This window comes from Ursus arctos, unplaced genomic scaffold, assembly GCF_023065955.2.
Source record: "Ursus arctos isolate Adak ecotype North America unplaced genomic scaffold, UrsArc2.0 scaffold_32, whole genome shotgun sequence".
Lineage (NCBI taxonomy): Eukaryota > Metazoa > Chordata > Mammalia > Carnivora > Ursidae > Ursus > Ursus arctos.
In genome coordinates this window covers 30,574,421-30,646,509 of record NW_026623008.1, presented here as the reverse complement: position 1 = coordinate 30,646,509, position 72,089 = coordinate 30,574,421, and positions in this window count along the sequence as shown.

The window sequence follows — 72,089 nt, the reverse complement described above, 5'->3', positions numbered from 1 at the left end:
CCTCCATTGTTGCCTCAGTGGTCGCTGTAGGCCTCCAGCCCAGTGGGCACTGCCGCTGGTGCCTGCAGCAGGGGCGCTGCATCCGTGGACGACCCTGCTGTCTCCAGTGCGGGGGGGGGGGGGGTGGGACTCGGGCCCACCTCCAGCAGGGGGGCACTCCCTGCATGTCCCTGCTCCCTTCACTACTGCGGAGGCCGACTCCAGCCTGCAGGTGCTGCCTCTTGCATGTGGGCTCCGCCTCCAGCAAGTCGCCGCCACCACTTTTAACTCTCATTTTAAGTTGCAAACAGTCTCAACTCAGCAGACAATGAACAGTATGAAAATGCTTTTTTTCTTTCCTAACCAAGCTGTGTTTAAATATGTGAAGAGATTGTTGATTTTCTTTTTCCATGCTTATTTCCCCTTCACTACAAAATGCCATTTTCACATTCCTGGTAAAAGCCTGGAGAGGGACCAGAGGTAGGGATACAAGAAAGTTCTTTATTGACTGCTATTTTTCATTCTGATTTGTGATCTCAGGGCCTGACCAAAATGTAAATCTGTCTCCCCTAAGGTCTTCAGAGAACTTAACAATACTGTTGCTCTTTTCACTGTTACTCCCCTAGAACAGGATGTATGCGGTTTTTATATCTATTTGTTGGTGATTGTCCCTCAGGATCAGATGATCACCAGTCAAGCTCGACCTAAGTGATTCCCACGTAGTGCCTTCCTCTCTCCCGGAGATTGTCTTTGGACCGTAGGAACCTCTAAGGCAAACTTTACCTTACATTCCGCGGAAGTTCAGTTACTTCACAACAAAGTCTTGTGCCCCTCCCCCCTTCTATCTGTGTATCTTTCCTGCTGCCTGAGGAAACAGGCTCTTGCCTTCAGGCTCCTCAGCCATATGTCAGATGCGAGTACGCCCCCCAAAATCCAAAGGATATATATTCAGCTCTTCTATTGATCCCGCGGAAACCCAACCTCTTATCTTGGAGACAAGAGCATCCTACCCATTCCCCTTGCTTTTGTTGGAAGGTTGGATAGGCAAGTATTAATGAACATAAAGAGGATTCAGACAATCCTCTTTACAAATTCTATTTCCCCTTAGTTTCAGGGTGAAGGATCCCCCTCCTCTGGGCTCTCTGACGATCTTACGTCCTAAGTGTGTTAGTTTAACAAGTATTGCATGGACTTTCATTCCCCCCATCCCTGGAGATAAACCAGACCATCAGTGATTTCACTTAATTTCAAATCCCCGTATCGACTTTCAATAAAGTTCTACAATTCTGACACCAGTTGCAATGTGTTTCTTCCACGTGACAAGCAAGTCTTTGACACCACCCGCATGTCCTTTTCTGACACGACCTATCTGGAGATAGTGTCAGCTTGCACAGCTCAGTCCCACCACACTGGACCCCCAGCACCCTTCAGATGCCCATCACAAGTCCAGTTTGCCACCTGTGCTTGACTAGCCACAGATGGAAGGTTCCAACCACTGCCTCCTTAGGCTCAATTAATTTGTTACAGTGGCTCACAAAATTCAGAGAAACATTTCACTTACAAACCTACCGGTTTATTATAAAAGGATACAACTCAGGAAGAGTAAGAGAGAAGATCTGCGCAGGGCCAAGTACGGGGAAAGGGGTATGGATCGAGTTTCCATGCCCCGTTCCAGAGCGCCACTCTCCCAGCACCGCCAATGTTCACCAACCCAGAAGCTCTCAGAACCCGTCCTTCAGGGTATTTGTGGAGGCTTCATCACATGGGCATGATTTTATGATTTCATGACAATCATTGTTCTCCAGCCCCTCTCCCCTCCCAGGAGGTGGAGGGCGGGCCTGAAAGTTCCCACCCAATAATCAAGTGGTTGGTTCCACTGGCAGGCAACCAGCCCCCTCCTCAGTCCCAAAGTCTCTCATTAACACAGCAAACAAAAGATACCCCATCACCCTCCACACTTAGGAATTCCAAGGGCTTTAAGGAGCTTTGCTGCAGAAACGGGGTAAGATCACATCTATATTCTAAATCACAACACCGCAAGTTCGTAACTCAGTGCTGGACAGTAATACAGCATGGATATTTAAATGATAGGTTCATTTTTATGTTGATAACCGAAAAGGAGCTTCTCAAAGAGCAAATGTTTAAAATTCATCAAATGAAATGACTTTCTGAAAACCAGAATCTTTTACTAAAGTTTTTTCCATTTACAGAACAGTTTCTGCAGCTCTGAACCTAATTCTTACCAAAAAGGGGATTAATAAATGTTGGGATCTGGGGGGAAAAGTGACCTCCTAATGTTAGAGCTCAGGGATAGCACTGGAAGGAAGATGAGTCAATGCTCAGATGTATTCCTTGGCCTAGACTTCAGGAAGGCAGAATATACAAGGAGAAAAGAAAACAGACAGGTAGAAGAGTCTCTCAGAGCCTGCATTTCCAAACGGGAAGGCCCTTTCCTACATGGATTCCTTGGTTTCATCAACAAGTATTTATCAAGTGTCCAACTAATCACCAGCGAGGATATTTATAAACAATTACGCGATGGAGTCCCTCTTTTCGGACGTTCCTAGTCTAGTGGGGAAGACAGACATTCCAAGAGCCCTTTGGAGAAAATGGGGAGGCTCTATTAACCAGCAGAGCTTCTTTTTCCCTCGGGAATTCTGGGCCCTTGGCTGAAATCCTCACCTGGATCCTCTGTGTGGTTGGCCCATCCTCACTTAATACTGCTCCTCCATCCCTAGCCTCAATCCCACTTCCCTCTTGTACATTCCTCACAGCACCTGCTATTACATGAAAGCGTGTGCTTCTGTCTAAAGCTTACAGTAGAAGCCATGAGAAAGGGATCTTGTTTATTTTGTTCAAGGCCGCTTGCCCTGAGACTAGAAGAACGCCTGGCAAATTCATATATTCATTCACCGTATGTTTAAAGCATCTGCTAGTGCCAGGCACTGACCCGGGCAGAGATCGGGAAGCGGAAATTCCCTCTCCTCGTGGAGCTTCCATTCAAGTACCATAAAGACAATGACTATGATGGAGCGCTTTCTTTGGAGAAACTCCACAACACTGAATCCTAACAGCAACTCTGAGACAGGTAGGATTATAATCCTTGCATTACAGGCAAGGAAACCTGGACCCAAGAGGTCAAGTGACTTGCCTAAGGAGAAGGGGCAGGGTTAAGATGCGCACCCAGGGAGTCTGGCCCTAGAGCTCAGTGTCTTACTAATCTGCTAGAACGCCTCTTGCTTACATACCCACAGTATGTGTGCAGTAAGTATTGTTGGAAAATGGCTGGAAGCCTACGGAGAAACAAAGGAAGGCAAGGACTTCATTATGGAGGTACAGGGTAGATGATGTGGGCTGAGGGGGAGGTTAAGGAGCTTCACAGAGAAAGGGACATGGCCGATTCTTGAAGGCCTGGAGTGCAAAGGGTGGGAATACAGGGAGGGTGTGAATGCAAACAACAGACACAGCAACACTTAGTGTGACTGGACCATAAGGGGGTTGGAGAGAGGGCACCAAATTCATATAGTGATGGTAAAGGGCCTCGTACGCCCTGTTACATAGTTTGAACTTGGTCCCAAAAGTACTCAACACAGAGACCTGAGGTGGCTGAAATGGAATCGCCGAGAAGCTCAGATTTAAAAGACCACGGACAAACCAGGAGCAAAAGGTGTTAAGCCAGAACCAGAATAAAGGAGCGCCATATTCTCTTCCAACTGTGTGATTTCTTTATAGATCTCAGCACCTCTATAACTGTGGATTAAACGAAGTTCTCAAATCCCCTCTTCCACTTACGCATGACCTCAGGGACCTCAATAAGACCTAACGGCACTGAATTCATGATGACGTTCCAAGGTTTGAGATGATTACCTCATTAACCTTTTGGACACGTTTTCGAGAAGATGGCTTTTCTTCTTATCACAGAGACAGAAAACAAGCAGATCAAGATCCTTCCCCAGAGGGTAGGTAAGTGGTGATCTCACAAAAGAAGGGGAGGATTGGGAGTGTCTCCAGGGCTCCAAGGAAAGCACTTAGGGAGGTGAGACTGCAACTTGTATGGAAACTTTCTTCATCAGCAAGACCGGATCTGTCTGTGCTAGGACCAGGGCCTTGGCTATAGAACACCCAGCACCGTGCTGACAGCTGCTACATGCTCACTAAATGGGGGGTACCTCGATTTATGCGGTAAACCTGCACTAACGCACGATGCTGCCAACAGAAGCAACCTCTGGTTCAGAGTTTTTGTGTGGGGCGAGGACTTGCAGAACTTTCTACATCTGTCCTACTAAGGTCTTTTCCCCAAAGAACCAACTGTGTATTTTCTTTTTAAGGACCTGTCTCCAATGTCACAGCCAAGAAGAAGGTATCTTTTCCCCTCAGATGTAAAGACAGAAACCACCAAAACAGGACATCCAAATAAAGGCCTGAACCTCAACCCTGGCGGGAGGTTCAGAACCAAGACAACTTACCACTGTGATGCAAAACCACCGGGGAGATGACAGGGTGGACCATTCTTGTGCCTATCTCACTGGAACCGGCGGCGAAGACGCAGAGGTCAGACGCGTTGCATCCTACCCGCCAGGCCAAGGAATGTGAGCCAAGAAGAACCGTCTGTAAAACAAGTACAGCTTTGAGTTCAGGTCTTAGGGATTGCACTCTGGGAGACACAGAGTCACCCCCAAACGGAAAGTGTGCTCCACACTGCCAGCAGGGAGCGCAGGCTCAAAGAGGTCAAAATCACAGGCTCGCACAAGCTGGGAAAGAATTAGGATTGCTGCGAGCAGACCTTAAACTAATGCATGGTTGGCGGTTTGGCTACCAGGTGTTCCATGATGTCTATTTCAGACCAAAGCAGGAGGATGGGGTCCTGGAGGTGGCCCAGAGGTCAGTGATCATTTGCAACTACTGACAAAAGTCCAACGTTCATGCTGCTCCCAGAACCTAAACAGAAGATGTGCATCAACCCTATTTCAACTACATTTTGCAGGACTATCTTAGCAATGCTTACTCCTCCTGGAATCTTCTTTCACATTGGAAATGTGTTCTCATTCATCAACCCCTGGATCTTCCATTACATGGAACTGAAACAGGAGATGTGCATAAACCCTACCTCCTCCAGGTCTTTTCAACTCTATGTGAGTGACTCTCTCAGTCTTTCTTCCTTCTTTCACAACTCTTATTTTTAATAGCATCTTAGCAGTATTTCATTCTTAAAGAGAAATCGGTGAGGTTCAACAGGCAAATTGCATTAACACTTGTTGAAAGTAAGCCCTGATCTTTGCCATCTCTAAAGTCTCTATTTGGCTGAAATCGGCCTGGGGTCTTTTCTTGTGAAGATTTGCCTCTCACAGACACCTGAAGTCAAAACACTCGTCACCACAAAATGCAAATTTAAATTTCGGAGGAGATTTAAAGGGGTTTAAATCCTAACCAGCATTTATGATACTGACCCAAGGTGCAAGCACTCGAACCACCAGCTTCTAGGGGATTCCAAGATTACTTTGGGTGGCATTCCGATAGGATTTGCCCAATCAGAAAACACTGTCAGTGTCAAAAGTGATGTCTCCAACCTAACTTGCAAGATAAATGGTTTCATAGCTGAAGGGGACCCATTTTGAGGCACAGAAATATCAGGCGTGTTTGCAGTGTGTGCTAATCCAGATGGGTGATGCCTTTCAGTTACACGGATCTGTGATTGTTTCTTAGATGAAAGAAGGCCGCAGCGATCATCGCACACTTGCTGGCTTAGCATCTACTCTTTCTTTTTTTTTTCATTTATTTTTATTACGATGATATATGAGTCACCATACAGTACATCATTAGCTTCTGATGTAGTGTCCCATGATTCACTGATTGTGTAGAACACCCAGTGCTCCACACAACACGTGCCCTCCTGAATACCCTTCACCCGGCTAGCCCATCCCCCCACCCCCTTCCTCTCTAAAACCCTCAGTTTGTTTCCCTGGGTCCAGAGTCTCTCATGGTTCCTCTCTCCCTCTGTTATCGGTCCCCCTTCCTCTTTCCCTTCCTTCTCCTAATGATCTCCCTGCTACTCCTTGTGTTCCACAAATAAGGGAAACCATGTAATTGTCTTTCTCTGCTTGACTGACTTCACATAGCATCTATTCTAACTAAGCTCAGCAAGAACAGTAATGGACCGTATACATTTGTAAACCTTGTTTTGCTAGAACTTTTCGTAAGGAATCTTCTGGGTACACCCATTGTACCATGTAATACATGCCCTCCTTAATACCCATCGCCAGCCTATCCCATTCCCCCCCTCCCCGAAACCCTCAGTTTGTTTCCCAGAGTCCACAGTCTCTCATGGCTCATTCCCCCTTCTGTTTACCCCCCCTTCTCCTTCCCTTTCTTCTGCTACCGATCTTCCTACTTCTTATGTTCCATAAATGAGTGATAATGCCAAGCAAAATAAGTCAAGCAGAGAAAGACAATTACCATCAACATGCTTTCTGCAAGAGACTCCTTTGACCCAGAGACACCTGCAAATTTGAAGGGAGGGGATGGAAAATCACTTCTCATGCTAATTGACGTCAAAAGAAAGCTGGGGTGGCAATCCACATACCAGACAAATTAAATTTTCAACCAAAGACTCTAATAAGAGGTGAGGAAGGACACTATATCCTACTTAAAGGGTCTATCCAACACAATCTAACAATTGTAAATATTTACGCCCCTAACACAGGAGCACCGATTAATCTGAGCTAATTAATAACAAAATTAAAGAAACACATCGAAAATAATACAATAATACTAGGGGACTTTAACACTCCACTCACTGCAGTGGAGAGATCATTTGGCAGAGAATCAACAAGGAAACAAGGACTCTGAAGGACACACTGGACCAGATGGACACCGATCCCAAAGCAAGGTGGAAAATCCCTCCCTTGACATTCACATCACGGAACTCTAACCGGGAAAATACTTCACAAGGAATTGTTCTCTTGGTTGTGCAATGGACACAGGAGCTGGGACACTGGCAATTGTTCATTACGAACATACCCAATGGTGAAGTGTTCTGAGAAATGCTGACTGCAACACTGGGGAACAGGTAACAAAGAAAGGAGGCAAGCTCACTTCAACAGGTCAGTACTTCCAAACGTGTCAGCACTACTGAGGGGGATTTCTGTCTGTCCAAATCACGAACACTGCGCTGACTAAAAATTCCCAATGCTGTCATCGACGAAAGCCCAAATGAACAAGAATAAGGAGAGCATGCACTAACGCCAGGTGATTGTGTATATTTCGCAAGAGACTCCAAATTAAAGACTCTCTAGACTAACCACGACAGAAGGGACCTCATCACCTACTGTTCACCACTTCCTGTGACACCAAATTAGAGGGAATAAACCAATGGGTCCATGTTTCTCACTTTTTAAAAAAAAAGCCACTTTCACCGGAATGGACTTCAACTCCTATGACTGACACCCGGCTCCTCCTGTGGACTGGGCTGTGGTTTGCCAAGCCCTGATCTCCACCAGAGACCTCACCGGCCCCACCTTGCAGGTGTTCCCAGGCCTGCTCGCTCACTGCAAGACCCAGTGACCTGCCTGGGATGTTCCTGGAAACCTCTGCCCCTTAAATTCTCAGATTGTGATCGTAGCGTAAACCAAATCGGACAATGTGCTGTGCTCCGGATTTCAAAATGTTTTCTCAGAAGAGCCATTTTTATCATTCTCTGTCCCCATCAACCCCATATTTTGTAAGATCTGATCCACTTAGATTCAGAGTCACTCAAAGGCAACAGCAAATTCAGAAACCACATTTAGTGGTGCTTGTTCTGGGCATCATGAGAGACAGTCATCAGCAGAGACTACTCAGGAGGCCAGGACAAGTACACATGATGGGGGGTTGGGAGGGAGAAGACGAACAGGGCAGGGGGAGAACGGGCTTCGGTCCCTGTGTTTTCATGTCACAGGTTAGATACGCAAATATTTCCAAAACCTCATTACTAATTGAAAACAAAAACAAAGACAAAAAATGTAGGACGCTTTCCAGCACTACGGAACTCTAAACAGATGATGGGACTGACCCAAGGTACAATTTCTTAGCTAAAAGGGCCTAGGTTGTTCCAGAACAAAATGTTGACCACAGTTCTCTTTCAGGGTGAGGGCTCTGAACCAGCGTAGTGGATTTTGATTTGGACGGTGGTACATTTACCTAAAAGCCTACGAGCAGGAAGCGGTTGGCAGTGAAGTCTTGGCGTGGTTGGTGTGCGGCAGTCTGGACTTCTTTGTCTAAGCAGGTGCCGGGGCCCTCCACCTCTGGTTTTTCTGTGGACGTCTGGGTGGACAGGCCCCCACTGGAGGGACCAGTTCTGGCTTGAGGTGTCCTGAGCTGATTGTGCTGGGGACAACAGGGGTCTGCAGACGGCTTCCCCACCCACTTCTCACTTACACCTCAAAACAGCTCAGTGTGGTATTATAAAAAATTAACAAATTGGAGAGCAGCAGCAATCCTCCCAAGACGACACGGCTAGGGCACAGCCCACCCGCTTCAATTCACGTCTGTGACCAGCGCCCAGGATGCCCGGAGAGGATAGGCACTGGGGAGGGGGGCAGTCAGCCTTGATGCCCTGGCATCATTTTCCTCTTCTGTTTGAGAAGATATACTGTGTGCGTGGTGACAAATTCAGACCGTGCCAAGGCTGGAGGTAACCAATGTTACCGAGTTCTTGTCCATCGTTCCAGAGGTGGTCTTTACACATCCTGAGTGTGTGTGTGTATGTGTGCATTTACACACACGTGTGCACACACTGGACAGAGCACCCTTCTTTTTCCTCCTAAGGGCATAACTTGAGGCTTGCTCTGTGCCTACTGATGTTACTTCAGCTCACACGTTCAAACAGCTGTGTAGGTTCCAGCGTGTGGACACGGCAGATTTCATTTCCTGTCTCGGGGGGACTGGGGACATCCGTGCTACAGGTGGCACCGGGCCAGAAGGGCCTTGTGTCCAGGCCCACGCGGGAGCCGCGTGGCCCTACTGAGGTGGATGATGAACCTCTCTAGCAGACATGTCCATGGAGGCCTTCTGAGGGGCTTGTTTGGGTCTCTGTCTGGCTTCTGTCACACCTCATCTCTGGAGCAGCCAGTCCCTAATCTTTTGGCCCTGAACGTTCTTGGAAAAAATGTTCCCTAAGGCAGAGGGAGCACAGGACTCCCAGCTGTAGGCTCTGGGCTTCGCCCAGCGGAATGTGATTTTGTTCTTGGGCTCTCCTTAGGGACCCCAATGGGCCCCCCAAGTCATCAGGGTGATTATGACGTCCGCTGGATGTCTCAAAAATATGCATTTTTTACCTGGCTCCCATTCAACTCCATAACGTAGTGCTTTGCTCAATGACTGTAGAGTATGGTCTCATCTGAGGAGAAGCAGGACATTTTAAGACCGCAGAGCCCAAAATTAACAGCCTGGAATTTTGGCCCATGCTCTCTGTTGACTGACTTAAGCCATTACACGGAAAGACACTTTGGCAAATCCTGAACTACTCGTACAAGAGAAGCCACAGACATGATCAGACCATTTAACAAGAGGCATCTGGCCGACCGAACATTTTAGGAAATGGTCTCTACCATTAGTAGGATTGCAAACCCTTCCACACAACCCAAACACAGTGACTGAGAACAGTTCCACCTCGACACAGAACCAAACCCTTAAAACCCACTACGAACATCACAGAAGCTGGCAACCACTGCATCAAATTACGGTTTTCTGGGTTAACACGCTGAGGCCTTGTCACCAACCTCCAAACCTCTTCTCGCTTTGCCTTTTCATGGTGCTGTGGGGCTTGGTGCCTGAGGTAAGAACCAGGGTGAACAGAGCCTGGGCAGAATCACCTCAGATGCTCAGGAGGTGGAGGCCAAGGGGTCAAGGGTCAGCTCAGGCCCTCTGGCTTCTCTCTCCTACAGGCAGACGTCCCGTAAGGTGCACTGGCGGGGCTGACAGGGGACGCCCCGGCCTGCTGGTCGGGGTCAGAGCTGCGGCTGTGAGCAGGAGGGCCAACAAGCTGGAAGGTGAGTGGGCAGGAAGGCTCTGGCTCGGAGTGCTCATGGGCATGAGTCAACACCAAATACTCTGGCAGGGTGCACGTAGCAATGCTGACCTCCAGAGCTGGGCCCCCAACAGGCTGTGGCCATTTAGAATCAGTTTATGATTTTCAATGAGTTTTTTCTTTTTTTTTTTTTTTTTCCCCAAAATACCTCAATTTACAAAAAGCACACATTGGGCTTCCATCCATAGCTGACAGCAAATAAGCGACTGCCTTGGTTGGAGAATCTTTTCTGCAACGACCCACCGTTTGTCTTATCCATAAGCCCTGTGCCACCATCTTTCTGCTGAGCCCAGGCAGCAGTGTGGGTGCTACTCCCCGGCCTGAGGGCTCTAACCCGGACTGGGCTCCTGAAGCCTCTGCAGCCCCACAAGCTGGACCCTTTTGGGATGCCACACTGCCATCCCTCAGAGCTCAGTCCCTAGAGCGAGGAGGGTCACCCCCCTGCCCTCAGGTGCAAGAAGCAGGGTTCTCCGCCGCATGGAGGTTTAGGGTCTCAGGCTAACCTATGCAAATGGAACTCATGCACAGAACCACCGGAGCTTGCCCCGTTCACAGGAACAGTTTGGGAAACTGACAAAAAAAACAGGCGATCTCTCAGAAGGCAAGCAGAGATGCTTCCAGCTTGCCCGTCTGCAGCTGGAGACTCACGCTGCCAGCAGGCAGCAGCCACACCACCCCCGGGGCCTAGGCTGGGCAGTTGTGGCCTGGCAAGCTGCCATGTAGTGTGTGGCCTTGAGGAGAGATGATGCCGCAGAGGCGGTGAGGGCGCAGGTGTGCAGGGAAAGGCAGCCAATGCGTGAACGACCCCTCTGCATAATCTTGGCCAGGGGACGCAGCTCTGCTCAGAGGCGCTTTTGCAAGGGTTGCGCCAGAGGCTCAAGCCCCCAAGAGGGGCTCAGGTCCCCATTATCCTGTGGATGGGGTACCAGTGAAGGAGAAGAGGACCCAGAGCCCCAGGTTCCTTCAGTGGAATCCTAACTGGTAGAGACGTAGGGCCCCACCGTTTCTGTGCCCACTGATGTTCACTCTGGGCCTTCTGAGGCTGGGCGCTGTAGGACTCAGGATGCAGGAATCCCCCAGTGTGTTGTGTTCCTCTCCTGCCCCTTCCCTGACCCCAGCGCTGTCCTCGAGGAGTAAGGAACTGCATTCCGGACTCCGAGGCTGGGACTCTCACCCATGCTGCTTTTCCAGCCTGGGGCAGTTCACCTGGCTGGTGAGCCGAGTCTCACTGCCAGGCAGCGGGCATGAACATGGCGCTCTGCGCGGTGACCACATTGTGCAGGTGTGGCCTTGCCTCCCTATGTGCCACTACCTTGTACCTGTACCGGGCTTGCCCGCCCACGGCCTGCCGCTTCCACAAGTTGTAGTAAGTAGGGTGAGGAGTAGTGGCGCCTGGAGCTTAGCAGCCTCGACGACAAGCACCTCCATGGGCACACTAGCCGGGCTCTCACCAGTGATGTCGTACGCCATCCGGATGAGCTCATAGTGCCGCTATTTCTTCACACCTACAGGTGGAAGGAAACAGGGGTCAGCTGGCCCAGGACCACCTCCCTCTCTTGGAACCACACCGAGGGGCTGCGGGGCAGGCCGTGGGTGTCACCAGAGGGTCGCTGGAACGTTCTCCTCCTCCTTCCCTGACCCCAACGTAACAGCCACCCTGCGCTGCAGTGCACCCCTCCCACTCTCCGCTCACGGGAAAGGTGGCAGCAGGCCACCTATAAGGCCACCTTAACTACCACTTCAATAAAAACCTGAAAAGAAATAACACAGAAAAACCTTACGGACAATACATTTACAGCAACGTCCCTTTACTGAACAAACCCACGTAATAAGCAGACTGCCCAGTTCAGACCCACGTTGGCCAAGCGTCCACTGCAATACTGGAAATCCTAGCCAGAGCAATTACACAAGAAAACTAAATCAATAAAAGGCATCCAAACTGGAAACCAAGAAGTGAAGGTCACTCTTTTCAGATGACATGATATTATATGTAGAAAACCCTAAACACAACCACAAAAAAAACTACTGAACAAATTCAGTAAAGTGGCAGGGTACAAAATGCATAAAAATCTGTGCTCCCTCGTTTCAAACTCTATTACAAAGCTCTACTGATTGCTGGCATATTGGCATCAAAGCAGACACACAGATCAACAGAACAGAAGACAGAGCCCAGAAGGAAACCCACGCTTCTACGGTCCGGTACTTTATGACCAAGGAGCCAAGAATATGCAAGGGGGAAAAGACAGTCCCCTTACTAAGCGGTGCTGGAAAAACCGAACAGACCCATGCAAAAGAATGAATCCGTACCACTATCTTACACTCGACACAAACATTAACTCAAAATGAATTCAAGACCTGAAACCTTACAACTCTTAGCAGGAAACATAGGGACAAAGCTGCCCTACGTACTACTCAGGCGTGATTTTTTTTTTTTGGGGGGTCATGTTCCAAAGGCCAAGGCAGTAAAAGCAAAAGTAAATAAGCGAAGCTACAAGAAACTAAAAAGCTCCTGCCCAACTATGAAAATCACCAACTAAATAAAGAGGCAACCTACCCCCTGGGAGAAAAGACTTGCTACTCATAAATCTCATAAAAGGTGACTTTCCAATATATAGAATGAATTCCTACAACTCAATCACAACAACAACAAAAAACAAAGTGGAAGGATTTTCCAAACGGACATTACGCAGAGAAGACACAGAGACGTCAACAGTTCCGTGAAAAGATGCTCCACATCAATAATCATCAGGGAAATGCAAATCGAAACAACACTGAGGTATCGCCTCACACTGCTTAGAAGGTTCAGTATCAAAAAGACAGAAATAACAAACGTTAGCTAAGATGTGAAGGAAAGGGATCCCTGGTGCACTGTTGGTGGGTACAGAAGTAGGTGCACACGCTGTGGAAAACCGTATGCAGCCTCCGCAAACAAAAGAAAAATTAAAAAGAGAACTATCCTACAATCCAGTAACTTCTCTTCTTAGCTTTTAACGGAACAAAATGAAAACACCTATTTGAAAACATATTTATACCTGCATCTTCATTGCAGCATTAACCATATGTAACTAATTTAACATATAAAGCATCATATTGAGGTATACAATATATAAAACATCTCTAAAATAAATTATAATACAAAACTGTATATACATAACTTAGAGGACCCAAGAGAGAAGAATAACCTACAAGACCATGTCCGTGGAGAAACAGATCCAGAAAGAGCCCCTTCCAACCCAACCCATCTCCCCACCACCCAAGCAACAGCCTTTCCTGCTGTGGCCACCGCTGAACATACCGCCCATGCCCTCTCCCATCTCTGCCTAGGACCATACGGCTGCTGCCCTCGCCACCCATGACAACTCACAATCCTCGCCCTCACCGCCGCCTGGGACTCAGAGCCCTAACCAACCATGCCATCCTCTTCCCCGCCAGGGAACCCACGACTCCACGGCCCTTGACGTCACTGCACACCTACAATGCAGGTGCCGCTGCCACCAGGGCCCCTGACCTCACTGACGCGCAACCACCGTCGCCACGGAAATCAACACCCGCGCCACAGCACGACCACGGAACTCCCCGCCGCTGCCCTCACCACCCTCACCGCCCCTTGCGTCGCAGCCCATGCCACTTGGGAACTCACCGTCGCCCTCGTTGCCGCTGCCTCCACAGCCACCGCAGCCACCTCCAGCGCCGAGGCCGAATCTGTGGATGCCGCCTCCAGCGATGCCTCTAGCGACGCCACCTTCAATGCCGGAGGCGGCGCACCACTGACGTCAAAGGGAGGCGCCGCCGCCAGCGCCGCCGAGGCTGGGGCTGCCTCCAACACCGAGACCTCTTCAGTCGACGCCCCTCCAATAAAGCAGCCTCTGCTGCCTCCAGGGACGCCGCCGCTCTCGCTGACTCCCTCGAAGACCAGGACACCTCCAGTGCTGCCGCCGATGACACGATCAACGCTGCCGAAGACTCCACCGCTGCCAACACGTCCGCACTGGAGTCCGCGCAGCACCGAAGTGAGAAGCCCCCAGCGTGCGGGGCTCCGCCCCCAGCGTGCGGGGCTCCGCCCCCAGCCTGCGGGGCTTCCATAGTCCCCCTGCTGCTTCCTGTGCCAGGGGCACTGCCTCCAGAAACAGCGGTGCCCCGGGAGCTTCCAGCAGGGGCGCTGCAGCGGGCACCTCTGGCAGGCAAGCTGCATCTTGTGGTCGCCCCTGCTGCCTCCAGCGAGAAGGGCGCCTCCTCCACTGCGGCGGGCGCCGGGATGCTGATGCACGAGCCGCCTCCAGTAAGAGCAAAGCCTCCTGCAGCTCCTGCAAGGGAGCCGCCTCCATTGTTGCCTCAGTGGTCGCTGTAGGCCTCCAGCCCAGTGGGCACTGCCGCTGGTGCCTGCAGCAGGGGCGCTGCATCCGTGGACGACCCTGCTGTCTCCAGTGCGGGGGGGGGGGGGGGTGGGACTCGGGCCCACCTCCAGCAGGGGGGCACTCCCTGCATGTCCCTGCTCCCTTCACTACTGCGGAGGCCGACTCCAGCCTGCAGGTGCTGCCTCTTGCATGTGGGCTCCGCCTCCAGCAAGTCGCCGCCACCACTTTTAACTCTCATTTTAAGTTGCAAACAGTCTCAACTCAGCAGACAATGAACAGTATGAAAATGCTTTTTTTCTTTCCTAACCAAGCTGTGTTTAAATATGTGAAGAGATTGTTGATTTTCTTTTTCCATGCTTATTTCCCCTTCACTACAAAATGCCATTTTCACATTCCTGGTAAAAGCCTGGAGAGGGACCAGAGGTAGGGATACAAGAAAGTTCTTTATTGACTGCTATTTTTCATTCTGATTTGTGATCTCAGGGCCTGACCAAAATGTAAATCTGTCTCCCCTAAGGTCTTCAGAGAACTTAACAATACTGTTGGTCTTTTCACTGTTACTCCCCTAGAACAGGATGTATGCGGTTTTTATATCTATTTGTTGGTGATTGTCCCTCAGGATCAGATGATCACCAGTCAAGCTCGACCTAAGTGATTCCCACGTAGTGCCTTCCTCTCTCCCGGAGGTTGTCTTTGGACCGTAGGAACCTCTAAGGCAAACTTTACCTTACATTCCGCGGAAGTTCAGTTACTTCACAACAAAGTCTTGTGCCCCTCCCCCCTTCTATCTGTGTATCTTTCCTGCTGCCTGAGGAAACAGGCTCTTGCCTTCAGGCTCCTCAGCCATATGTCAGATGCGAGTACGCCCCCCAAAATCCAAAGGATATATATTCAGCTCTTCTATTGATCCCGCGGAAACCCAACCTCTTATCTTGGAGACAAGAGCATCCTACCCATTCCCCTTGCTTTTGTTGGAAGGTTGGATAGGCAAGTATTAATGAACATAAAGAGGATTCAGACAATCCTCTTTACAAATTCTATTTCCCCTTAGTTTCAGGGTGAAGGATCCCCCTCCTCTGGGCTCTCTGACGATCTTACGTCCTAAGTGTGTTAGTTTAACAAGTATTGCATGGACTTTCATTCCCCCCATCCCTGGAGATAAACCAGACCATCAGTGATTTCACTTAATTTCAAATCCCCGTATCGACTTTCAATAAAGTTCTACAATTCTGACACCAGTTGCAATGTGTTTCTTCCACGTGACAAGCAAGTCTTTGACACCACCCGCATGTCCTTTTCTGACACGACCTATCTGGAGATAGTGTCAGCTTGCACAGCTCAGTCCCACCACACTGGACCCCCAGCACCCTTCAGATGCCCATCACAAGTCCAGTTTGCCACCTGTGCTTGACTAGCCACAGATGGAAGGTTCCAACCACTGCCTCCTTAGGCTCAATTAATTTGTTACAGTGGCTCACAAAATTCAGAGAAACATTTCACTTACAAACCTACCGGTTTATTATAAAAGGATACAACTCAGGAAGAGTAAGAGAGAAGATCTGCGCAGGGCCAAGTACGGGGAAAGGGGTATGGATCGAGTTTCCATGCCCCGTTCCAGAGCGCCACTCTCCCAGCACCGCCAATGTTCACCAACCCAGAAGCTCTCAGAACCCGTCCTTCAGGGTATTTGTGGAGGCTTCATCACATGGGCATGATTTTATGATTTCATGACAATCATTGTTCTCCAGCCCCTCTCCCCTCCCAGGAGGTGGAGGGCGGGCCTGAAAGTTCCCACCCAATAATCAAGTGGTTGGTTCCACTGGCAGGCAACCAGCCCCCTCCTCAGTCCCAAAGTCTCTCATTAACACAGCAAACAAAAGATACCCCATCACCCTCCACACTTAGGAATTCCAAGGGCTTTAAGGAGCTTTGCTGCAGAAACGGGGTAAGATCACATCTATATTCTAAATCACAACACCGCAAGTTCGTAACTCAGTGCTGGACAGTAATACAGCATGGATATTTAAATGATAGGTTCATTTTTATGTTGATAACCGAAAAGGAGCTTCTCAAAGAGCAAATGTTTAAAATTCATCAAATGAAATGACTTTCTGAAAACCAGAATCTTTTACTAAAGTTTTTTCCATTTACAGAACAGTTTCTGCAGCTCTGAACCTAATTCTTACCAAAAAGGGGATTAATAAATGTTGGGATCTGGGGGGGAAAGTGACCTCCTAATGTTAGAGCTCAGGGATAGCACTGGAAGGAAGATGAGTCAATGCTCAGATGTATTCCTTGGCCTAGACTTCAGGAAGGCAGAATATACAAGGAGAAAAGAAAACAGACAGGTAGAAGAGTCTCTCAGAGCCTGCATTTCCAAACGGGAAGGCCCTTTCCTACATGGATTCCTTGGTTTCATCAACAAGTATTTATCAAGTGTCCAACTAATCACCAGCGAGGATATTTATAAACAATTACGCGATGGAGTCCCTCTTTTCGGACGTTCCTAGTCTAGTGGGGAAGACAGACATTCCAAGAGCCCTTTGGAGAAAATGGGGAGGCTCTATTAACCAGCAGAGCTTCTTTTTCCCTCGGGAATTCTGGGCCCTTGGCTGAAATCCTCACCTGGATCCTCTGTGTGGTTGGCCCATCCTCACTTAATACTGCTCCTCCATCCCTAGCCTCAATCCCACTTCCCTCTTGTACATTCCTCACAGCACCTGCTATTACATGAAAGCGTGTGCTTCTGTCTAAAGCTTACAGTAGAAGCCATGAGAAAGGGATCTTGTTTATTTTGTTCAAGGCCGCTTGCCCTGAGACTAGAAGAACGCCTGGCAAATTCATATATTCATTCACCGTATGTTTAAAGCATCTGCTAGTGCCAGGCACTGACCCGGGCAGAGATCGGGAAGCGGAAATTCCCTCTCCTCGTGGAGCTTCCATTCAAGTACCATAAAGACAATGACTATGATGGAGCGCTTTCTTTGGAGAAACTCCACAACACTGAATCCTAACAGCAACTCTGAGACAGGTAGGATTATAATCCTTGCATTACAGGCAAGGAAACCTGGACCCAAGAGGTCAAGTGACTTGCCTAAGGAGAAGGGGCAGGGTTAAGATGCGCACCCAGGGAGTCTGGCCCTAGAGCTCAGTGTCTTACTAATCTGCTAGAACGCCTCTTGCTTACATACCCACAGTATGTGTGCAGTAAGTATTGTTGGAAAATGGCTGGAAGCCTACGGAGAACCAAAGGAAGGCAAGGACTTCATTATGGAGGTACAGGGTAGATGATGTGGGCTGAGGGGGAGGTTAAGGAGCTTCATAGAGAAAGGGACATGGCCGATTCTTGAAGGCCTGGAGTGCAAAGGGTGGGAATACAGGGAGGGTGTGAATGCAAACAACAGACACAGCAACACTTAGTGTGACTGGACCATAAGGGGGTTGGAGAGAGGGCACCAAATTCATATAGTGATGGTAAAGGGCCTCGTACGCCCTGTTACATAGTTTGAACTTGGTCCCAAAAGTACTCAACACAGAGACCTGAGGTGGCTGAAATGGAATCGCCGAGAAGCTCAGATTTAAAAGACCACGGACAAACCAGGAGCAAAAGGTGTTAAGCCAGAACCAGAATAAAGGAGCGCCATATTCTCTTCCAACTGTGTGATTTCTTTATAGATCTCAGCACCTCTATAACTGTGGATTAAACGAAGTTCTCAAATCCCCTCTTCCACTTACGCATGACCTCAGGGACCTCAATAAGACCTAACGGCACTGAATTCATGATGACGTTCCAAGGTTTGAGATGATTACCTCATTAACCTTTTGGACACGTTTTCGAGAAGATGGCTTTTCTTCTTATCACAGAGACAGAAAACAAGCAGATCAAGATCCTTCCCCAGAGGGTAGGTAAGTGGTGATCTCACAAAAGAAGGGGAGGATTGGGAGTGTCTCCAGGGCTCCAAGGAAAGCACTTAGGGAGGTGAGACTGCAACTTGTATGGAAACTTTCTTCATCAGCAAGACCGGATCTGTCTGTGCTAGGACCAGGGCCTTGGCTATAGAACACCCAGCACCGTGCTGACAGCTGCTACATGCTCACTAAATGGGGGGTACCTCGATTTATGCGGTAAACCTGCACTAACGCACGATGCTGCCAACAGAAGCAACCTCTGGTTCAGAGTTTTTGTGTGGGGCGAGGACTTGCAGAACTTTCTACATCTGTCCTACTAAGGTCTTTTCCCCAAAGAACCAACTGTGTATTTTCTTTTTAAGGACCTGTCTCCAATGTCACAGCCAAGAAGAAGGTATCTTTTCCCCTCAGATGTAAAGACAGAAACCACCAAAACAGGACATCCAAATAAAGGCCTGAACCTCAACCCTGGCGGGAGGTTCAGAACCAAGACAACTTACCACTGTGATGCAAAACCACCGGGGAGATGACAGGGTGGACCATTCTTGTGCCTATCTCACTGGAACCGGCGGCGAAGACGCAGAGGTCAGACGCGTTGCATCCTACCCGCCAGGCCAAGGAATGTGAGCCAAGAAGAACCGTCTGTAAAACAAGTACAGCTTTGAGTTCAGGTCTTAGGGATTGCACTCTGGGAGACACAGAGTCACCCCCAAACGGAAAGTGTGCTCCACACTGCCAGCAGGGAGCGCAGGCTCAAAGAGGTCAAAATCACAGGGTCGCACAAGCTGGGAAAGAATTAGGATTGCTGCGAGCAGACCTTAAACTAATGCATGGTTGGCGGTTTGGTTACCAGGTGTTCCATGATGTCTATTTCAGACCAAAGCAGGAGGATGGGGTCCTGGAGGTGGCCCAGAGGTCAGTGATCATTTGCAACTACTGACAAAAGTCCAACGTTCATGCTGCTCCCAGAACCTAAACAGAAGATGTGCATCAACCCTATTTCAACTACATTTTGCAGGACTATCTTAGCAATGCTTACTCCTCCTGGAATCTTCTTTCACATTGGAAATGTGTTCTCATTCATCAACCCCTGGATCTTCCATTACATGGAACTGAAACAGGAGATGTGCATAAACCCTACCTCCTCCAGGTCTTTTCAACTCTATGTGAGTGACTCTCTCAGTCTTTCTTCCTTCTTTCACAACTCTTATTTTTAATAGCATCTTAGCAGTATTTCATTCTTAAAGAGAAATCGGTGAGGTTCAACAGGCAAATTGCATTAACACTTGTTGAAAGTAAGCCCTGATCTTTGCCATCTCTAAAGTCTCTATTTGGCTGAAATCGGCCTGGGGTCTTTTCTTGTGAAGATTTGCCTCTCACAGACACCTGAAGTCAAAACACTCGTCACCACAAAATGCAAATTTAAATTTCGGAGGAGATTTAAAGGGGTTTAAATCCTAACCAGCATTTATGATACTGACCCAAGGTGCAAGCACTCGAACCACCAGCTTCTAGGGGATTCCAAGATTACTTTGGGTGGCATTCCGATAGGATTTGCCCAATCAGAAAACACTGTCAGTGTCAAAATTGATGTCTCCAACCTAACTTGCAAGATAAATGGTTTCATAGCTGAAGGGGACCCATTTTGAGGCACAGAAATATCAGGCGTGTTTGCAGTGTGTGCTAATCCAGATGGGTGATGCCTTTCAGTTACACGGATCTGTGATTGTTTCTTAGATGAAAGAAGGCCGCAGCGATCATCGCACACTTGCTGGCTTAGCATCTACTCTTTCTTTTTTTTTTCATTTATTTTTATTACGATGATATATGAGTCACCATACAGTACATCATTAGCTTCTGATGTAGTGTCCCATGATTCACTGATTGTGTAGAACACCCAGTGCTCCACACAACACGTGCCCTCCTGAATACCCTTCACCCGGCTAGCCCATCCCCCCACCCCCTTCCTCTCTAAAACCCTCAGTTTGTTTCCCTGGGTCCAGAGTCTCTCATGGTTCCTCTCTCCCTCTGTTATCGGTCCCCCTTCCTCTTTCCCTTCCTTCTCCTAATGATCTCCCTGCTACTCCTTGTGTTCCACAAATAAGGGAAACCATGTAATTGTCTTTCTCTGCTTGACTGACTTCACATAGCATCTATTCTAACTAAGCTCAGCAAGAACAGTAATGGACCGTATACATTTGTAAACCTTGTTTTGCTAGAACTTTTCGTAAGGAATCTTCTGGGTACACCCATTGTACCATGTAATACATGCCCTCCTTAATACCCATCGCCAGCCTATCCCATTCCCCCCCTCCCCGAAACCCTCAGTTTGTTTCCCAGAGTCCACAGTCTCTCATGGCTCATTCCCCCTTCTGTTTACCCCCCCCTTCTCCTTCCCTTTCTTCTGCTACCGATCTTCCTACTTCTTATGTTCCATAAATGAGTGATAATGCCAAGCAAAATAAGTCAAGCAGAGAAAGACAATTACCATCAACATGCTTTCTGCAAGAGACTCCTTTGACCCAGAGACACCTGCAAATTTGAAGGGAGGGGATGGAAAATCACTTCTCATGCTAATTGACGTCAAAAGAAAGCTGGGGTGGCAATCCACATACCAGACAAATTAAATTTTCAACCAAAGACTCTAATAAGAGGTGAGGAAGGACACTATATCCTACTTAAAGGGTCTATCCAACACAATCTAACAATTGTAAATATTTACGCCCCTAACACAGGAGCACCGATTAATCTGAGCTAATTAATAACAAAATTAAAGAAACACATCGAAAATAATACAATAATACTAGGGGACTTTAACACTCCACTCACTGCAGTGGAGAGATCATTTGGCAGAGAATCAACAAGGAAACAAGGACTCTGAAGGACACACTGGACCAGATGGACACCGATCCCAAAGCAAGGTGGAAAATCCCTCCCTTGACATTCACATCACGGAACTCTAACCGGGAAAATACTTCACAAGGAATTGTTCTCTTGGTTGTGCAATGGACACAGGAGCTGGGACACTGGCAATTGTTCATTACGAACATACCCAATGGTGAAGTGTTCTGAGAAATGCTGACTGCAACACTGGGGAACAGGTAACAAAGAAAGGAGGCAAGCTCACTTCAACAGGTCAGTACTTCCAAACGTGTCAGCACTACTGAGGGGGATTTCTGTCTGTCCAAATCACGAACACTGCGCTGACTAAAAATTCCCAATGCTGTCATCGACGAAAGCCCAAATGAACAAGAATAAGGAGAGCATGCACTAACGCCAGGTGATTGTGTATATTTCGCAAGAGACTCCAAATTAAAGACTCTCTAGACTAACCACGACAGAAGGGACCTCATCACCTACTGTTCACCACTTCCTGTGACACCAAATTAGAGGGAATAAACCAATGGGTCCATGTTTCTCACTTTTTAAAAAAAAAGCCACTTTCACCGGAATGGACTTCAACTCCTATGACTGACACCCGGCTCCTCCTGTGGACTGGGCTGTGGTTTGCCAAGCCCTGATCTCCACCAGAGACCTCACCGGCCCCACCTTGCAGGTGTTCCCAGGCCTGCTCGCTCACTGCAAGACCCAGTGACCTGCCTGGGATGTTCCTGGAAACCTCTGCCCCTTAAATTCTCAGATTGTGATCGTAGCGTAAACCAAATCGGACAATGTGCTGTGCTCCGGATTTCAAAATGTTTTCTCAGAAGAGCCATTTTTATCATTCTCTGTCCCCATCAACCCCATATTTTGTAAGATCTGATCCACTTAGATTCAGAGTCACTCAAAGGCAACAGCAAATTCAGAAACCACATTTAGTGGTGCTTGTTCTGGGCATCATGAGAGACAGTCATCAGCAGAGACTACTCAGGAGGCCAGGACAAGTACACATGATGGGGGGTTGGGAGGGAGAAGACGAACAGGGCAGGGGGAGAACGGGCTTCGGTCCCTGTGTTTTCATGTCACAGGTTAGATACGCAAATATTTCCAAAACCTCATTACTAATTGAAAACAAAAACAAAGACAAAAAATGTAGGACGCTTTCCAGCACTACGGAACTCTAAACAGATGATGGGACTGACCCAAGGTACAATTTCTTAGCTACAAGGGCCTAGGTTGTTCCAGAACAAAATGTTGACCACAGTTCTCTTTCAGGGTGAGGGCTCTGAACCAGCGTAGTGGATTTTGATTTGGACGGTGGTACATTTACCTAAAAGCCTACGAGCAGGAAGCGGTTGGCAGTGAAGTCTTGGCGTGGTTGGTGTGCGGCAGTCTGGACTTCTTTGTCTAAGCAGGTGCCGGGGCCCTCCACCTCTGGTTTTTCTGTGGACGTCTGGGTGGACAGGCCCCCACTGGAGGGACCAGTTCTGGCTTGAGGTGTCCTGAGCTGATTGTGCTGGGGACAACAGGGGTCTGCAGACGGCTTCCCCACCCACTTCTCACTTACACCTCAAAACAGCTCAGTGTGGTATTATAAAAAATTAACAAATTGGAGAGCAGCAGCAATCCTCCCAAGACGACACGGCTAGGGCACAGCCCACCCGCTTCAATTCACGTCTGTGACCAGCGCCCAGGATGCCCGGAGAGGATAGGCACTGGGGAGGGGGGCAGTCAGCCTTGATGCCCTGGCATCATTTTCCTCTTCTGTTTGAGAAGATATACTGTGTGCGTGGTGACAAATTCAGACCGTGCCAAGGCTGGAGGTAACCAATGTTACCGAGTTCTTGTCCATCGTTCCAGAGGTGGTCTTTACACATCCTGAGTGTGTGTGTGTATGTGTGCATTTACACACACGTGTGCACACACTGGACAGAGCACCCTTCTTTTTCCTCCTAAGGGCATAACTTGAGGCTTGCTCTGTGCCTACTGATGTTACTTCAGCTCACACGTTCAAACAGCTGTGTAGGTTCCAGCGTGTGGACACGGCAGATTTCATTTCCTGTCTCGGGGGGACTGGGGACATCCGTGCTACAGGTGGCACCGGGCCAGAAGGGCCTTGTGTCCAGGCCCACGCGGGAGCCGCGTGGCCCTACTGAGGTGGATGATGAACCTCTCTAGCAGACATGTCCATGGAGGCCTTCTGAGGGGCTTGTTTGGGTCTCTGTCTGGCTTCTGTCACACCTCATCTCTGGAGCAGCCAGTCCCTAATCTTTTGGCCCTGAACGTTCTTGGAAAAAATGTTCCCTAAGGCAGAGGGAGCACAGGACTCCCAGCTGTAGGCTCTGGGCTTCGCCCAGCGGAATGTGATTTTGTTCTTGGGCTCTCCTTAGGGACCCCAATGGGCCCCCCAAGTCATCAGGGTGATTATGACGTCCGCTGGATGTCTCAAAAATATGCATTTTTTACCTGGCTCCCATTCAACTCCATAACGTAGTGCTTTGCTCAATGACTGTAGAGTATGGTCTCATCTGAGGAGAAGCAGGACATTTTAAGACCGCAGAGCCCAAAATTAACAGCCTGGAATTTTGGCCCATGCTCTCTGTTGACTGACTTAAGCCATTACACGGAAAGACACTTTGGCAAATCCTGAACTACTCGTACAAGAGAAGCCACAGACATGATCAGACCATTTAACAAGAGGCATCTGGCCGACCGAACATTTTAGGAAATGGTCTCTACCATTAGTAGGATTGCAAACCCTTCCACACAACCCAAACACAGTGACTGAGAACAGTTCCACCTCGACACAGAACCAAACCCTTAAAACCCACTACGAACATCACAGAAGCTGGCAACCACTGCATCAAATTACGGTTTTCTGGGTTAACACGCTGAGGCCTTGTCACCAACCTCCAAACCTCTTCTCGCTTTGCCTTTTCATGGTGCTGTGGGGCTTGGTGCCTGAGGTAAGAACCAGGGTGAACAGAGCCTGGGCAGAATCACCTCAGATGCTCAGGAGGTGGAGGCCAAGGGGTCAAGGGTCAGCTCAGGCCCTCTGGCTTCTCTCTCCTACAGGCAGACGTCCCGTAAGGTGCACTGGCGGGGCTGACAGGGGACGCCCCGGCCTGCTGGTCGGGGTCAGAGCTGCGGCTGTGAGCAGGAGGGCCAACAAGCTGGAAGGTGAGTGGGCAGGAAGGCTCTGGCTCGGAGTGCTCATGGGCATGAGTCAACATCAAATACTCTGGCAGGGTGCACGTAGCAATGCTGACCTCCAGAGCTGGGCCCCCAACAGGCTGTGGCCATTTAGAATCAGTTTATGATTTTCAATGAGTTTTTTCTTTTTTTTTTTTTTCCCCAAAATACCTCAATTTACAAAAAGCACACATTGGGCTTCCATCCATAGCTGACAGCAAATAAGCGACTGCCTTGGTTGGAGAATCTTTTCTGCAACGACCCACCGTTTGTCTTATCCATAAGCCCTGTGCCACCATCTTTCTGCTGAGCCCAGGCAGCAGTGTGGGTGCTACTCCCCGGCCTGAGGGCTCTAACCCGGACTGGGCTCCTGAAGCCTCTGCAGCCCCACAAGCTGGACCCTTTTGGGATGCCACACTGCCATCCCTCAGAGCTCAGTCCCTAGAGCGAGGAGGGTCACCCCCCTGCCCTCAGGTGCAAGAGGCAGGGTTCTCCGCCGCATGGAGGTTTAGGGTCTCAGGCTAACCTATGCAAATGGAACTCATGCACAGAACCACCGGAGCTTGCCCCGTTCACAGGAACAGTTTGGGAAACTGACAAAAAAAACAGGCGATCTCTCAGAAGGCAAGCAGAGATGCTTCCAGCTTGCCCGTCTGCAGCTGGAGACTCACGCTGCCAGCAGGCAGCAGCCACACCACCCCCGGGGCCTAGGCTGGGCAGTTGTGGCCTGGCAAGCTGCCATGTAGTGTGTGGCCTTGAGGAGAGATGATGCCGCAGAGGCGGTGAGGGCGCAGGTGTGCAGGGAAAGGCAGCCAATGCGTGAACGACCCCTCTGCATAATCTTGGCCAGGGGACGCAGCTCTGCTCAGAGGCGCTTTTGCAAGGGTTGCGCCAGAGGCTCAAGCCCCCAAGAGGGGCTCAGGTCCCCATTATCCTGTGGATGGGGTACCAGTGAAGGAGAAGAGGACCCAGAGCCCCAGGTTCCTTCAGTGGAATCCTAACTGGTAGAGACGTAGGGCCCCACCGTTTCTGTGCCCACTGATGTTCACTCTGGGCCTTCTGAGGCTGGGCGCTGTAGGACTCAGGATGCAGGAATCCCCCAGTGTGTTGTGTTCCTCTCCTGCCCCTTCCCTGACCCCAGTGCTGTCCTCGAGGAGTAAGGAACTGCATTCCGGACTCCGAGGCTGGGACTCTCACCCATGCTGCTTTTCCAGCCTGGGGCAGTTCACCTGGCTGGTGAGCCGAGTCTCACTGCCAGGCAGCGGGCATGAACATGGCGCTCTGCGCGGTGACCACATTGTGCAGGTGTGGCCTTGCCTCCCTATGTGCCACTACCTTGTACCTGTACCGGGCTTGCCCGCCCACGGCCTGCCGCTTCCACAAGTTGTAGTAAGTAGGGTGAGGAGTAGTGGCGCCTGGAGCTTAGCAGCCTCGACGACAAGCACCTCCATGGGCACACTAGCCGGGCTCTCACCAGTGATGTCGTACGCCATCCGGATGAGCTCATAGTGCCGCTATTTCTTCACACCTACAGGTGGAAGGAAACAGGGGTCAGCTGGCCCAGGACCACCTCCCTCTCTTGGAACCACACCGAGGGGCTGCGGGGCAGGCCGTGGGTGTCACCAGAGGGTCGCTGGAACGTTCTCCTCCTCCTTCCCTGACCCCAACGTAACAGCCACCCTGCGCTGCAGTGCACCCCTCCCACTCTCCGCTCACGGGAAAGGTGGCAGCAGGCCACCTATAAGGCCACCTTAACTACCACTTCAATAAAAACCTGAAAAGAAATAACACAGAAAAACCTTACGGACAATACATTTACAGCAACGTCCCTTTACTGAACAAACCCACGTAATAAGCAGACTGCCCAGTTCAGACCCACGTTGGCCAAGCGTCCACTGCAATACTGGAAATCCTAGCCAGAGCAATTACACAAGAAAACTAAATCAATAAAAGGCATCCAAACTGGAAACCAAGAAGTGAAGGTCACTCTTTTCAGATGACATGATATTATATGTAGAAAACCCTAAACACAACCACAAAAAAAACTACTGAACAAATTCAGTAAAGTGGCAGGGTACAAAATGCATAAAAATCTGTGCTCCCTCGTTTCAAACTCTATTACAAAGCTCTACTGATTGCTGGCATATTGGCATCAAAGCAGACACACAGATCAACAGAACAGAAGACAGAGCCCAGAAGGAAACCCACGCTTCTACGGTCCGGTACTTTATGACCAAGGAGCCAAGAATATGCAAGGGGGAAAAGACAGTCCCCTTACTAAGCGGTGCTGGAAAAACCGAACAGACCCATGCAAAAGAATGAATCCGTACCACTATCTTACACTCGACACAAACATTAACTCAAAATGAATTCAAGACCTGAAACCTTACAACTCTTAGCAGGAAACATAGGGACAAAGCTGCCCTACGTACTACTCAGGCGTGATTTTTTTTTTTTGGGGGGTCATGTTCCAAAGGCCAAGGCAGTAAAAGCAAAAGTAAATAAGCGAAGCTACAAGAAACTAAAAAGCTCCTGCCCAACTATGAAAATCACCAACTAAATAAAGAGGCAACCTACCCCCTGGGAGAAAAGACTTGCTACTCATAAATCTCATAAAAGGTGACTTTCCAATATATAGAATGAATTCCTACAACTCAATCACAACAACAACAAAAAACAAAGTGGAAGGATTTTCCAAACGGACATTACGCAGAGAAGACACAGAGACGTCAACAGTTCCGTGAAAAGATGCTCCACATCAATAATCATCAGGGAAATGCAAATCGAAACAACACTGAGGTATCGCCTCACACTGCTTAGAAGGTTCAGTATCAAAAAGACAGAAATAACAAACGTTAGCTAAGATGTGAAGGAAAGGGATCCCTGGTGCACTGTTGGTGGGTACAGAAGTAGGTGCACACGCTGTGGAAAACAGTATGCAGCCTCCGCAAACAAAAGAAAAATTAAAAAGAGAACTATCCTACAATCCAGTAACTTCTCTTCTTAGCTTTTAACGGAACAAAATGAAAACACCTATTTGAAAACATATTTATACCTGCATCTTCATTGCAGCATTAACCATATGTAACTAATTTAACATATAAAGCATCATATTGAGGTATACAATATATAAAACATCTCTAAAATAAATTATAATACAAAACTGTATATACATAACTTAGAGGACCCAAGAGAGAAGAATAACCTACAAGACCATGTCCGTGGAGAAACAGATGCAGAAAGAGCCCCTTCCAACCCAACCCATCTCCCCACCACCCAAGCAACAGCCTTTCCTGCTGTGGCCACCGCTGAACATACCGCCCATGCCCTCTCCCATCTCTGCCTAGGACCATACGGCTGCTGCGCTCGCCACCCATGACAACTCACAATCCTCGCCCTCACCGCCGCCTGGGACTCAGAGCCCTAACCAACCATGCCATCCTCTTCCCCGCCAGGGAACCCACGACTCCACGGCCCTTGACGTCACTGCACACCTACAATGCAGGTGCCGCTGCCACCAGGGCCCCTGACCTCACTGACGCGCAACCACCGTCGCCACGGAAATCAACACCCGCGCCACAGCACGACCACGGAACTCCCCGCCGCTGCCCTCACCACCCTCACCGCCCCTTGCGTCGCAGCCCATGCCACTTGGGAACTCACCGTCGCCCTCGTTGCCGCTGCCTCCACAGCCACCGCAGCCACCTCCAGCGCCGAGGCCGAATCTGTGGATGCCGCCTCCAGCGATGCCTCTAGCGACGCCACCTTCAATGCCGGAGGCGGCGCACCACTGACGTCAAAGGGAGGCGCCGCCGCCAGCGCCGCCGAGGCTGGGGCTGCCTCCAACACCGAGACCTCTTCAGTCGACGCCCCTCCAATAAAGCAGCCTCTGCTGCCTCCAGGGACGCCGCCGCTCTCGCTGACTCCCTCGAAGACCAGGACACCTCCAGTGCTGCCGCCGATGACACGATCAACGCTGCCGAAGACTCCACCGCTGCCAACACGTCCGCACTGGAGTCCGCGCAGCACCGAAGTGAGAAGCCCCCAGCGTGCGGGGCTCCGCCCCCAGCGTGCGGGGCTCCGCCCCCAGCGTGCGGGGCTCCGCCCCCAGCGTGCGGGGCTCCGCCCCCAGCGTGCGGGGCTCCGCCCCCAGCGTGCGGGGCTCCGCCCCCAGCGTGCGGGGCTCCGCCCCCAGCCTGCGGGGCTTCCATAGTCCCCCTGCTGCTTCCTGTGCCAGGGGCACTGCCTCCAGAAACAGCGGTGCCCCGGGAGCTTCCAGCAGGGGCGCTGCAGCGGGCACCTCTGGCAGGCACGCTGCATCTTGTGGTCGCCCCTGCTGCCTCCAGCGAGAAGGGCGCCTCCTCCACTGCGGCGGGCGCCGGGATGCTGATGCACGAGCCGCCTCCAGTAAGAGCAAAGCCTCCTGCAGCTCCTGCAAGGGAGCCGCCTCCATTGTTGCCTCAGTGGTCGCTGTAGGCCTCCAGCCCAGTGGGCACTGCCGCTGGTGCCTGCAGCAGGGGCGCTGCATCCGTGGACGACCCTGCTGTCTCCAGTGCGGGGGGGGGGGGGGGGGTGGGACTCGGGCCCACCTCCAGCAGGGGGGCACTCCCTGCATGTCCCTGCTCCCTTCACTACTGCGGAGGCCGACTCCAGCCTGCAGGTGCTGCCTCTTGCATGTGGGCTCCGCCTCCAGCAAGTCGCCGCCACCACTTTTAACTCTCATTTTAAGTTGCAAACAGTCTCAACTCAGCAGACAATGAACAGTATGAAAATGCTTTTTTTCTTTCCTAACCAAGCTGTGTTTAAATATGTGAAGAGATTGTTGATTTTCTTTTTCCATGCTTATTTCCCCTTCACTACAAAATGCCATTTTCACATTCCTGGTAAAAGCCTGGAGAGGGACCAGAGGTAGGGATACAAGAAAGTTCTTTATTGACTGCTATTTTTCATTCTGATTTGTGATCTCAGGGCCTGACCAAAATGTAAATCTGTCTCCCCTAAGGTCTTCAGAGAACTTAACAATACTGTTGGTCTTTTCACTGTTACTCCCCTAGAACAGGATGTATGCGGTTTTTATATCTATTTGTTGGTGATTGTCCCTCAGGATCAGATGATCACCAGTCAAGCTCGACCTAAGTGATTCCCACGTAGTGCCTTCCTCTCTCCCGGAGGTTGTCTTTGGACCGTAGGAACCTCTAAGGCAAACTTTACCTTACATTCCGCGGAAGTTCAGTTACTTCACAACAAAGTCTTGTGCCCCTCCCCCCTTCTATCTGTGTATCTTTCCTGCTGCCTGAGGAAACAGGCTCTTGCCTTCAGGCTCCTCAGCCATATGTCAGATGCGAGTACGCCCCCCAAAATCCAAAGGATATATATTCAGCTCTTCTATTGATCCCGCGGAAACCCAACCTCTTATCTTGGAGACAAGAGCATCCTACCCATTCCCCTTGCTTTTGTTGGAAGGTTGGATAGGCAAGTATTAATGAACATAAAGAGGATTCAGACAATCCTCTTTACAAATTCTATTTCCCCTTAGTTTCAGGGTGAAGGATCCCCCTCCTCTGGGCTCTCTGACGATCTTACGTCCTAAGTGTGTTAGTTTAACAAGTATTGCATGGACTTTCATTCCCCCCATCCCTGGAGATAAACCAGACCATCAGTGATTTCACTTAATTTCAAATCCCCGTATCGACTTTCAATAAAGTTCTACAATTCTGACACCAGTTGCAATGTGTTTCTTCCACGTGACAAGCAAGTCTTTGACACCACCCGCATGTCCTTTTCTGACACGACCTATCTGGAGATAGTGTCAGCTTGCACAGCTCAGTCCCACCACACTGGACCCCCAGCACCCTTCAGATGCCCATCACAAGTCCAGTTTGCCACCTGTGCTTGACTAGCCACAGATGGAAGGTTCCAACCACTGCCTCCTTAGGCTCAATTAATTTGTTACAGTGGCTCACAAAATTCAGAGAAACATTTCACTTACAAACCTACCGGTTTATTATAAAAGGATACAACTCAGGAAGAGTAAGAGAGAAGATCTGCGCAGGGCCAAGTACGGGGAAAGGGGTATGGATCGAGTTTCCATGCCCCGTTCCAGAGCGCCACTCTCCCAGCACCGCCAATGTTCACCAACCCAGAAGCTCTCAGAACCCGTCCTTCAGGGTATTTGTGGAGGCTTCATCACATGGGCATGATTTTATGATTTCATGACAATCATTGTTCTCCAGCCCCTCTCCCCTCCCAGGAGGTGGAGGGCGGGCCTGAAAGTTCCCACCCAATAATCAAGTGGTTGGTTCCACTGGCAGGCAACCAGCCCCCTCCTCAGTCCCAAAGTCTCTCATTAACACAGCAAACAAAAGATACCCCATCACCCTCCACACTTAGGAATTCCAAGGGCTTTAAGGAGCTTTGCTGCAGAAACGGGGTAAGATCACATCTATATTCTAAATCACAACACCGCAAGTTCGTAACTCAGTGCTGGACAGTAATACAGCATGGATATTTAAATGATAGGTTCATTTTTATGTTGATAACCGAAAAGGAGCTTCTCAAAGAGCAAATGTTTAAAATTCATCAAATGAAATGACTTTCTGAAAACCAGAATCTTTTACTAAAGTTTTTTCCATTTACAGAACAGTTTCTGCAGCTCTGAACCTAATTCTTACCAAAAAGGGGATTAATAAATGTTGGGATCTGGGGGGGAAAGTGACCTCCTAATGTTAGAGCTCAGGGATAGCACTGGAAGGAAGATGAGTCAATGCTCAGATGTATTCCTTGGCCTAGACTTCAGGAAGGCAGAATATACAAGGAGAAAAGAAAACAGACAGGTAGAAGAGTCTCTCAGAGCCTGCATTTCCAAACGGGAAGGCCCTTTCCTACATGGATTCCTTGGTTTCATCAACAAGTATTTATCAAGTGTCCAACTAATCACCAGCGAGGATATTTATAAACAATTACGCGATGGAGTCCCTCTTTTCGGACGTTCCTAGTCTAGTGGGGAAGACAGACATTCCAAGAGCCCTTTGGAGAAAATGGGGAGGCTCTATTAACCAGCAGAGCTTCTTTTTCCCTCGGGAATTCTGGGCCCTTGGCTGAAATCCTCACCTGGATCCTCTGTGTGGTTGGCCCATCCTCACTTAATACTGCTCCTCCATCCCTAGCCTCAATCCCACTTCCCTCTTGTACATTCCTCACAGCACCTGCTATTACATGAAAGCGTGTGCTTCTGTCTAAAGCTTACAGTAGAAGCCATGAGAAAGGGATCTTGTTTATTTTGTTCAAGGCCGCTTGCCCTGAGACTAGAAGAACGCCTGGCAAATTCATATATTCATTCACCGTATGTTTAAAGCATCTGCTAGTGCCAGGCACTGACCCGGGCAGAGATCGGGAAGCGGAAATTCCCTCTCCTCGTGGAGCTTCCATTCAAGTACCATAAAGACAATGACTATGATGGAGCGCTTTCTTTGGAGAAACTCCACAACACTGAATCCTAACAGCAACTCTGAGACAGGTAGGATTATAATCCTTGCATTACAGGCAAGGAAACCTGGACCCAAGAGGTCAAGTGACTTGCCTAAGGAGAAGGGGCAGGGTTAAGATGCGCACCCAGGGAGTCTGGCCCTAGAGCTCAGTGTCTTACTAATCTGCTAGAACGCCTCTTGCTTACATACCCACAGTATGTGTGCAGTAAGTATTGTTGGAAAATGGCTGGAAGCCTACGGAGAACCAAAGGAAGGCAAGGACTTCATTATGGAGGTACAGGGTAGATGATGTGGGCTGAGGGGGAGGTTAAGGAGCTTCATAGAGAAAGGGACATGGCCGATTCTTGAAGGCCTGGAGTGCAAAGGGTGGGAATACAGGGAGGGTGTGAATGCAAACAACAGACACAGCAACACTTAGTGTGACTGGACCATAAGGGGGTTGGAGAGAGGGCACCAAATTCATATAGTGATGGTAAAGGGCCTCGTACGCCCTGTTACATAGTTTGAACTTGGTCCCAAAAGTACTCAACACAGAGACCTGAGGTGGCTGAAATGGAATCGCCGAGAAGCTCAGATTTAAAAGACCACGGACAAACCAGGAGCAAAAGGTGTTAAGCCAGAACCAGAATAAAGGAGCGCCATATTCTCTTCCAACTGTGTGATTTCTTTATAGATCTCAGCACCTCTATAACTGTGGATTAAACGAAGTTCTCAAATCCCCTCTTCCACTTACGCATGACCTCAGGGACCTCAATAAGACCTAACGGCACTGAATTCATGATGACGTTCCAAGGTTTGAGATGATTACCTCATTAACCTTTTGGACACGTTTTCGAGAAGATGGCTTTTCTTCTTATCACAGAGACAGAAAACAAGCAGATCAAGATCCTTCCCCAGAGGGTAGGTAAGTGGTGATCTCACAAAAGAAGGGGAGGATTGGGAGTGTCTCCAGGGCTCCAAGGAAAGCACTTAGGGAGGTGAGACTGCAACTTGTATGGAAACTTTCTTCATCAGCAAGACCGGATCTGTCTGTGCTAGGACCAGGGCCTTGGCTATAGAACACCCAGCACCGTGCTGACAGCTGCTACATGCTCACTAAATGGGGGGTACCTCGATTTATGCGGTAAACCTGCACTAACGCACGATGCTGCCAACAGAAGCAACCTCTGGTTCAGAGTTTTTGTGTGGGGCGAGGACTTGCAGAACTTTCTACATCTGTCCTACTAAGGTCTTTTCCCCAAAGAACCAACTGTGTATTTTCTTTTTAAGGACCTGTCTCCAATGTCACAGCCAAGAAGAAGGTATCTTTTCCCCTCAGATGTAAAGACAGAAACCACCAAAACAGGACATCCAAATAAAGGCCTGAACCTCAACCCTGGCGGGAGGTTCAGAACCAAGACAACTTACCACTGTGATGCAAAACCACCGGGGAGATGACAGGGTGGACCATTCTTGTGCCTATCTCACTGGAACCGGCGGCGAAGACGCAGAGGTCAGACGCGTTGCATCCTACCCGCCAGGCCAAGGAATGTGAGCCAAGAAGAACCGTCTGTAAAACAAGTACAGCTTTGAGTTCAGGTCTTAGGGATTGCACTCTGGGAGACACAGAGTCACCCCCAAACGGAAAGTGTGCTCCACACTGCCAGCAGGGAGCGCAGGCTCAAAGAGGTCAAAATCACAGGGTCGCACAAGCTGGGAAAGAATTAGGATTGCTGCGAGCAGACCTTAAACTAATGCATGGTTGGCGGTTTGGTTACCAGGTGTTCCATGATGTCTATTTCAGACCAAAGCAGGAGGATGGGGTCCTGGAGGTGGCCCAGAGGTCAGTGATCATTTGCAACTACTGACAAAAGTCCAACGTTCATGCTGCTCCCAGAACCTAAACAGAAGATGTGCATCAACCCTATTTCAACTACATTTTGCAGGACTATCTTAGCAATGCTTACTCCTCCTGGAATCTTCTTTCACATTGGAAATGTGTTCTCATTCATCAACCCCTGGATCTTCCATTACATGGAACTGAAACAGGAGATGTGCATAAACCCTACCTCCTCCAGGTCTTTTCAACTCTATGTGAGTGACTCTCTCAGTCTTTCTTCCTTCTTTCACAACTCTTATTTTTAATAGCATCTTAGCAGTATTTCATTCTTAAAGAGAAATCGGTGAGGTTCAACAGGCAAATTGCATTAACACTTGTTGAAAGTAAGCCCTGATCTTTGCCATCTCTAAAGTCTCTATTTGGCTGAAATCGGCCTGGGGTCTTTTCTTGTGAAGATTTGCCTCTCACAGACACCTGAAGTCAAAACACTCGTCACCACAAAATGCAAATTTAAATTTCGGAGGAGATTTAAAGGGGTTTAAATCCTAACCAGCATTTATGATACTGACCCAAGGTGCAAGCACTCGAACCACCAGCTTCTAGGGGATTCCAAGATTACTTTGGGTGGCATTCCGATAGGATTTGCCCAATCAGAAAACACTGTCAGTGTCAAAATTGATGTCTCCAACCTAACTTGCAAGATAAATGGTTTCATAGCTGAAGGGGACCCATTTTGAGGCACAGAAATATCAGGCGTGTTTGCAGTGTGTGCTAATCCAGATGGGTGATGCCTTTCAGTTACACGGATCTGTGATTGTTTCTTAGATGAAAGAAGGCCGCAGCGATCATCGCACACTTGCTGGCTTAGCATCTACTCTTTCTTTTTTTTTTCATTTATTTTTATTACGATGATATATGAGTCACCATACAGTACATCATTAGCTTCTGATGTAGTGTCCCATGATTCACTGATTGTGTAGAACACCCAGTGCTCCACACAACACGTGCCCTCCTGAATACCCTTCACCCGGCTAGCCCATCCCCCCACCCCCTTCCTCTCTAAAACCCTCAGTTTGTTTCCCTGGGTCCAGAGTCTCTCATGGTTCCTCTCTCCCTCTGTTATCGGTCCCCCTTCCTCTTTCCCTTCCTTCTCCTAATGATCTCCCTGCTACTCCTTGTGTTCCACAAATAAGGGAAACCATGTAATTGTCTTTCTCTGCTTGACTGACTTCACATAGCATCTATTCTAACTAAGCTCAGCAAGAACAGTAATGGACCGTATACATTTGTAAACCTTGTTTTGCTAGAACTTTTCGTAAGGAATCTTCTGGGTACACCCATTGTACCATGTAATACATGCCCTCCTTAATACCCATCGCCAGCCTATCCCATTCCCCCCCTCCCCGAAACCCTCAGTTTGTTTCCCAGAGTCCACAGTCTCTCATGGCTCATTCCCCCTTCTGTTTACCCCCCCCTTCTCCTTCCCTTTCTTCTGCTACCGATCTTCCTACTTCTTATGTTCCATAAATGAGTGATAATGCCAAGCAAAATAAGTCAAGCAGAGAAAGACAATTACCATCAACATGCTTTCTGCAAGAGACTCCTTTGACCCAGAGACACCTGCAAATTTGAAGGGAGGGGATGGAAAATCACTTCTCATGCTAATTGACGTCAAAAGAAAGCTGGGGTGGCAATCCACATACCAGACAAATTAAATTTTCAACCAAAGACTCTAATAAGAGGTGAGGAAGGACACTATATCCTACTTAAAGGGTCTATCCAACACAATCTAACAATTGTAAATATTTACGCCCCTAACACAGGAGCACCGATTAATCTGAGCTAATTAATAACAAAATTAAAGAAACACATCGAAAATAATACAATAATACTAGGGGACTTTAACACTCCACTCACTGCAGTGGAGAGATCATTTGGCAGAGAATCAACAAGGAAACAAGGACTCTGAAGGACACACTGGACCAGATGGACACCGATCCCAAAGCAAGGTGGAAAATCCCTCCCTTGACATTCACATCACGGAACTCTAACCGGGAAAATACTTCACAAGGAATTGTTCTCTTGGTTGTGCAATGGACACAGGAGCTGGGACACTGGCAATTGTTCATTACGAACATACCCAATGGTGAAGTGTTCTGAGAAATGCTGACTGCAACACTGGGGAACAGGTAACAAAGAAAGGAGGCAAGCTCACTTCAACAGGTCAGTACTTCCAAACGTGTCAGCACTACTGAGGGGGATTTCTGTCTGTCCAAATCACGAACACTGCGCTGACTAAAAATTCCCAATGCTGTCATCGACGAAAGCCCAAATGAACAAGAATAAGGAGAGCATGCACTAACGCCAGGTGATTGTGTATATTTCGCAAGAGACTCCAAATTAAAGACTCTCTAGACTAACCACGACAGAAGGGACCTCATCACCTACTGTTCACCACTTCCTGTGACACCAAATTAGAGGGAATAAACCAATGGGTCCATGTTTCTCACTTTTTAAAAAAAAAGCCACTTTCACCGGAATGGACTTCAACTCCTATGACTGACACCCGGCTCCTCCTGTGGACTGGGCTGTGGTTTGCCAAGCCCTGATCTCCACCAGAGACCTCACCGGCCCCACCTTGCAGGTGTTCCCAGGCCTGCTCGCTCACTGCAAGACCCAGTGACCTGCCTGGGATGTTCCTGGAAACCTCTGCCCCTTAAATTCTCAGATTGTGATCGTAGCGTAAACCAAATCGGACAATGTGCTGTGCTCCGGATTTCAAAATGTTTTCTCAGAAGAGCCATTTTTATCATTCTCTGTCCCCATCAACCCCATATTTTGTAAGATCTGATCCACTTAGATTCAGAGTCACTCAAAGGCAACAGCAAATTCAGAAACCACATTTAGTGGTGCTTGTTCTGGGCATCATGAGAGACAGTCATCAGCAGAGACTACTCAGGAGGCCAGGACAAGTACACATGATGGGGGGTTGGGAGGGAGAAGACGAACAGGGCAGGGGGAGAACGGGCTTCGGTCCCTGTGTTTTCATGTCACAGGTTAGATACGCAAATATTTCCAAAACCTCATTACTAATTGAAAACAAAAACAAAGACAAAAAATGTAGGACGCTTTCCAGCACTACGGAACTCTAAACAGATGATGGGACTGACCCAAGGTACAATTTCTTAGCTACAAGGGCCTAGGTTGTTCCAGAACAAAATGTTGACCACAGTTCTCTTTCAGGGTGAGGGCTCTGAACCAGCGTAGTGGATTTTGATTTGGACGGTGGTACATTTACCTAAAAGCCTACGAGCAGGAAGCGGTTGGCAGTGAAGTCTTGGCGTGGTTGGTGTGCGGCAGTCTGGACTTCTTTGTCTAAGCAGGTGCCGGGGCCCTCCACCTCTGGTTTTTCTGTGGACGTCTGGGTGGACAGGCCCCCACTGGAGAGACCAGTTCTGGCTTGAGGTGTCCTGAGCTGATTGTGCTGGGGACAACAGGGGTCTGCAGACGGCTTCCCCACCCACTTCTCACTTACACCTCAAAACAGCTCAGTGTGGTATTATAAAAAATTAACAAATTGGAGAGCAGCAGCAATCCTCCCAAGACGACACGGCTAGGGCACAGCCCACCCGCTTCAATTCACGTCTGTGACCAGCGCCCAGGATGCCCGGAGAGGATAGGCACTGGGGAGGGGGGCAGTCAGCCTTGATGCCCTGGCATCATTTTCCTCTTCTGTTTGAGAAGATATACTGTGTGCGTGGTGACAAATTCAGACCGTGCCAAGGCTGGAGGTAACCAATGTTACCGAGTTCTTGTCCATCGTTCCAGAGGTGGTCTTTACACATCCTGAGTGTGTGTGTGTATGTGTGCATTTACACACACGTGTGCACACACTGGACAGAGCACCCTTCTTTTTCCTCCTAAGGGCATAACTTGAGGCTTGCTCTGTGCCTACTGATGTTACTTCAGCTCACACGTTCAAACAGCTGTGTAGGTTCCAGCGTGTGGACACGGCAGATTTCATTTCCTGTCTCGGGGGGACTGGGGACATCCGTGCTACAGGTGGCACCGGGCCAGAAGGGCCTTGTGTCCAGGCCCACGCGGGAGCCGCGTGGCCCTACTGAGGTGGATGATGAACCTCTCTAGCAGACATGTCCATGGAGGCCTTCTGAGGGGCTTGTTTGGGTCTCTGTCTGGCTTCTGTCACACCTCATCTCTGGAGCAGCCAGTCCCTAATCTTTTGGCCCTGAACGTTCTTGGAAAAAATGTTCCCTAAGGCAGAGGGAGCACAGGACTCCCAGCTGTAGGCTCTGGGCTTCGCCCAGCGGAATGTGATTTTGTTCTTGGGCTCTCCTTAGGGACCCCAATGGGCCCCCCCAAGTCATCAGGGTGATTATGACGTCCGCTGGATGTCTCAAAAATATGCATTTTTTACCTGGCTCCCGTTCAACTCCATAACGTAGTGCTTTGCTCAATGACTGTAGAGTATGGTCTCATCTGAGGAGAAGCAGGACATTTTAAGACCGCAGAGCCCAAAATTAACAGCCTGGAATTTTGGCCCATGCTCTCTGTTGACTGACTTAAGCCATTACACGGAAAGACACTTTGGCAAATCCTGAACTACTCGTACAAGAGAAGCCACAGACATGATCAGACCATTTAACAAGAGGCATCTGGCCGACCGAACATTTTAGGAAATGGTCTCTACCATTAGTAGGATTGCAAACCCTTCCACACAACCCAAACACAGTGACTGAGAACAGTTCCACCTCGACACAGAACCAAACCCTTAAAACCCACTACGAACATCACAGAAGCTGGCAACCACTGCATCAAATTACGGTTTTCTGGGTTAACACGCTGAGGCCTCGTCACCAACCTCCAAACCTCTTCTCGCTTTGCCTTTTCATGGTGCTGTGGGGCTTGGTGCCTGAGGTAAGAACCAGGGTGAACAGAGCCTGGGCAGAATCACCTCAGATGCTCAGGAGGTGGAGGCCAAGGGGTCAAGGGTCAGCTCAGGCCCTCTGGCTTCTCTCTCCTACAGGCAGACGTCCCGTAAGGTGCACTGGCGGGGCTGACAGGGGACGCCCCGGCCTGCTGGTCGGGGTCAGAGCTGCGGCTGTGAGCAGGAGGGCCAACAAGCTGGAAGGTGAGTGGGCAGGAAGGCTCTGGCTCGGAGTGCTCATGGGCATGAGTCAACACCAAATACTCTGGCAGGGTGCACGTAGCAATGCTGACCTCCAGAGCTGGGCCCCCAACAGGCTGTGGCCATTTAGAATCAGTTTATGATTTTCAATGAGTTTTTTCTTTTTTTTTTTTTTTTCCCCAAAATACCTCAATTTACAAAAAGCACACATTGGGCTTCCATCCATAGCTGACAGCAAATAAGCGACTGCCTTGGTTGGAGAATCTTTTCTGCAACGACCCACCGTTTGTCTTATCCATAAGCCCTGTGCCACCATCTTTCTGCTGAGCCCAGGCAGCAGTGTGGGTGCTACTCCCCGGCCTGAGGGCTCTAACCCGGACTGGGCTCCTGAAGCCTCTGCAGCCCCACAAGCTGGACCCTTTTGGGATGCCACACTGCCATCCCTCAGAGCTCAGTCCCTAGAGCGAGGAGGGTCACCCCCCTGCCCTCAGGTGCAAGAAGCAGGGTTCTCCGCCGCATGGAGGTTTAGGGTCTCAGGCTAACCTATGCAAATGGAACTCATGCACAGAACCACCGGAGCTTGCCCCGTTCACAGGAACAGTTTGGGAAACTGACAAAAAAAACAGGCGATCTCTCAGAAGGCAAGCAGAGATGCTTCCAGCTTGCCCGTCTGCAGCTGGAGACTCACGCTGCCAGCAGGCAGCAGCCACACCACCCCCGGGGCCTAGGCTGGGCAGTTGTGGCCTGGCAAGCTGCCATGTAGTGTGTGGCCTTGAGGAGAGATGATGCCGCAGAGGCGGTGAGGGCGCAGGTGTGCAGGGAAAGGCAGCCAATGCGTGAACGACCCCTCTGCATAATCTTGGCCAGGGGACGCAGCTCTGCTCAGAGGCGCTTTTGCAAGGGTTGCGCCAGAGGCTCAAGCCCCCAAGAGGGGCTCAGGTCCCCATTATCCTGTGGATGGGGTACCAGTGAAGGAGAAGAGGACCCAGAGCCCCAGGTTCCTTCAGTGGAATCCTAACTGGTAGAGACGTAGGGCCCCACCGTTTCTGTGCCCACTGATGTTCACTCTGGGCCTTCTGAGGCTGGGCGCTGTAGGACTCAGGATGCAGGAATCCCCCAGTGTGTTGTGTTCCTCTCCTGCCCCTTCCCTGACCCCAGTGCTGTCCTCGAGGAGTAAGGAACTGCATTCCGGACTCCGAGGCTGGGACTCTCACCCATGCTGCTTTTCCAGCCTGGGGCAGTTCACCTGGCTGGTGAGCCGAGTCTCACTGCCAGGCAGCGGGCATGAACATGGCGCTCTGCGCGGTGACCACATTGTGCAGGTGTGGCCTTGCCTCCCTATGTGCCACTACCTTGTACCTGTACCGGGCTTGCCCGCCCACGGCCTGCCGCTTCCACAAGTTGTAGTAAGTAGGGTGAGGAGTAGTGGCGCCTGGAGCTTAGCAGCCTCGACGACAAGCACCTCCATGGGCACACTAGCCGGGCTCTCACCAGTGATGTCGTACGCCATCCGGATGAGCTCATAGTGCCGCTATTTCTTCACACCTACAGGTGGAAGGAAACAGGGGTCAGCTGGCCCAGGACCACCTCCCTCTCTTGGAACCACACCGAGGGGCTGCGGGGCAGGCCGTGGGTGTCACCAGAGGGTCGCTGGAACGTTCTCCTCCTCCTTCCCTGACCCCAACGTAACAGCCACCCTGCGCTGCAGTGCACCCCTCCCACTCTCCGCTCACGGGAAAGGTGGCAGCAGGCCACCTATAAGGCCACCTTAACTACCACTTCAATAAAAACCTGAAAAGAAATAACACAGAAAAACCTTACGGACAATACATTTACAGCAACGTCCCTTTACTGAACAAACCCACGTAATAAGCAGACTGCCCAGTTCAGACCCACGTTGGCCAAGCGTCCACTGCAATACTGGAAATCCTAGCCAGAGCAATTACACAAGAAAACTAAATCAATAAAAGGCATCCAAACTGGAAACCAAGAAGTGAAGGTCACTCTTTTCAGATGACATGATATTATATGTAGAAAACCCTAAACACAACCACAAAAAAAACTACTGAACAAATTCAGTAAAGTGGCAGGGTACAAAATGCATAAAAATCTGTGCTCCCTCGTTTCAAACTCTATTACAAAGCTCTACTGATTGCTGGCATATTGGCATCAAAGCAGACACACAGATCAACAGAACAGAAGACAGAGCCCAGAAGGAAACCCACGCTTCTACGGTCCGGTACTTTATGACCAAGGAGCCAAGAATATGCAAGGGGGAAAAGACAGTCCCCTTACTAAGCGGTGCTGGAAAAACCGAACAGACCCATGCAAAAGAATGAATCCGTACCACTATCTTACACTCGACACAAACATTAACTCAAAATGAATTCAAGACCTGAAACCTTACAACTCTTAGCAGGAAACATAGGGACAAAGCTGCCCTACGTACTACTCAGGCGTGATTTTTTTTTTTGGGGGGGTCATGTTCCAAAGGCCAAGGCAGTAAAAGCAAAAGTAAATAAGCGAAGCTACAAGAAACTAAAAAGCTCCTGCCCAACTATGAAAATCACCAACTAAATAAAGAGGCAACCTACCCCCTGGGAGAAAAGACTTGCTACTCATAAATCTCATAAAAGGTGACTTTCCAATATATAGAATGAATTCCTACAACTCAATCACAACAACAACAAAAAACAAAGTGGAAGGATTTTCCAAACGGACATTACGCAGAGAAGACACAGAGACGTCAACAGTTCCGTGAAAAGATGCTCCACATCAATAATCATCAGGGAAATGCAAATCGAAACAACACTGAGGTATCGCCTCACACTGCTTAGAAGGTTCAGTATCAAAAAGACAGAAATAACAAACGTTAGCTAAGATGTGAAGGAAAGGGATCCCTGGTGCACTGTTGGTGGGTACAGAAGTAGGTGCACACGCTGTGGAAAACAGTATGCAGCCTCCGCAAACAAAAGAAAAATTAAAAAGAGAACTATCCTACAATCCAGTAACTTCTCTTCTTAGCTTTTAACGGAACAAAATGAAAACACCTATTTGAAAACATATTTATACCTGCATCTTCATTGCAGCATTAACCATATGTAACTAATTTAACATATAAAGCATCATATTGAGGTATACAATACATAAAACATCTCTAAAATAAATTATAATACAAAACTGTATATACATAACTTAGAGGACCCAAGAGAGAAGAATAACCTACAAGACCATGTCCGTGGAGAAACAGATCCAGAAAGAGCCCCTTCCAACCCAACCCATCTCCCCACCACCCAAGCAACAGCATTTCCTGCTGTGGCCACCGCTGAACATACCACCCATGCCCTCTCCCATCTCTGCCTAGGACCATACGGCTGCTGCCCTCGCCACCCATGACAACTCACAATCCTCGCCCTCACCGCCGCCTGGGACTCAGAGCCCTAACCAACCATGCCATCCTCTTCCCCGCCAGGGAACCCACGACTCCACGGCCCTTGACGTCACTGCACACCTACAATGCAGGTGCCGCTGCCACCAGGGCCCCTGACCTCACTGACGCGCAACCACCGTCGCCACGGAAATCAACACCCGCGCCACAGCACGACCACGGAACTCCCCGCCGCTGCCCTCACCACCCTCACCGCCCCTTGCGTCGCAGCCCATGCCACTTGGGAACTCACCGTCGCCCTCGTTGCCGCTGCCTCCACAGCCGCCGCAGCCACCTCCAGCGCCGAGGCCGAATCTGTGGATGCCGCCTCCAGCGATGCCTCTAGCGACGCCACCTTCAATGCCGGAGGCGGCGCACCACTGACGTCAAAGGGAGGCGCCGCCGCCAGCGCCGCCGAGGCTGGGGCTGCCTCCAACACCGAGACCTCTTCAGTCGACGCCCCTCCAATAAAGCAGCCTCTGCTGCCTCCAGGGACGCCGCCGCTCTCGCTGACTCCCTCGAAGACCAGGACACCTCCAGTGCTGCCGCCGATGACACGATCAACGCTGCCGAAGACTCCACCGCTGCCAACACGTCCGCACTGGAGTCCGCGCAGCACCGAAGTGAGAAGCCCCCAGCGTGCGGGGCTCCGCCCCCAGCGTGCGGGGCTCCGCCCCCAGCCTGCGGGGCCCCGCCCCCAGCCTGCGGGGCCCCGCCCCCAGCCTGCGGGGCTTCCATAGTCCCCCTGCTGCTTCCTGTGCCAGGGGCACTGCCTCCAGAAACAGCGGTGCCCCGGGAGCTTCCAGCAGGGGCGCTGCAGCGGGCACCTCTGGCAGGCACGCTGCATCTTGTGGTCGCCCCTGCTGCCTCCAGCGAGAAGGGCGCCTCCTCCACTGCGGCGGGCGCCGGGATGCTGATGCACGAGCCGCCTCCAGTAAGAGCAAAGCCTCCTGCAGCTCCTGCAAGGGAGCCGCCTCCATTGTTGCCTCAGTGGTCGCTGTAGGCCTCCAGCCCAGTGGGCACTGCCGCTGGTGCCTGCAGCAGGGGCGCTGCATCCGTGGACGACCCTGCTGTCTCCAGTGGGGGGGGGGGGACTCGGGCCCACCTCCAGCAGGGGGGCACTCCCTGCATGTCCCTGCTCCCTTCACTACTGCGGAGGCCGACTCCAGCCTGCAGGTGCTGCCTCTTGCATGTGGGCTCCGCCTCCAGCAAGTCGCCGCCACCACTTTTAACTCTCATTTTAAGTTGCAAACAGTCTCAACTCAGCAGACAATGAACAGTATGAAAATGCTTTTTTTCTTTCCTAACCAAGCTGTGTTTAAATATGTGAAGAGACTGTTGATTTTCTTTTTCCATGCTTATTTCCCCTTCACTACAAAATGCCATTTTCACATTCCTGGTAAAAGCCTGGAGAGGGACCAGAGGTAGGGATACAAGAAAGTTCTTTATTGACTGCTATTTTTCATTCTGATTTGTGATCTCAGGGCCTGACCAAAATGTAAATCTGTCTCCCCTAAGGTCTTCAGAGAACTTAACAATACTGTTGGTCTTTTCACTGTTACTCCCCTAGAACAGGATGTATGCGGTTTTTATATCTATTTGTTGGTGATTGTCCCTCAGGATCAGATGATCACCAGTCAAGCTCGACCTAAGTGATTCCCACGTAGTGCCTTCCTCTCTCCCGGAGGTTGTCTTTGGACCGTAGGAACCTCTAAGGCAAACTTTACCTTACATTCCGCGGAAGTTCAGTTACTTCACAACAAAGTCTTGTGCCCCTCCCCCCTTCTATCTGTGTATCTTTCCTGCTGCCTGAGGAAACAGGCTCTTGCCTTCAGGCTCCTCAGCCATATGTCAGATGCGAGTACGCCCCCCAAAATCCAAAGGATATATATTCAGCTCTTCTATTGATCCCGCGGAAACCCAACCTCTTATCTTGGAGACAAGAGCATCCTACCCATTCCCCTTGCTTTTGTTGGAAGGTTGGATAGGCAAGTATTAATGAACATAAAGAGGATTCAGACAATCCTCTTTACAAATTCTATTTCCCCTTAGTTTCAGGGTGAAGGATCCCCCTCCTCTGGGCTCTCTGACGATCTTACGTCCTAAGTGTGTTAGTTTAACAAGTATTGCATGGACTTTCATTCCCCCCATCCCTGGAGATAAACCAGACCATCAGTGATTTCACTTAATTTCAAATCCCCGTATCGACTTTCAATAAAGTTCTACAATTCTGACACCAGTTGCAATGTGTTTCTTCCACGTGACAAGCAAGTCTTTGACACCACCCGCATGTCCTTTTCTGACACGACCTATCTGGAGATAGTGTCAGCTTGCACAGCTCAGTCCCACCACACTGGACCCCCAGCACCCTTCAGATGCCCATCACAAGTCCAGTTTGCCACCTGTGCTTGACTAGCCACAGATGGAAGGTTCCAACCACTGCCTCCTTAGGCTCAATTAATTTGTTACAGTGGCTCACAAAATTCAGAGAAACATTTCACTTACAAACCTACCGGTTTATTATAAAAGGATACAACTCAGGAAGAGTAAGAGAGAAGATCTGCGCAGGGCCAAGTACGGGGAAAGGGGTATGGATCGAGTTTCCATGCCCCGTTCCAGAGCGCCACTCTCCCAGCACCGCCAATGTTCACCAACCCAGAAGCTCTCAGAACCCGTCCTTCAGGGTATTTGTGGAGGCTTCATCACATGGGCATGATTTTATGATTTCATGACAATCATTGTTCTCCAGCCCCTCTCCCCTCCCAGGAGGTGGAGGGCGGGCCTGAAAGTTCCCACCCAATAATCAAGTGGTTGGTTCCACTGGCAGGCAACCAGCCCCCTCCTCAGTCCCAAAGTCTCTCATTAACACAGCAAACAAAAGATACCCCATCACCCTCCACACTTAGGAATTCCAAGGGCTTTAAGGAGCTTTGCTGCAGAAACGGGGTAAGATCACATCTATATTCTAAATCACAACACCGCAAGTTCGTAACTCAGTGCTGGACAGTAATACAGCATGGATATTTAAATGATAGGTTCATTTTTATGTTGATAACCGAAAAGGAGCTTCTCAAAGAGCAAATGTTTAAAATTCATCAAATGAAATGACTTTCTGAAAACCAGAATCTTTTACTAAAGTTTTTTCCATTTACAGAACAGTTTCTGCAGCTCTGAACCTAATTCTTACCAAAAAGGGGATTAATAAATGTTGGGATCTGGGGGGAAAAGTGACCTCCTAATGTTAGAGCTCAGGGATAGCACTGGAAGGAAGATGAGTCAATGCTCAGATGTATTCCTTGGCCTAGACTTCAGGAAGGCAGAATATACAAGGAGAAAAGAAAACAGACAGGTAGAAGAGTCTCTCAGAGCCTGCATTTCCAAACGGGAAGGCCCTTTCCTACATGGATTCCTTGGTTTCATCAACAAGTATTTATCAAATGTCCAACTAATCACCAGCGAGGATATTTATAAACAATTACGCGATGGAGTCCCTCTTTTCGGACGTTCCTAGTCTAGTGGGGAAGACAGACATTCCAAGAGCCCTTTGGAGAAAATGGGGAGGCTCTATTAACCAGCAGAGCTTCTTTTTCCCTCGGGAATTCTGGGCCCTTGGCTGAAATCCTCACCTGGATCCTCTGTGTGGTTGGCCCATCCTCACTTAATACTGCTCCTCCATCCCTAGCCTCAATCCCACTTCCCTCTTGTACATTCCTCACAGCACCTGCTATTACATGAAAGCGTGTGCTTCTGTCTAAAGCTTACAGTAGAAGCCATGAGAAAGGGATCTTGTTTATTTTGTTCAAGGCCGCTTGCCCTGAGACTAGAAGAATGCCTGGCAAATTCATATATTCATTCACCGTATGTTTAAAGCATCTGCTAGTGCCAGGCACTGACCCGGGCAGAGATCGGGAAGCGGAAATTCCCTCTCCTCGTGGAGCTTCCATTCAAGTACCATAAAGACAATGACTATGATGGAGCACTTTCTTTGGAGAAACTCCACAACACTGAATCCTAACAGCAACTCTGAGACAGGTAGGATTATAATCCTTGCATTACAGGCAAGGAAACCTGGACCCAAGAGGTCAAGTGACTTGCCTAAGGAGAAGGGGCAGGGTTAAGATGCGCACCCAGGGAGTCTGGCCCTAGAGCTCAGTGTCTTACTAATCTGCTAGAACGCCTCTTGCTTACATACCCACAGTATGTGTGCAGTAAGTATTGTTGGAAAATGGCTGGAAGCCTACGGAGAAACAAAGGAAGGCAAGGACTTCATTATGGAGGTACAGGGTAGATGATGTGGGCTGAGGGGGAGGTTAAGTAGCTTCACAGAGAAAGGGACATGGCCGATTCTTGAAGGCCTGGAGTGCAAAGGGTGGGAATACAGGGAGGGTGTGAATGCAAACAACAGACACAGCAACACTTAGTGTGACTGGACCATAAGGGGGTTGGAGAGAGGGCACCAAATTCATATAGTGATGGTAAAGGGCCTCGTACGCCCTGTTACATAGTTTGAACTTGGTCCCAAAAGTACTCAACACAGAGACCTGAGGTGGCTGAAATGGAATCGCCGAGAAGCTCAGATTTAAAAGACCACGGACAAACCAGGAGCAAAAGGTGTTAAGCCAGAACCAGAATAAAGGAGCGCCATATTCTCTTCCAACTGTGTGATTTCTTTATAGATCTCAGCACCTCTATAACTGTTGATTAAACGAAGTTCTCAAATCCCCTCTTCCACTTACGCATGACCTCAGGGACCTCAATAAGACCTAACGGCACTGAATTCATGATGACGTTCCAAGGTTTGAGATGATTACCTCATTAACCTTTTGGACACGTTTTCGAGAAGATGGCTTTTCTTCTTATCACAGAGACAGAAAACAAGCAGATCAAGATCCTTCCCCAGAGGGTAGGTAAGTGGTGATCTCACAAAAGAAGGGGAGGATTGGGAGTGTCTCCAGGGCTCCAAGGAAAGCACTTAGGGAGGTGAGACTGCAACTTGTATGGAAACTTTCTTCATCAGCAAGACCGGATCTGTCTGTGCTAGGACCAGGGCCTTGGCTATAGAACACCCAGCACCGTGCTGACAGCTGCTACATGCTCACTAAATGGGGGGTACCTCGATTTATGCGGTAAACCTGCACTAACGCACGATGCTGCCAACAGAAGCAACCTCTGGTTCAGAGTTTTTGTGTGGGGCGAGGACTTGCAGAACTTTCTACATCTGTCCTACTAAGGTCTTTTCCCCAAAGAACCAACTGTGTATTTTCTTTTTAAGGACCTGTCTCCAATGTCACAGCCAAGAAGAAGGTATCTTTTCCCCTCAGATGTAAAGACAGAAACCACCAAAACAGGACATCCAAATAAAGGCCTGAACCTCAACCCTGGCGGGAGGTTCAGAACCAAGACAACTTACCACTGTGATGCAAAACCACCGGGGAGATGACAGGGTGGACCATTCTTGTGCCTATCTCACTGGAACCGGCGGCGAAGACGCAGAGGTCAGACGCGTTGCATCCTACCCGCCAGGCCAAGGAATGTGAGCCAAGAAGAACCGTCTGTAAAACAAGTACAGCTTTGAGTTCAGGTCTTAGGGATTGCACTCTGGGAGACACAGAGTCACCCCCAAACGGAAAGTGTGCTCCACACTGCCAGCAGGGAGCGCAGGCTCAAAGAGGTCAAAATCACAGGCTCGCACAAGCTGGGAAAGAATTAGGATTGCTGCGAGCAGACCTTAAACTAATGCATGGTTGGCGGTTTGGCTACCAGGTGTTCCATGATGTCTATTTCAGACCAAAGCAGGAGGATGGGGTCCTGGAGGTGGCCCAGAGGTCAGTGATCATTTGCAACTACTGACAAAAGTCCAACGTTCATGCTGCTCCCAGAACCTAAACAGAAGATGTGCATCAACCCTATTTCAACTACATTTTGCAGGACTATCTTAGCAATGCTTACTCCTCCTGGAATCTTCTTTCACATTGGAAATGTGTTCTCATTCATCAACCCCTGGATCTTCCATTACATGGAACTGAAACAGGAGATGTGCATAAACCCTACCTCCTCCAGGTCTTTTCAACTCTATGTGAGTGACTCTCTTAGTCTTTCTTCCTTCTTTCACAACTCTTATTTTTAATAGCATCTTAGCAGTATTTCATTCTTAAAGAGAAATCGGTGAGGTTCAACAGGCAAATTGCATTAACACTTGTTGAAAGTAAGCCCTGATCTTTGCCATCTCTAAAGTCTCTATTTGGCTGAAATCGGCCTGGGGTCTTTTCTTGTGAAGATTTGCCTCTCACAGACACCTGAAGTCAAAACACTCGTCACCACAAAATGCAAATTTAAATTTCGGAGGAGATTTAAAGGGGTTTAAATCCTAACCAGCATTTATGATACTGACCCAAGGTGCAAGCACTCGAACCACCAGCTTCTAGGGGATTCCAAGATTACTTTGGGTGGCATTCCGATAGGATTTGCCCAATCAGAAAACACTGTCAGTGTCAAAATTGATGTCTCCAACCTAACTTGCAAGATAAATGGTTTCATAGCTGAAGGGGACCCATTTTGAGGCACAGAAATATCAGGCGTGTTTGCAGTGTGTGCTAATCCAGATGGGTGATGCCTTTCAGTTACACGGATCTGTGATTGTTTCTTAGATGAAAGAAGGCCGCAGCGATCATCGCACACTTGCTGGCTTAGCATCTACTCTTTCTTTTTTTTTTCATTTATTTTTATTACGATGATATATGAGTCACCATACAGTACATCATTAGCTTCTGATGTAGTGTCCCATGATTCACTGATTGTGTAGAACACCCAGTGCTCCACACAACACGTGCCCTCCTGAATACCCTTCACCCGGCTAGCCCATCCCCCCACCCCCTTCCTCTCTAAAACCCTCAGTTTGTTTCCCTGGGTCCAGAGTCTCTCATGGTTCCTCTCTCCCTCTGTTATCGGTCCCCCTTCCTCTTTCCCTTCCTTCTCCTAATGATCTCCCTGCTACTCCTTGTGTTCCACAAATAAGGGAAACCATGTAATTGTCTTTCTCTGCTTGACTGACTTCACATAGCATCTATTCTAACTAAGCTCAGCAAGAACAGTAATGGACCGTATACATTTGTAAACCTTGTTTTGCTAGAACTTTTCGTAAGGAATCTTCTGGGTACACCCATTGTACCATGTAATACATGCCCTCCTTAATACCCATCGCCAGCCTATCCCATTCCCCCCCTCCCCGAAACCCTCAGTTTGTTTCCCAGAGTCCACAGTCTCTCATGGCTCATTCCCCCTTCTGTTTACCCCCCCTTCTCCTTCCCTTTCTTCTGCTACCGATCTTCCTACTTCTTATGTTCCATAAATGAGTGATAATGCCAAGCAAAATAAGTCAAGCAGAGAAAGACAATTACCATCAACATGCTTTCTGCAAGAGACTCCTTTGACCCAGAGACACCTGCAAATTTGAAGGGAGGGGATGGAAAATCACTTATCATGCTAATTGACGTCAAAAGAAAGCTGGGGTGGCAATCCACATACCAGACAAATTAAATTTTCAACCAAAGACTCTAATAAGAGGTGAGGAAGGACACTATATCCTACTTAAAGGGTCTATCCAACACAATCTAACAATTGTAAATATTTACGCCCCTAACACAGGAGCACCGATTAATCTGAGCTAATTAATAACAAAATTAAAGAAACACATCGAAAATAATACAATAATACTAGGGGACTTTAACACTCCACTCACTGCAGTGGAGAGATCATTTGGCAGAGAATCAACAAGGAAACAAGGACTCTGAAGGACACACTGGACCAGATGGACACCGATCCCAAAGCAAGGTGGAAAATCCCTCCCTTGACATTCACATCACGGAACTCTAACCGGGAAAATACTTCACAAGGAATTGTTCTCTTGGTTGTGCAATGGACACAGGAGCTGGGACACTGGCAATTGTTCATTACGAACATACCCAATGGTGAAGTGTTCTGAGAAATGCTGACTGCAACACTGGGGAACAGGTAACAAAGAAAGGAGGCAAGCTCACTTCAACAGGTCAGTACTTCCAAACGTGTCAGCACTACTGAGGGGGATTTCTGTCTGTCCAAATCACGAACACTGCGCTGACTAAAAATTCCCAATGCTGTCATCGACGAAAGCCCAAATGAACAAGAATAAGGAGAGCATGCACTAACGCCAGGTGATTGTGTATATTTCGCAAGAGACTCCAAATTAAAGACTCTCTAGACTAACCACGACAGAAGGGACCTCATCACCTACTGTTCACCACTTCCTGTGACACCAAATTAGAGGGAATAAACCAATGGGTCCATGTTTCTCACTTTTTAAAAAAAAAGCCACTTTCACCGGAATGGACTTCAACTCCTATGACTGACACCCGGCTCCTCCTGTGGACTGGGCTGTGGTTTGCCAAGCCCTGATCTCCACCAGAGACCTCACCGGCCCCACCTTGCAGGTGTTCCCAGGCCTGCTCGCTCACTGCAAGACCCAGTGACCTGCCTGGGATGTTCCTGGAAACCTCTGCCCCTTAAATTCTCAGATTGTGATCGTAGCGTAAACCAAATCGGACAATGTGCTGTGCTCCGGATTTCAAAATGTTTTCTCAGAAGAGCCATTTTTATCATTCTCTGTCCCCATCAACCCCATATTTTGTAAGATCTGATCCACTTAGATTCAGAGTCACTCAAAGGCAACAGCAAATTCAGAAACCACATTTAGTGGTGCTTGTTCTGGGCATCATGAGAGACAGTCATCAGCAGAGACTACTCAGGAGGCCAGGACAAGTACACATGATGGGGGGTTGGGAGGGAGAAGACGAACAGGGCAGGGGGAGAACGGGCTTCGGTCCCTGTGTTTTCATGTCACAGGTTAGATACGCAAATATTTCCAAAACCTCATTACTAATTGAAAACAAAAACAAAGACAAAAAATGTAGGACGCTTTCCAGCACTACGGAACTCTAAACAGATGATGGGACTGACCCAAGGTACAATTTCTTAGCTAAAAGGGCCTAGGTTGTTCCAGAACAAAATGTTGACCACAGTTCTCTTTCAGGGTGAGGGCTCTGAACCAGCGTAGTGGATTTTGATTTGGACGGTGGTACATTTACCTAAAAGCCTACGAGCAGGAAGCGGTTGGCAGTGAAGTCTTGGCGTGGTTGGTGTGCGGCAGTCTGGACTTCTTTGTCTAAGCAGGTGCCGGGGCCCTCCACCTCTGGTTTTTCTGTGGACGTCTGGGTGGACAGGCCCCCACTGGAGGGACCAGTTCTGGCTTGAGGTGTCCTGAGCTGATTGTGCTGGGGACAACAGGGGTCTGCAGACGGCTTCCCCACCCACTTCTCACTTACACCTCAAAACAGCTCAGTGTGGTATTATAAAAAATTAACAAATTGGAGAGCAGCAGCAATCCTCCCAAGACGACACGGCTAGGGCACAGCCCACCCGCTTCAATTCACGTCTGTGACCAGCGCCCAGGATGCCCGGAGAGGATAGGCACTGGGGAGGGGGGCAGTCAGCCTTGATGCCCTGGCATCATTTTCCTCTTCTGTTTGAGAAGATATACTGTGTGCGTGGTGACAAATTCAGACCGTGCCAAGGCTGGAGGTAACCAATGTTACCGAGTTCTTGTCCATCGTTCCAGAGGTGGTCTTTACACATCCTGAGTGTGTGTGTGTATGTGTGCATTTACACACACGTGTGCACACACTGGACAGAGCACCCTTCTTTTTCCTCCTAAGGGCATAACTTGAGGCTTGCTCTGTGCCTACTGATGTTACTTCAGCTCACACGTTCAAACAGCTGTGTAGGTTCCAGCGTGTGGACACGGCAGATTTCATTTCCTGTCTCGGGGGGACTGGGGACATCCGTGCTACAGGTGGCACCGGGCCAGAAGGGCCTTGTGTCCAGGCCCACGCGGGAGCCGCGTGGCCCTACTGAGGTGGATGATGAACCTCTCTAGCAGACATGTCCATGGAGGCCTTCTGAGGGGCTTGTTTGGGTCTCTGTCTGGCTTCTGTCACACCTCATCTCTGGAGCAGCCAGTCCCTAATCTTTTGGCCCTGAACGTTCTTGGAAAAAATGTTCCCTAAGGCAGAGGGAGCACAGGACTCCCAGCTGTAGGCTCTGGGCTTCGCCCAGCGGAATGTGATTTTGTTCTTGGGCTCTCCTTAGGGACCCCAATGGGCCCCCCAAGTCATCAGGGTGATTATGACGTCCGCTGGATGTCTCAAAAATATGCATTTTTTACCTGGCTCCCATTCAACTCCATAACGTAGTGCTTTGCTCAATGACTGTAGAGTATGGTCTCATCTGAGGAGAAGCAGGACATTTTAAGACCGCAGAGCCCAAAATTAACAGCCTGGAATTTTGGCCCATGCTCTCTGTTGACTGACTTAAGCCATTACACGGAAAGACACTTTGGCAAATCCTGAACTACTCGTACAAGAGAAGCCACAGACATGATCAGACCATTTAACAAGAGGCATCTGGCCGACCGAACATTTTAGGAAATGGTCTCTACCATTAGTAGGATTGCAAACCCTTCCACACAACCCAAACACAGTGACTGAGAACAGTTCCACCTCGACACAGAACCAAACCCTTAAAACCCACTACGAACATCACAGAAGCTGGCAACCACTGCATCAAATTACGGTTTTCTGGGTTAACACGCTGAGGCCTTGTCACCAACCTCCAAACCTCTTCTCGCTTTGCCTTTTCATGGTGCTGTGGGGCTTGGTGCCTGAGGTAAGAACCAGGGTGAACAGAGCCTGGGCAGAATCACCTCAGATGCTCAGGAGGTGGAGGCCAAGGGGTCAAGGGTCAGCTCAGGCCCTCTGGCTTCTCTCTCCTACAGGCAGACGTCCCGTAAGGTGCACTGGCGGGGCTGACAGGGGACGCCCCGGCCTGCTGGTCGGGGTCAGAGCTGCGGCTGTGAGCAGGAGGGCCAACAAGCTGGAAGGTGAGTGGGCAGGAAGGCTCTGGCTCGGAGTGCTCATGGGCATGAGTCAACACCAAATACTCTGGCAGGGTGCACGTAGCAATGCTGACCTCCAGAGCTGGGCCCCCAACAGGCTGTGGCCATTTAGAATCAGTTTATGATTTTCAATGAGTTTTTTCTTTTTTTTTTTTTTCCCCAAAATACCTCAATTTACAAAAAGCACACATTGGGCTTCCATCCATAGCTGACAGCAAATAAGCGACTGCCTTGGTTGGAGAATCTTTTCTGCAACGACCCACCGTTTGTCTTATCCATAAGCCCTGTGCCACCATCTTTCTGCTGAGCCCAGGCAGCAGTGTGGGTGCTACTCCCCGGCCTGAGGGCTCTAACCCGGACTGGGCTCCTGAAGCCTCTGCAGCCCCACAAGCTGGACCCTTTTGGGATGCCACACTGCCATCCCTCAGAGCTCAGTCCCTAGAGCGAGGAGGGTCACCCCCCTGCCCTCAGGTGCAAGAAGCAGGGTTCTCCGCCGCATGGAGGTTTAGGGTCTCAGGCTAACCTATGCAAATGGAACTCATGCACAGAACCACCGGAGCTTGCCCCGTTCACAGGAACAGTTTGGGAAACTGACAAAAAAAACAGGCGATCTCTCAGAAGGCAAGCAGAGATGCTTCCAGCTTGCCCGTCTGCAGCTGGAGACTCACGCTGCCAGCAGGCAGCAGCCACACCACCCCCGGGGCCTAGGCTGGGCAGTTGTGGCCTGGCAAGCTGCCATGTAGTGTGTGGCCTTGAGGAGAGATGATGCCGCAGAGGCGGTGAGGGCGCAGGTGTGCAGGGAAAGGCAGCCAATGCGTGAACGACCCCTCTGCATAATCTTGGCCAGGGGACGCAGCTCTGCTCAGAGGCGCTTTTGCAAGGGTTGCGCCAGAGGCTCAAGCCCCCAAGAGGGGCTCAGGTCCCCATTATCCTGTGGATGGGGTACCAGTGAAGGAGAAGAGGACCCAGAGCCCCAGGTTCCTTCAGTGGAATCCTAACTGGTAGAGACGTAGGGCCCCACCGTTTCTGTGCCCACTGATGTTCACTCTGGGCCTTCTGAGGCTGGGCGCTGTAGGACTCAGGATGCAGGAATCCCCCAGTGTGTTGTGTTCCTCTCCTGCCCCTTCCCTGACCCCAGTGCTGTCCTCGAGGAGTAAGGAACTGCATTCCGGACTCCGAGGCTGGGACTCTCACCCATGCTGCTTTTCCAGCCTGGGGCAGTTCACCTGGCTGGTGAGCCGAGTCTCACTGCCAGGCAGCGGGCATGAACATGGCGCTCTGCGCGGTGACCACATTGTGCAGGTGTGGCCTTGCCTCCCTATGTGCCACTACCTTGTACCTGTACCGGGCTTGCCCGCCCACGGCCTGCCGCTTCCACAAGTTGTAGTAAGTAGGGTGAGGAGTAGTGGCGCCTGGAGCTTAGCAGCCTCGACGACAAGCACCTCCATGGGCACACTAGCCGGGCTCTCACCAGTGATGTCGTACGCCATCCGGATGAGCTCATAGTGCCGCTATTTCTTCACACCTACAGGTGGAAGGAAACAGGGGTCAGCTGGCCCAGGACCACCTCCCTCTCTTGGAACCACACCGAGGGGCTGCGGGGCAGGCCGTGGGTGTCACCAGAGGGTCGCTGGAACGTTCTCCTCCTCCTTCCCTGACCCCAACGTAACAGCCACCCTGCGCTGCAGTGCACCCCTCCCACTCTCCGCTCACGGGAAAGGTGGCAGCAGGCCACCTATAAGGCCACCTTAACTACCACTTCAATAAAAACCTGAAAAGAAATAACACAGAAAAACCTTACGGACAATACATTTACAGCAACGTCCCTTTACTGAACAAACCCACGTAATAAGCAGACTGCCCAGTTCAGACCCACGTTGGCCAAGCGTCCACTGCAATACTGGAAATCCTAGCCAGAGCAATTACACAAGAAAACTAAATCAATAAAAGGCATCCAAACTGGAAACCAAGAAGTGAAGGTCACTCTTTTCAGATGACATGATATTATATGTAGAAAACCCTAAACACAACCACAAAAAAAACTACTGAACAAATTCAGTAAAGTGGCAGGGTACAAAATGCATAAAAATCTGTGCTCCCTCGTTTCAAACTCTATTACAAAGCTCTACTGATTGCTGGCATATTGGCATCAAAGCAGACACACAGATCAACAGAACAGAAGACAGAGCCCAGAAGGAAACCCACGCTTCTACGGTCCGGTACTTTATGACCAAGGAGCCAAGAATATGCAAGGGGGAAAAGACAGTCCCCTTACTAAGCGGTGCTGGAAAAACCGAACAGACCCATGCAAAAGAATGAATCCGTACCACTATCTTACACTCGACACAAACATTAACTCAAAATGAATTCAAGACCTGAAACCTTACAACTCTTAGCAGGAAACATAGGGACAAAGCTGCCCTACGTACTACTCAGGCGTGATTTTTTTTTTTTGGGGGGTCATGTTCCAAAGGCCAAGGCAGTAAAAGCAAAAGTAAATAAGCGAAGCTACAAGAAACTAAAAAGCTCCTGCCCAACTATGAAAATCACCAACTAAATAAAGAGGCAACCTACCCCCTGGGAGAAAAGACTTGCTACTCATAAATCTCATAAAAGGTGACTTTCCAATATATAGAATGAATTCCTACAACTCAATCACAACAACAACAAAAAACAAAGTGGAAGGATTTTCCAAACGGACATTACGCAGAGAAGACACAGAGACGTCAACAGTTCCGTGAAAAGATGCTCCACATCAATAATCATCAGGGAAATGCAAATCGAAACAACACTGAGGTATCGCCTCACACTGCTTAGAAGGTTCAGTATCAAAAAGACAGAAATAACAAACGTTAGCTAAGATGTGAAGGAAAGGGATCCCTGGTGCACTGTTGGTGGGTACAGAAGTAGGTGCACACGCTGTGGAAAACAGTATGCAGCCTCCGCAAACAAAAGAAAAATTAAAAAGAGAACTATCCTACAATCCAGTAACTTCTCTTCTTAGCTTTTAACGGAACAAAATGAAAACACCTATTTGAAAACATATTTATACCTGCATCTTCATTGCAGCATTAACCATATGTAACTAATTTAACATATAAAGCATCATATTGAGGTATACAATATATAAAACATCTCTAAAATAAATTATAATACAAAACTGTATATACATAACTTAGAGGACCCAAGAGAGAAGAATAACCTACAAGACCATGTCCGTGGAGAAACAGATGCAGAAAGAGCCCCTTCCAACCCAACCCATCTCCCCACCACCCAAGCAACAGCCTTTCCTGCTGTGGCCACCGCTGAACATACCGCCCATGCCCTCTCCCATCTCTGCCTAGGACCATACGGCTGCTGCCCTCGCCACCCATGACAACTCACAATCCTCGCCCTCACCGCCGCCTGGGACTCAGAGCCCTAACCAACCATGCCATCCTCTTCCCCGCCAGGGAACCCACGACTCCACGGCCCTTGACGTCACTGCACACCTACAATGCAGGTGCCGCTGCCACCAGGGCCCCTGACCTCACTGACGCGCAACCACCGTCGCCACGGAAATCAACACCCGCGCCACAGCACGACCACGGAACTCCCCGCCGCTGCCCTCACCACCCTCACCGCCCCTTGCGTCGCAGCCCATGCCACTTGGGAACTCACCGTCGCCCTCGTTGCCGCTGCCTCCACAGCCACCGCAGCCACCTCCAGCGCCGAGGCCGAATCTGTGGATGCCGCCTCCAGCGATGCCTCTAGCGACGCCACCTTCAATGCCGGAGGCGGCGCACCACTGACGTCAAAGGGAGGCGCCGCCGCCAGCGCCGCCGAGGCTGGGGCTGCCTCCAACACCGAGACCTCTTCAGTCGACGCCCCTCCAATAAAGCAGCCTCTGCTGCCTCCAGGGACGCCGCCGCTCTCGCTGACTCCCTCGAAGACCAGGACACCTCCAGTGCTGCCGCCGATGACACGATCAACGCTGCCGAAGACTCCACCGCTGCCAACACGTCCGCACTGGAGTCCGCGCAGCACCGAAGTGAGAAGCCCCCAGCGTGCGGGGCTCCGCCCCCAGCGTGCGGGGCTCCGCCCCCAGCGTGCGGGGCTCCGCCCCCAGCCTGCGGGGCTCCGCCCCCAGCCTGCGGGGCTTCCATAGTCCCCCTGCTGCTTCCTGTGCCAGGGGCACTGCCTCCAGAAACAGCGGTGCCCCGGGAGCTTCCAGCAGGGGCGCTGCAGCGGGCACCTCTGGCAGGCAAGCTGCATCTTGTGGTCGCCCCTGCTGCCTCCAGCGAGAAGGGCGCCTCCTCCACTGCGGCGGGCGCCGGGATGCTGATGCACGAGCCGCCTCCAGTAAGAGCAAAGCCTCCTGCAGCTCCTGCAAGGGAGCCGCCTCCATTGTTGCCTCAGTGGTCGCTGTAGGCCTCCAGCCCAGTGGGCACTGCCGCTGGTGCCTGCAGCAGGGGCGCTGCATCCGTGGACGACCCTGCTGTCTCCAGTGCGGGGGGGGGGGGTGGGACTCGGGCCCACCTCCAGCAGGGGGGCACTCCCTGCATGTCCCTGCTCCCTTCACTACTGCGGAGGCCGACTCCAGCCTGCAGGTGCTGCCTCTTGCATGTGGGCTCCGCCTCCAGCAAGTCGCCGCCACCACTTTTAACTCTCATTTTAAGTTGCAAACAGTCTCAACTCAGCAGACAATGAACAGTATGAAAATGCTTTTTTTCTTTCCTAACCAAGCTGTGTTTAAATATGTGAAGAGATTGTTGATTTTCTTTTTCCATGCTTATTTCCCCTTCACTACAAAATGCCATTTTCACATTCCTGGTAAAAGCCTGGAGAGGGACCAGAGGTAGGGATACAAGAAAGTTCTTTATTGACTGCTATTTTTCATTCTGATTTGTGATCTCAGGGCCTGACCAAAATGTAAATCTGTCTCCCCTAAGGTCTTCAGAGAACTTAACAATACTGTTGGTCTTTTCACTGTTACTCCCCTAGAACAGGATGTATGCGGTTTTTATATCTATTTGTTGGTGATTGTCCCTCAGGATCAGATGATCACCAGTCAAGCTCGACCTAAGTGATTCCCACGTAGTGCCTTCCTCTCTCCCGGAGGTTGTCTTTGGACCGTAGGAACCTCTAAGGCAAACTTTACCTTACATTCCGCGGAAGTTCAGTTACTTCACAACAAAGTCTTGTGCCCCTCCCCCCTTCTATCTGTGTATCTTTCCTGCTGCCTGAGGAAACAGGCTCTTGCCTTCAGGCTCCTCAGCCATATGTCAGATGCGAGTACGCCCCCCAAAATCCAAAGGATATATATTCAGCTCTTCTATTGATCCCGCGGAAACCCAACCTCTTATCTTGGAGACAAGAGCATCCTACCCATTCCCCTTGCTTTTGTTGGAAGGTTGGATAGGCAAGTATTAATGAACATAAAGAGGATTCAGACAATCCTCTTTACAAATTCTATTTCCCCTTAGTTTCAGGGTGAAGGATCCCCCTCCTCTGGGCTCTCTGACGATCTTACGTCCTAAGTGTGTTAGTTTAACAAGTATTGCATGGACTTTCATTCCCCCCATCCCTGGAGATAAACCAGACCATCAGTGATTTCACTTAATTTCAAATCCCCGTATCGACTTTCAATAAAGTTCTACAATTCTGACACCAGTTGCAATGTGTTTCTTCCACGTGACAAGCAAGTCTTTGACACCACCCGCATGTCCTTTTCTGACACGACCTATCTGGAGATAGTGTCAGCTTGCACAGCTCAGTCCCACCACACTGGACCCCCAGCACCCTTCAGATGCCCATCACAAGTCCAGTTTGCCACCTGTGCTTGACTAGCCACAGATGGAAGGTTCCAACCACTGCCTCCTTAGGCTCAATTAATTTGTTACAGTGGCTCACAAAATTCAGAGAAACATTTCACTTACAAACCTACCGGTTTATTATAAAAGGATACAACTCAGGAAGAGTAAGAGAGAAGATCTGCGCAGGGCCAAGTACGGGGAAAGGGGTATGGATCGAGTTTCCATGCCCCGTTCCAGAGCGCCACTCTCCCAGCACCGCCAATGTTCACCAACCCAGAAGCTCTCAGAACCCGTCCTTCAGGGTATTTGTGGAGGCTTCATCACATGGGCATGATTTTATGATTTCATGACAATCATTGTTCTCCAGCCCCTCTCCCCTCCCAGGAGGTGGAGGGCGGGCCTGAAAGTTCCCACCCAATAATCAAGTGGTTGGTTCCACTGGCAGGCAACCAGCCCCCTCCTCAGTCCCAAAGTCTCTCATTAACACAGCAAACAAAAGATACCCCATCACCCTCCACACTTAGGAATTCCAAGGGCTTTAAGGAGCTTTGCTGCAGAAACGGGGTAAGATCACATCTATATTCTAAATCACAACACCGCAAGTTCGTAACTCAGTGCTGGACAGTAATACAGCATGGATATTTAAATGACAGGCTCATTTTTATGTTGATGACCGAAAAGGAGCTTCTCAAAGAGCAAATGTTTAAAATTCATCAAATGAAATGACTTTCTGAAAACCAAAATCTTTTACTAAAGTTTTTTCCATTTACAGAACAGTTTCTGCAGCTCTGAACCTAATTCTTACCAAAAAGGGGATTAATAAATGTTGGGATCTGGGGGGAAAAGTGACCTCCTAATGTTAGAGCTCAGGGATAGCACTGGAAGGAAGATGAGTCAATGCTCAGATGTATTCCTTGGCCTAGACTTCAGGAAGGCAGAATATACAAGGAGAAAAGAAAACAGACAGGTAGAAGAGTCTCTCAGAGCCTGCATTTCCAAACGGGAAGGCCCTTTCCTACATGGATTCCTTGGTTTCATCAACAAGTATTTATCAAGTGTCCAACTAATCACCAGCGAGGATATTTATAAACAATTACGCGATGGAGTCCCTCTTTTCGGACGTTCCTAGTCTAGTGGGGAAGACAGACATTCCAAGAGCCCTTTGGAGAAAATGGGGAGGCTCTATTAACCAGCAGAGCTTCTTTTTCCCTCGGGAATTCTGGGCCCTTGGCTGAAATCCTCACCTGGATCCTCTGTGTGGTTGGCCCATCCTCACTTAATACTGCTCCTCCATCCCTAGCCTCAATCCCACTTCCCTCTTGTACATTCCTCACAGCACCTGCTATTACATGAAAGCGTGTGCTTCTGTCTAAAGCTTACAGTAGAAGCCATGAGAAAGGGATCTTGTTTATTTTGTTCAAGGCCGCTTGCCCTGAGACTAGAAGAATGCCTGGCAAATTCATATATTCATTCACCGTATGTTTAAAGCATCTGCTAGTGCCAGGCACTGACCCGGGCAGAGATCGGGAAGCGGAAATTCCCTCTCCTCGTGGAGCTTCCATTCAAGTACCATAAAGACAATGACTATGATGGAGCGCTTTCTTTGGAGAAACTCCACAACACTGAATCCTAACAGCAACTCTGAGACAGGTAGGATTATAATCCTTGCATTACAGGCAAGGAAACCTGGACCCAAGAGGTCAAGTGACTTGCCTAAGGAGAAGGGGCAGGGTTAAGATGCGCACCCAGGGAGTCTGGCCCTAGAGCTCAGTGTCTTACTAATCTGCTAGAACGCCTCTTGCTTACATACCCACAGTATGTGTGCAGTAAGTATTGTTGGAAAATGGCTGGAAGCCTACGGAGAAACAAAGGAAGGCAAGGACTTCATTATGGAGGTACAGGGTAGATGATGTGGGCTGAGGGGGAGGTTAAGGAGCTTCACAGAGAAAGGGACATGGCCGATTCTTGAAGGCCTGGAGTGCAAAGGGTGGGAATACAGGGAGGGTGTGAATGCAAACAACAGACACAGCAACACTTAGTGTGACTGGACCATAAGGGGGTTGGAGAGAGGGCACCAAATTCATATAGTGATGGTAAAGGGCCTCGTACGCCCTGTTACATAGTTTGAACTTGGTCCCAAAAGTACTCAACACAGAGACCTGAGGTGGCTGAAATGGAATCGCCGAGAAGCTCAGATTTAAAAGACCACGGACAAACCAGGAGCAAAAGGTGTTAAGCCAGAACCAGAATAAAGGAGCGCCATATTCTCTTCCAACTGTGTGATTTCTTTATAGATCTCAGCACCTCTATAACTGTGGATTAAACGAAGTTCTCAAATCCCCTCTTCCACTTACGCATGACCTCAGGGACCTCAATAAGACCTAACGGCACTGAATTCATGATGACGTTCCAAGGTTTGAGATGATTACCTCATTAACCTTTTGGACACGTTTTCGAGAAGATGGCTTTTCTTCTTATCACAGAGACAGAAAACAAGCAGATCAAGATCCTTCCCCAGATGGTAGGTAAGTGGTGATCTCACAAAAGAAGGGGAGGATTGGGAGTGTCTCCAGGGCTCCAAGGAAAGCACTTAGGGAGGTGAGACTGCAACTTGTATGGAAACTTTCTTCATCAGCAAGACCGGATCTGTCTGTGCTAGGACCAGGGCCTTGGCTATAGAACACCCAGCACCGTGCTGACAGCTGCTACATGCTCACTAAATGGGGGGTACCTCGATTTATGCGGTAAACCTGCACTAACGCACGATGCTGCCAACAGAAGCAACCTCTGGTTCAGAGTTTTTGTGTGGGGCGAGGACTTGCAGAACTTTCTACATCTGTCCTACTAAGGTCTTTTCCCCAAAGAACCAACTGTGTATTTTCTTTTTAAGGACCTGTCTCCAATGTCACAGCCAAGAAGAAGGTATCTTTTCCCCTCAGATGTAAAGACAGAAACCACCAAAACAGGACATCCAAATAAAGGCCTGAACCTCAACCCTGGCGGGAGGTTCAGAACCAAGACAACTTACCACTGTGATGCAAAACCACCGGGGAGATGACAGGGTGGACCATTCTTGTGCCTATCTCACTGGAACCGGCGGCGAAGACGCAGAGGTCAGACGCGTTGCATCCTACCCGCCAGGCCAAGGAATGTGAGCCAAGAAGAACCGTCTGTAAAACAAGTACAGCTTTGAGTTCAGGTCTTAGGGATTGCACTCTGGGAGACACAGAGTCACCCCCAAACGGAAAGTGTGCTCCACACTGCCAGCAGGGAGCGCAGGCTCAAAGAGGTCAAAATCACAGGCTCGCACAAGCTGGGAAAGAATTAGGATTGCTGCGAGCAGACCTTAAACTAATGCATGGTTGGCGGTTTGGCTACCAGGTGTTCCATGATGTCTATTTCAGACCAAAGCAGGAGGATGGGGTCCTGGAGGTGGCCCAGAGGTCAGTGATCATTTGCAACTACTGACAAAAGTCCAACGTTCATGCTGCTCCCAGAACCTAAACAGAAGATGTGCATCAACCCTATTTCAACTACATTTTGCAGGACTATCTTAGCAATGCTTACTCCTCCTGGAATCTTCTTTCACATTGGAAATGTGTTCTCATTCATCAACCCCTGGATCTTCCATTACATGGAACTGAAACAGGAGATGTGCATAAACCCTACCTCCTCCAGGTCTTTTCAACTCTATGTGAGTGACTCTCTCAGTCTTTCTTCCTTCTTTCACAACTCTTATTTTTAATAGCATCTTAGCAGTATTTCATTCTTAAAGAGAAATCGGTGAGGTTCAACAGGCAAATTGCATTAACACTTGTTGAAAGTAAGCCCTGATCTTTGCCATCTCTAAAGTCTCTATTTGGCTGAAATCGGCCTGGGGTCTTTTCTTGTGAAGATTTGCCTCTCACAGACACCTGAAGTCAAAACACTCGTCACCACAAAATGCAAATTTAAATTTCGGAGGAGATTTAAAGGGGTTTAAATCCTAACCAGCATTTATGATACTGACCCAAGGTGCAAGCACTCGAACCACCAGCTTCTAGGGGATTCCAAGATTACTTTGGGTGGCATTCCGATAGGATTTGCCCAATCAGAAAACACTGTCAGTGTCAAAAGTGATGTCTCCAACCTAACTTGCAAGATAAATGGTTTCATAGCTGAAGGGGACCCATTTTGAGGCACAGAAATATCAGGCGTGTTTGCAGTGTGTGCTAATCCAGATGGGTGATGCCTTTCAGTTACACGGATCTGTGATTGTTTCTTAGATGAAAGAAGGCCGCAGCGATCATCGCACACTTGCTGGCTTAGCATCTACTCTTTCTTTTTTTTTTCATTTATTTTTATTACGATGATATATGAGTCACCATACAGTACATCATTAGCTTCTGATGTAGTGTCCCATGATTCACTGATTGTGTAGAACACCCAGTGCTCCACACAACACGTGCCCTCCTGAATACCCTTCACCCGGCTAGCCCATCCCCCCACCCCCTTCCTCTCTAAAACCCTCAGTTTGTTTCCCTGGGTCCAGAGTCTCTCATGGTTCCTCTCTCCCTCTGTTATCGGTCCCCCTTCCTCTTTCCCTTCCTTCTCCTAATGATCTCCCTGCTACTCCTTGTGTTCCACAAATAAGGGAAACCATGTAATTGTCTTTCTCTGCTTGACTGACTTCACATAGCATCTATTCTAACTAAGCTCAGCAAGAACAGTAATGGACCGTATACATTTGTAAACCTTGTTTTGCTAGAACTTTTCGTAAGGAATCTTCTGGGTACACCCATTGTACCATGTAATACATGCCCTCCTTAATACCCATCGCCAGCCTATCCCATTCCCCCCCTCCCCGAAACCCTCAGTTTGTTTCCCAGAGTCCACAGTCTCTCATGGCTCATTCCCCCTTCTGTTTACCCCCCCTTCTCCTTCCCTTTCTTCTGCTACCGATCTTCCTACTTCTTATGTTCCATAAATGAGTGATAATGCCAAGCAAAATAAGTCAAGCAGAGAAAGACAATTACCATCAACATGCTTTCTGCAAGAGACTCCTTTGACCCAGAGACACCTGCAAATTTGAAGGGAGGGGATGGAAAATCACTTCTCATGCTAATTGACGTCAAAAGAAAGCTGGGGTGGCAATCCACATACCAGACAAATTAAATTTTCAACCAAAGACTCTAATAAGAGGTGAGGAAGGACACTATATCCTACTTAAAGGGTCTATCCAACACAATCTAACAATTGTAAATATTTACGCCCCTAACACAGGAGCACCGATTAATCTGAGCTAATTAATAACAAAATTAAAGAAACACATCGAAAATAATACAATAATACTAGGGGACTTTAACACTCCACTCACTGCAGTGGAGAGATCATTTGGCAGAGAATCAACAAGGAAACAAGGACTCTGAAGGACACACTGGACCAGATGGACACCGATCCCAAAGCAAGGTGGAAAATCCCTCCCTTGACATTCACATCACGGAACTCTAACCGGGAAAATACTTCACAAGGAATTGTTCTCTTGGTTGTGCAATGGACACAGGAGCTGGGACACTGGCAATTGTTCATTACGAACATACCCAATGGTGAAGTGTTCTGAGAAATGCTGACTGCAACACTGGGGAACAGGTAACAAAGAAAGGAGGCAAGCTCACTTCAACAGGTCAGTACTTCCAAACGTGTCAGCACTACTGAGGGGGATTTCTGTCTGTCCAAATCACGAACACTGCGCTGACTAAAAATTCCCAATGCTGTCATCGACGAAAGCCCAAATGAACAAGAATAAGGAGAGCATGCACTAACGCCAGGTGATTGTGTATATTTCGCAAGAGACTCCAAATTAAAGACTCTCTAGACTAACCACGACAGAAGGGACCTCATCACCTACTGTTCACCACTTCCTGTGACACCAAATTAGAGGGAATAAACCAATGGGTCCATGTTTCTCACTTTTTAAAAAAAAAGCCACTTTCACCGGAATGGACTTCAACTCCTATGACTGACACCCGGCTCCTCCTGTGGACTGGGCTGTGGTTTGCCAAGCCCTGATCTCCACCAGAGACCTCACCGGCCCCACCTTGCAGGTGTTCCCAGGCCTGCTCGCTCACTGCAAGACCCAGTGACCTGCCTGGGATGTTCCTGGAAACCTCTGCCCCTTAAATTCTCAGATTGTGATCGTAGCGTAAACCAAATCGGACAATGTGCTGTGCTCCGGATTTCAAAATGTTTTCTCAGAAGAGCCATTTTTATCATTCTCTGTCCCCATCAACCCCATATTTTGTAAGATCTGATCCACTTAGATTCAGAGTCACTCAAAGGCAACAGCAAATTCAGAAACCACATTTAGTGGTGCTTGTTCTGGGCATCATGAGAGACAGTCATCAGCAGAGACTACTCAGGAGGCCAGGACAAGTACACATGATGGGGGGTTGGGAGGGAGAAGACGAACAGGGCAGGGGGAGAACGGGCTTCGGTCCCTGTGTTTTCATGTCACAGGTTAGATACGCAAATATTTCTAAAACCTCATTACTAATTGAAAACAAAAACAAAGACAAAAAATGTAGGACGCTTTCCAGCACTACGGAACTCTAAACAGATGATGGGACTGACCCAAGGTACAATTTCTTAGCTAAAAGGGCCTAGGTTGTTCCAGAACAAAATGTTGACCACAGTTCTCTTTCAGGGTGAGGGCTCTGAACCAGCGTAGTGGATTTTGATTTGGACGGTGGTACATTTACCTAAAAGCCTACGAGCAGGAAGCGGTTGGCAGTGAAGTCTTGGCGTGGTTGGTGTGCGGCAGTCTGGACTTCTTTGTCTAAGCAGGTGCCGGGGCCCTCCACCTCTGGTTTTTCTGTGGACGTCTGGGTGGACAGGCCCCCACTGGAGGGACCAGTTCTGGCTTGAGGTGTCCTGAGCTGATTGTGCTGGGGACAACAGGGGTCTGCAGACGGCTTCCCCACCCACTTCTCACTTACACCTCAAAACAGCTCAGTGTGGTATTATAAAAAATTAACAAATTGGAGAGCAGCAGCAATCCTCCCAAGACGACACGGCTAGGGCACAGCCCACCCGCTTCAATTCACGTCTGTGACCAGCGCCCAGGATGCCCGGAGAGGATAGGCACTGGGGAGGGGGGCAGTCAGCCTTGATGCCCTGGCATCATTTTCCTCTTCTGTTTGAGAAGATATACTCTGTGCGTGGTGACAAATTCAGACCGTGCCAAGGCTGGAGGTAACCAATGTTACCGAGTTCTTGTCCATCGTTCCAGAGGTGGTCTTTACACATCCTGAGTGTGTGTGTGTATGTGTGCATTTACACACACGTGTGCACACACTGGACAGAGCACCCTTCTTTTTCCTCCTAAGGGCATAACTTGAGGCTTGCTCTGTGCCTACTGATGTTACTTCAGCTCACACGTTCAAACAGCTGTGTAGGTTCCAGCGTGTGGACACGGCAGATTTCATTTCCTGTCTCGGGGGGACTGGGGACATCCGTGCTACAGGTGGCACCGGGCCAGAAGGGCCTTGTGTCCAGGCCCACGCGGGAGCCGCGTGGCCCTACTGAGGTGGATGATGAACCTCTCTAGCAGACATGTCCATGGAGGCCTTCTGAGGGGCTTGTTTGGGTCTCTGTCTGGCTTCTGTCACACCTCATCTCTGGAGCAGCCAGTCCCTAATCTTTTGGCCCTGAACGTTCTTGGAAAAAATGTTCCCTAAGGCAGAGGGAGCACAGGACTCCCAGCTGTAGGCTCTGGGCTTCGCCCAGCGGAATGTGATTTTGTTCTTGGGCTCTCCTTAGGGACCCCAATGGGCCCCCCAAGTCATCAGGGTGATTATGACGTCCGCTGGATGTCTCAAAAATATGCATTTTTTACCTGGCTCCCATTCAACTCCATAACGTAGTGCTTTGCTCAATGACTGTAGAGTATGGTCTCATCTGAGGAGAAGCAGGACATTTTAAGACCGCAGAGCCCAAAATTAACAGCCTGGAATTTTGGCCCATGCTCTCTGTTGACTGACTTAAGCCATTACACGGAAAGACACTTTGGCAAATCCTGAACTACTCGTACAAGAGAAGCCACAGACATGATCAGACCATTTAACAAGAGGCATCTGGCCGACCGAACATTTTAGGAAATGGTCTCTACCATTAGTAGGATTGCAAACCCTTCCACACAACCCAAACACAGTGACTGAGAACAGTTCCACCTCGACACAGAACCAAACCCTTAAAACCCACTACGAACATCACAGAAGCTGGCAACCACTGCATCAAATTACGGTTTTCTGGGTTAACACGCTGAGGCCTTGTCACCAACCTCCAAACCTCTTCTCGCTTTGCCTTTTCATGGTGCTGTGGGGCTTGGTGCCTGAGGTAAGAACCAGGGTGAACAGAGCCTGGGCAGAATCACCTCAGATGCTCAGGAGGTGGAGGCCAAGGGGTCAAGGGTCAGCTCAGGCCCTCTGGCTTCTCTCTCCTACAGGCAGACGTCCCGTAAGGTGCACTGGCGGGGCTGACAGGGGACGCCCCGGCCTGCTGGTCAGGGTCAGAGCTGCGGCTGTGAGCAGGAGGGCCAACAAGCTGGAAGGTGAGTGGGCAGGAAGGCTCTGGCTCGGAGTGCTCATGGGCATGAGTCAACATCAAATACTCTGGCAGGGTGCACGTAGCAATGCTGACCTCCAGAGCTGGGCCCCCAACAGGCTGTGGCCATTTAGAATCAGTTTATGATTTTCAATGAGTTTTTTCTTTTTTTTTTTTTTCCCCAAAATACCTCAATTTACAAAAAGCACACATTGGGCTTCCATCCATAGCTGACAGCAAATAAGCGACTGCCTTGGTTGGAGAATCTTTTCTGCAACGACCCACCGTTTGTCTTATCCATAAGCCCTGTGCCACCATCTTTCTGCTGAGCCCAGGCAGCAGTGTGGGTGCTACTCCCCGGCCTGAGGGCTCTAACCCGGACTGGGCTCCTGAAGCCTCTGCAGCCCCACAAGCTGGACCCTTTTGGGATGCCACACTGCCATCCCTCAGAGCTCAGTCCCTAGAGCGAGGAGGGTCACCCCCCTGCCCTCAGGTGCAAGAGGCAGGGTTCTCCGCCGCATGGAGGTTTAGGGTCTCAGGCTAACCTATGCAAATGGAACTCATGCACAGAACCACCGGAGCTTGCCCCGTTCACAGGAACAGTTTGGGAAACTGACAAAAAAAACAGGCGATCTCTCAGAAGGCAAGCAGAGATGCTTCCAGCTTGCCCGTCTGCAGCTGGAGACTCACGCTGCCAGCAGGCAGCAGCCACACCACCCCCGGGGCCTAGGCTGGGCAGTTGTGGCCTGGCAAGCTGCCATGTAGTGTGTGGCCTTGAGGAGAGATGATGCCGCAGAGGCGGTGAGGGCGCAGGTGTGCAGGGAAAGGCAGCCAATGCGTGAACGACCCCTCTGCATAATCTTGGCCAGGGGACGCAGCTCTGCTCAGAGGCGCTTTTGCAAGGGTTGCGCCAGAGGCTCAAGCCCCCAAGAGGGGCTCAGGTCCCCATTATCCTGTGGATGGGGTACCAGTGAAGGAGAAGAGGACCCAGAGCCCCAGGTTCCTTCAGTGGAATCCTAACTGGTAGAGACGTAGGGCCCCACCGTTTCTGTGCCCACTGATGTTCACTCTGGGCCTTCTGAGGCTGGGCGCTGTAGGACTCAGGATGCAGGAATCCCCCAGTGTGTTGTGTTCCTCTCCTGCCCCTTCCCTGACCCCAGTGCTGTCCTCGAGGAGTAAGGAACTGCATTCCGGACTCCGAGGCTGGGACTCTCACCCATGCTGCTTTTCCAGCCTGGGGCAGTTCACCTGGCTGGTGAGCCGAGTCTCACTGCCAGGCAGCGGGCATGAACATGGCGCTCTGCGCGGTGACCACATTGTGCAGGTGTGGCCTTGCCTCCCTATGTGCCACTACCTTGTACCTGTACCGGGCTTGCCCGCCCACGGCCTGCCGCTTCCACAAGTTGTAGTAAGTAGGGTGAGGAGTAGTGGCGCCTGGAGCTTAGCAGCCTCGACGACAAGCACCTCCATGGGCACACTAGCCGGGCTCTCACCAGTGATGTCGTACGCCATCCGGATGAGCTCATAGTGCCGCTATTTCTTCACACCTACAGGTGGAAGGAAACAGGGGTCAGCTGGCCCAGGACCACCTCCCTCTCTTGGAACCACACCGAGGGGCTGCGGGGCAGGCCGTGGGTGTCACCAGAGGGTCGCTGGAACGTTCTCCTCCTCCTTCCCTGACCCCAACGTAACAGCCACCCTGCGCTGCAGTGCACCCCTCCCACTCTCCGCTCACGGGAAAGGTGGCAGCAGGCCACCTATAAGGCCACCTTAACTACCACTTCAATAAAAACCTGAAAAGAAATAACACAGAAAAACCTTACGGACAATACATTTACAGCAACGTCCCTTTACTGAACAAACCCACGTAATAAGCAGACTGCCCAGTTCAGACCCACGTTGGCCAAGCGTCCACTGCAATACTGGAAATCCTAGCCAGAGCAATTACACAAGAAAACTAAATCAATAAAAGGCATCCAAACTGGAAACCAAGAAGTGAAGGTCACTCTTTTCAGATGACATGATATTATATGTAGAAAACCCTAAACACAACCACAAAAAAAACTACTGAACAAATTCAGTAAAGTGGCAGGGTACAAAATGCATAAAAATCTGTGCTCCCTCGTTTCAAACTCTATTACAAAGCTCTACTGATTGCTGGCATATTGGCATCAAAGCAGACACACAGATCAACAGAACAGAAGACAGAGCCCAGAAGGAAACCCACGCTTCTACGGTCCGGTACTTTATGACCAAGGAGCCAAGAATATGCAAGGGGGAAAAGACAGTCCCCTTACTAAGCGGTGCTGGAAAAACCGAACAGACCCATGCAAAAGAATGAATCCGTACCACTATCTTACACTCGACACAAACATTAACTCAAAATGAATTCAAGACCTGAAACCTTACAACTCTTAGCAGGAAACATAGGGACAAAGCTGCCCTACGTACTACTCAGGCGTGATTTTTTTTTTTTGGGGGGTCATGTTCCAAAGGCCAAGGCAGTAAAAGCAAAAGTAAATAAGCGAAGCTACAAGAAACTAAAAAGCTCCTGCCCAACTATGAAAATCACCAACTAAATAAAGAGGCAACCTACCCCCTGGGAGAAAAGACTTGCTACTCATAAATCTCATAAAAGGTGACTTTCCAATATATAGAATGAATTCCTACAACTCAATCACAACAACAACAAAAAACAAAGTGGAAGGATTTTCCAAACGGACATTACGCAGAGAAGACACAGAGACGTCAACAGTTCCGTGAAAAGATGCTCCACATCAATAATCATCAGGGAAATGCAAATCGAAACAACACTGAGGTATCGCCTCACACTGCTTAGAAGGTTCAGTATCAAAAAGACAGAAATAACAAACGTTAGCTAAGATGTGAAGGAAAGGGATCCCTGGTGCACTGTTGGTGGGTACAGAAGTAGGTGCACACGCTGTGGAAAACAGTATGCAGCCTCCGCAAACAAAAGAAAAATTAAAAAGAGAACTATCCTACAATCCAGTAACTTCTCTTCTTAGCTTTTAACGGAACAAAATGAAAACACCTATTTGAAAACATATTTATACCTGCATCTTCATTGCAGCATTAACCATATGTAACTAATTTAACATATAAAGCATCATATTGAGGTATACAATATATAAAACATCTCTAAAATAAATTATAATACAAAACTGTATATACATAACTTAGAGGACCCAAGAGAGAAGAATAACCTACAAGACCATGTCCGTGGAGAAACAGATGCAGAAAGAGCCCCTTCCAACCCAACCCATCTCCCCACCACCCAAGCAACAGCCTTTCCTGCTGTGGCCACCGCTGAACATACCGCCCATGCCCTCTCCCATCTCTGCCTAGGACCATACGGCTGCTGCCCTCGCCACCCATGACAACTCACAATCCTCGCCCTCACCGCCGCCTGGGACTCAGAGCCCTAACCAACCATGCCATCCTCTTCCCCGCCAGGGAACCCACGACTCCACGGCCCTTGACGTCACTGCACACCTACAATGCAGGTGCCGCTGCCACCAGGGCCCCTGACCTCACTGACGCGCAACCACCGTCGCCACGGAAATCAACACCCGCGCCACAGCACGACCACGGAACTCCCCGCCGCTGCCCTCACCACCCTCACCGCCCCTTGCGTCGCAGCCCATGCCACTTGGGAACTCACCGTCGCCCTCGTTGCCGCTGCCTCCACAGCCACCGCAGCCACCTCCAGCGCCGAGGCCGAATCTGTGGATGCCGCCTCCAGCGATGCCTCTAGCGACGCCACCTTCAATGCCGGAGGCGGCGCACCACTGACGTCAAAGGGAGGCGCCGCCGCCAGCGCCGCCGAGGCTGGGGCTGCCTCCAACACCGAGACCTCTTCAGTCGACGCCCCTCCAATAAAGCAGCCTCTGCTGCCTCCAGGGACGCCGCCGCTCTCGCTGACTCCCTCGAAGACCAGGACACCTCCAGTGCTGCCGCCGATGACACGATCAACGCTGCCGAAGACTCCACCGCTGCCAACACGTCCGCACTGGAGTCCGCGCAGCACCGAAGTGAGAAGCCCCCAGCGTGCGGGGCTCCGCCCCCAGCGTGCGGGGCTCCGCCCCCAGCGTGCGGGGCTCCGCCCCCAGCGTGCGGGGCTCCGCCCCCAGCCTGCGGGGCTTCCATAGTCCCCCTGCTGCTTCCTGTGCCAGGGGCACTGCCTCCAGAAACAGCGGTGCCCCGGGAGCTTCCAGCAGGGGCGCTGCAGCGGGCACCTCTGGCAGGCAAGCTGCATCTTGTGGTCGCCCCTGCTGCCTCCAGCGAGAAGGGCGCCTCCTCCACTGCGGCGGGCGCCGGGATGCTGATGCACGAGCCGCCTCCAGTAAGAGCAAAGCCTCCTGCAGCTCCTGCAAGGGAGCCGCCTCCATTGTTGCCTCAGTGGTCGCTGTAGGCCTCCAGCCCAGTGGGCACTGCCGCTGGTGCCTGCAGCAG